The sequence below is a fragment of the Salmo trutta genome, chromosome 33 (assembly GCF_901001165.1).
Source record: "Salmo trutta chromosome 33, fSalTru1.1, whole genome shotgun sequence".
NCBI lineage: Eukaryota > Metazoa > Chordata > Actinopteri > Salmoniformes > Salmonidae > Salmo > Salmo trutta.
In genome coordinates, this window is record NC_042989.1 from 34,493,511 (window position 1) to 34,558,510 (window position 65,000).

The window sequence follows — 65,000 nt, forward strand, 5'->3', positions numbered from 1 at the left end:
GTCTCTGTGGCGAGGAGAGGTGCTCCTCAGACCGACTGGTGCCTGAAGGGGGAGGGAGGGGGGCGAGGTGGGGTGACATAAGACGTGTGTGTGTTTGTGTATGTGTGTGCATGTGTGTGTGTGTGTGTGTGTGTGTGTGTGTGTGTGTGTGTGTGTGTGTGTGTGTGTGTGTGTGTGTGTGTGTGTGTGTGTGTGTGTGTGTGTGTGTGTGTGTGTGTGTGGGCATTGACTAATAGTCCTGTGATCATGACACTGTTTTTTCCACAACTATTCAAACAAAATCAGTGTCTTCCAATTGCCAAACAGCAAAAATGCTGAGTCATAACAGAAATGTAATCCTTAACTTTGATAATGGAACATTGAGAAACAGAGCACTGTATGTGGAATACATTTGGCTTCTAATAGACCTCGTTAATAAGCTGTCCATAGAGTCAACATTTTGTGTCGCCAAAACAACCAAATAGGTTGCTTTACAACAACAATAAAAAAAAATACAAATCTGTAACGATTTCCTTTGAGTACATACCCATAACGCATTCATTACACAGCTACAAGCATTTCATGAGCGCGTTATAACAGGTCCTAACTTGATTATTAAAGGTTCATGAAATATATCCAGAGCAGATCTATAGAGCATTCATGGCATGCTATAGAAGAGCTCATATTTACAATTTACAAGAGCTCATATATACAAGAGCTCATATTTACAAGAGCTCATATTTACAAGAGCTCATATTTACAAGAGCTCATATTTACAAGAGCTCATATTTACAAGAGCTCATATTTACAAGAGCTAATATTTACAAAAGCTCATATTTACAAGAGCTAATATTTACAAGAGCTCATATTTACAAGAGCTCATATATACAAGAGCTCATATTTACAAGAGCTAATATTTACAAGAGCTCATATTTACAAGAGCTCATATATACAAGAGCTCATATTTACAAGAGCTAATATTTACAAGAGCTCATATTTACAAGAGCTCATATATACAAGAGCTCATATTTACAAGAGCTCATATTTAGTTATCTTAATAGATGCATTATTACAATGACAGCATAGTGTCATCATTATGGTTGTTCTTAAAAGTGTGATTCTGTCATACCAGGGTTAGTGCCAAAAGACCAAACCATGTTTGGAAAATTATGCTGATACACTATACTTACAAAAGTATGTGGTCACCCCGTCAAATTAGTGGATTCTGCTATTTCAGCCACATCCGTTGCTGACAGTTGTATAAAATTGAGCACACAGCCAGGCAATCTGCATAGACAAACATTGGCAGTATAATTGCCTTACTGAAAAGTTCAGTGACTTTCAACGTGGCACCATCCATAGGATGCCACCTTTCCAACAAGTCAGTTTGTCAAATTTATGCCCTGCTAAAGCTGCCCCGGTCAACTGTAAGTGCTGTTATTGTGAAGTGGAAACGTCTAGGAGCAACAACGGCTCAACTACGAGGTAGTAGGCCACACAAGCTCACAGAACGGAACCGCCAAATGTCCTCAGTTGCAACACTCACTACCGAGTTCCAAACTGCCTCTGGAAGCAATGTCAGCACAATAACTGTTTGTCAGGGGCTTCATGAAATGGGTTTCCATGGCCGAGCAGCCGCACACAAGCTTAAGATCACCATGCGCAATGCCAAGCGTCGGCTGGAGTGGTGTAAAGCTCGCAGCCTTTGGACTCTGGGGTAGTGGAAACGCGTTCTCCGGAGTGAGGAATCACACTTCACCATCTGGCATTCCGACAGACTAATATAGGTTTGGCGGATGCCAGGAGAATGCTACCTGCCCTAATGCATAGTGCCAACTGTAAAGTTTGGTGGATGAGGAATAATTGTCTGGTGCTGTTTTTCATGGTCTGGGCTAGGCCCCTTAGTTCCAGTGAAGGGAAATCTTAACGCTACAGCATACAATTACATTCTAGACCATTTTGTGCTTCCAACTATGTGGCAACAGTTTGGGGAAGGCCCTTTCCTGTTTTAGCATGACAATGCTCCCGTGCACAAAGCGAGGTCCATACAGAAATCGTTTGTCGAGATCGTTGTGGAAGAACTTGACTGGCCTGCGCAGAGCCCTGACCTCAACCTCATCGAATACCTTTGGGATGAATAGGAACACCGATTGCGAGCCAGGCCTAATCACCCAACATCAGTGCCCGACCTCACTAATACTCTTGTGGCTGAATGGAAGCAAGTTCCCGAAGCAATGTTCCATCATCTAGTGGAAAGCCTTCCCAGAAGAGTGGAGGCTGTTATAGCAGCAAAGGGGGAACCGTCTACATATTTATGCCCAATGAGCAGGTGTCCACATACTTTTTGTCATGTAGTGTATATAGCCTTTACTAGACCCATTTCCCACCACAGACCGGTGCATACTGCAGACCCGTGACTTACCATCTTCATCTCACTGAGGGTAATGTCACCTGAAGATTCTCACATGGTTGAATCCTCAGGGTAGATTTGAACGGATCAAATTTTGTAGTTGAGGATCATATCATAACTATTTCATCACTCATTAACAGTCCTTTTCCACATCACAATTAGGCCTAAGTTGGTCATACTGATCTATAACATAAAAGGTTTATGTACGAATTCTATGCAGTCAAAGTCAAGTGAAATATTTGTTCCTAATCATAAAGCATTTATAGCTAAGCACTTCGTGGTAATTAACTGTGCATATTGCCACTCTGATCTATAACCCCAACATTCAAAGTTTATGTATGAATTCCCATTGTGGGGATCTTCATGCACATTTGACCTCAGTGAGTAGAAGAAGGTAAGTCCCGGGCCTATACTGGTCTGTGGGAGAAATGGGGCTGGTACAGGCTATATATCAGCATAATTCTCCAAATGTGGTTTGGCCTTTTGGCAAATTCACTAACCCTGCTTTGGAAGAAGTACACTTTTGAGAACAGCCATTATGAAGACACTACGCTGTCATCATTATGATGCATATATACAGTTCCTTCATTCCTACCTCTTAACTTACTCCATATTGTGTTGTCTTACAGCCTGAATTCAAAATGGATTAAATCTTTTTTTTTTTTATCTCACCCATCTACACACAATACCCCTTAATGACAAAGTGAAAACATGTTTTCAGACATTTTTGCCAAAATTAAATATAGAAATATCTCATTGACATAAGTATTATCACCCCTGAGTCAATACTTTGTAGAAGCACCTTTGACAGTTATTACAGCTGTGAGTCTTTCTGAGTAAATCTCTAAGAGCTTTCCACACCTGGATGATGCAACATTTGCCGATGATTATTTTCAAAATTCTTCAATCTCTGTCAAATTGGTTGTTGATTGTTGCTAGACAACCATTTTCAAGTCTTGCCATAGATTCTCAAGTAGATTTAAGACAAAACTCAGGAACATTCACTCTCTTCTTGCTAAGCAACTCCTGTGTAGATTTGGCCTTGTGTTTTAGGTTATTGTCCTGCTGAAAGGTGAATTAATCTCCAAGTGACTGAACCAGGTTTTTCGCTAGGATTTTTCCTGTGCTTAGCTCCATTAAGTTTATTTTTATCCTGAAAAACTCCCAAGTCCTTAACAATGACAAGAATGCCCATCATATAATGCAGCCACCACTATGCTTCAAAAGAGTGGTTCTCAGTAATGTGTGTATTGGATTTGCCCCAAACATAATACTTTGTATTCAGGGCAAAAAGTGAATTGCTTTGCCACATTTCTTTGCAGTATTATTTTAGTGCCTTGTTACAAACAGGATGCATGTTTCGGAATATTTGTATTATATATTTGTATTTGTATATACAGGCTTCCTTCTTTTCACTCTGTCAATCAGGTTAGTATTGTGGAGTAACTACGATGTCGTTTATCCATCCTCAGTTTTCTCCTATCACTTATTTAAGTTTGCCATAACAAAGGGGCTGAATACTTATTGACTCAAGACATTTCAGCTTTTCATTTTCAAATAAAAAACGTCATTCCACTTTGACATTATGGGGTATTGTGTGTAGGCCAGTGACAAAAAAATCTCAATTTAATCAATTTTTAATTCAGGCTGTAACACAACAAAATGTGGAAAAAGTCAAGGGGTGTGTATACTTTCTGAAGGATCTGTATATATATTATAACAAAAAAAAACTCTATTTACTGGTGTACTCACTGACCGTCACTCAACTAGCCCATGTTAGTTAAACATTTGTAGATTGGTAAATTAGTCTAGTTAGTCTAGCCAGCTATCTAAACGTCTAGTAATCATGTAAGAATTACTCAGGGTCCCTGACCTCCAGAGGGCCCCCATTGATTGTTTTAGTCACTCTCAGTCAGATATCATACTAACATGGCATAGGTCATAGTGAAATGTGTAGAATTGCAAGAAATTAGCTTTCAAACGGCAACAATGTATCCCCACCCTGTGGCAAAACGTTTAGAATTGCAGGAAATGAGCTGTAAAACTGCACACACAAAAAAAAAACTACTGTGTTTACTTTTTGTTAGTAAGATAACTTTTCTGCTAACAGAACCCTCTGTCAGTATTAAATTATAGTTTTTAATCCAGGTTACAACGTGAGTTAATGTTTAGCGGTTAATTATATAGCTAAAAGGCTATGTGTTTGTAGATACTGAGGTAATGAAGCTATAGCAACCAATGTGATAATAATGTCTGGGGTCATTTTTGCTTGTTTTTGCTGTTCTTCAAATAGCATTTTAGAGTTTTTAAATTTCAGTAAATTAGCTTAAACTCTCTTAACAGTTATTGGGTGTGGATCCCCCGTCCAGACGTCACTAAAACTCAGACCCTGGTTACCGCCCTGTATGCATCTATACCTAAATATGAGCTCTTGCATAGCATGACAGGATATATTTAATGAACCTTTAATAATGCGGTTGTCGACCTGTTATGATATGTTCATGAAATGCTTATAGATGTGTAATAAATGCTTTATGGATATGTAGTCAAAGTAAATCGTTGCCCAAAAGTATTCTCACAATGCAAAGTTTTTCTCGCGCATTTAATTCATTAACTGGAAACCTTTTCCACAGCGCCTCCTTACCTGGAAGTTGTTGATGAACCCGGGAGTGGCTGGCGCGTACGGTGCGTAATGTCCATGGACTGGGTACATAACATCCAAACAACTAATGGTAATGGCACGGTGTCCTCTCGGGCCAGGGAAGGGAAGTGTAGCGTTGTCGTATGGAAACCAACGTTGTGACAGAGAGACAACATTCCGCTCGCTAGCAGCAATGTAACGAACTGTGCAAGGCGCTCCAGATCGGTCAGTGGCAACGCGCAGCAAGCAGCACGAGGCTTGACATCACCCCAGAGCGCGCTCTCCACTGCTGCACGCAACAACAGCTGTGCTCTCAGATTGTGCTGAGAGAGGTTTATAGAACAAAACAGACACAAGAGTGTCCTGTACATCTCGACCCCACCCACCCAGTAGCGGCTCCGTCCTAAAATAAATGCTTGGATTTGTAATGTGTTTACATATTACATCATTATACTGTATACGGGACAATAGGCTATATTGTGTATACACTGAGTATATCAAACATTAGGAACACCTTCCTAATATTTATTGAGTTGCACCCCTCTTTTGCCATCAGAACAGCCTCAATTCATCAGTGAATGGATTCTACAAAGTGTCATAAGCATTCCACAGGGATCCTGGCCCATGTCACCACCATGTGGTCCTGTGTGGCTCAGTTGGTAGAGCATGGTGCTTGCAACGCCAGGGTTGTGGGTTCAATTCCCATGGGGGACCAGTGTGGAGAAAAAAATGTATGAAATGTATGCATTCACTACTGTAAATTGCTCTGGATAAGAGTGTCTGCTAAATGACTAAAATGTAAATGCAATGCTTCCCACAGTTGTGTCACGTTGGCTGGATGTCCTTTGGGTGGTGTACCATTCGTGATGCACACAGGTTAGTGTCGAGCAGTGTTGCAGTTTTTGACACAAACCGGTGCGCCTGACACCTACTTCCACGTTCAAAGGCACTTAAATATTTTGTCTTGCCCATTCACCCTCTGAATGGCACACATACACAATCCATGTCTCAATTGTCTCATGGCTTAAACATCCTTCTTTAACCTGTCTCCTCCCCTTCATCGACACTGATTGAAGTGGATTTAACAAGTGACATCAATAAGGGATCATAGCTTTCACCTGGATTCACCTGGTCAGTCTATGTCATGAAAAGCGCAGGTTTTCTCAATGTTGTGTACACTCAGTGTATGCATTGTAAGGTATGCCTATAACAGGCCTATAGCCTAACCTGTTTAGGAACTATAATGTTGATCTCATGGATGGTCAGTCCTTGCTTCCATAGCTCCATCTATACATTTCAGAGTCGTTACATTTTTCCAGCCCCATTCCAGCTGTTTACTAAAAAAAAGTGTCCGGGTGGCTTTTGTGTTGTTGTTTGAATCCCAGATTGTCCATTTAAGATCAGAATTGTACTAAGAAGTGTAGACCTGGTATCATTTGTACAGTAATTGTTTAAATATTGTAAAGGTTATCTATTATTATCAAACAATCTACTTTTCCATCAATGCTTTCCATTTTCCATTATGTAATGTGTCTTGTGCCACAGCAGAGTTTAGTTGGTGGGACACGTGCTCCGCTCGTACCCCTAAATGAACTATCCCAGGGTTACACGTAGGCCAATAGGCCTACAGGAGAATCACATTCATAATGTACTGTACACAGTTACAGTAGTAGAGGTATCAGAGTAATTTAACAAGCAAGTGGCTTCCTGTCAACCTTCCAAAGGTGTATTCCATATGAATTAAGGCGTTATGATGGCCTTACATCCCAACATCCATGGGGTTGTCAAGTAAAGTCTGAGGACATCAGAGCGAGATGATGGAATTCTCAGAATGACACATTTGTGTCAACTTAAAGGAACACACACTGGCAATACCAACACCAGGAAAAAAAGACTACACAATTCCATGACAAATTATCACCCATCAGTTAAACAAACAAGGCCCTTTCCTCACATACCATGTCATCTGTCATAGTATGGTTTGAGAATTAATAACAAAAGAAAAGCATTAATCAATTTACCCTACCACCTAAACCACTCAGGTTTTATTCTGGCTTGATTCTGTCCAGGTTTGATGGGTTAGATGTCCTGTCTGAAATGTGACCCTTTAACAGTTTAAAGGAACAATGTGGCACTGTAACAGTTTAAAGAAGAAATGTGGCACTTTAACAGTTTAAAGGAGAAATGTGGCACTTTTACAGTTTAAAGGACAAATGTGGCACTTTTACAGTTTAAAGGAGAAATGTGGCACTTTTACAGTTTAAAGCAGCAATGTGACCCTTTAACAGTTTAAAGGAACAATGTGGCACTTTAACAGTTTAAAGGAGCCTGATTGGACGGCATGCCAGTATTTTTGACAGACACTCGGGAACGCAAGGGAGAATAGTGTGGAATATTTGTAGAATTCCTTTGACGAGTGTCAGATAAGATGGAATGCCTCTGATGTCTGTTGCCGGACGAGGCCGTTGGGAAGTTGGATGATGTCGTGTTGCTGCTGAGCTGGGGGGACATAGACGTTGCTCTGTCAATCCCTAGATGTCTACAGTAGGTTTGGACACCGTGTTTACTAGTTGTGTATCAACAATACTTTTACTTTTGCACTTTAAGTTGTGATTCAGCTGTTGTGGCATTATTTCATTCATAGCCTGGTGGTTTTCTTATTTGTGCTCCTTTGATGTTATCCTCTGATATTGTACATTAAAAACCCCAAAATGCTCCAGAGGCATCTGCTATCAATCCCATAAAAGTTACATGTAAATGTTAGCCAAATGTAGTAGAATAGAATATAATAGATATTTTTCAGATATAATCAGGTCTGGAAAGGTTTGGTTCCATTTTGTCTGTTGTTTAGGACGGAGCAAGGCACTGGAGCCAGAGAGAGAAGTACGTGATGCAATGTTGGAGCGCTCCAACTTACAGCGTGATCAACAGCTGCAGCTGACGAAAGGGAGACCTCTAGTATTAATGACCATGACTCTCTCCCTCTCTCTTCCCCAGCAACACATAAACCTCATCGTTGCCTTACAGCACTCTGCCCTCCCTCTGGAACAGCCGTCTACAGTCATTTGTCTCTATTGGGCAATGGTGTGTGTGTGTGGTTAGCAATGCAACACTTGTCATACAGTGACCAAACTAGGAAAGGGAGGAGGGAAAGCGACTCAACCCATTGACTGGAATAGAGTGTAAATGAAGGGAACAAGCTAGTTCAAAAAATGACTTTGTTTTTGTATACATGTTCATGATGAGCATCATTTTACAAATGTATTATTTATTACAAATGTAGTTTTGTATTATTATTCAAGCACAATAATGTGTGTGTGTGTGTGTATTTCTGTGTGTGTATATTTGTGTGTGTGTGTGCATGTGATGTGTGTGCTCTAGCCGAAAATAAACACAAGTAACATCCCTGTTGCTTATGACTACCCCGCCAAACACTTCCTCTGGGGCGGCAGGAAGCCTAGTGGTTAGAGCGTTGGGCCAGTAACCCAAAGGTTGCTGGATTGAATCCCTGAGTTGACAAGGTAAAAGTCTGTCGTTCTGCCCCTGAACGAGGCAGTTAACCCACTGTTCCCCGGTAGGCCGTCATTGTAGATAAGAATTTGTTCTTGCCTAGTTAAATAAAGGTTCAATTAAAAAAAAATATGATAATAATTTCTGCACAGGCTAAATGAGAACTGCTCCGAGGCCTCTGATTGGCTAACCTGTTGAAAGAGGTAATGGCGCAACTACTTAGACCAGGCTTCTGATTGTTACACCAGGAATACTTCAGAACCCATGTTGAAAAAAATAAAGTTACATCCTAGAACATGATGTCATCTCACTGTGACCAGTAAAGCACGACTTGCACAGAACACGCGAGTCAAGCCGGACTGATCAACAAATCTCGCATCATAAATAACTACTCAATATTATTTTGTAGATCAGTCAGTCACAATTTACCCATGATGCTGTACATCACGGTCTTGAATATGTTCATAGGCTATGTACTGTACTGCGTGCATGGAAATAGCACAGATAGCCTGGTTAATCCAGACTGAATTTAGCTGTTGTACTTCACTTCAATGGTGAGCGCAGTGTTCATTCTGGTTTAACCAGGCTATGGAAGATTGAATCTGAAACCATTTACCATAACCACTGAAACAACAAAGCCTTTATTGAGGTCTCGGTCTGGCGTGGACCCAAGGGTGTCTGCTACTCTCCTGCTCGCAGAATTCCAGGGTTGTTTATCCATCCACCTGCTTTAGCTCCATGCAGCATGTGTTAGAGAGACAGAGACATGCATACAGCTGCTCAACTGTCCTGAGCCATCCCTATAGGCCTGACACAAACACACACACACACACACACACACACACACACACACACACACACACACACACACACACACACACAACACACACACACACAAGTCTGGCTGGTTCACAGTCAAAGGTATCCTTGTTAAACCACACTGAATGCTGCATTAACATAGCAAGTGTCACGTCCTGACCAGAGAAAGCTGTTATTTTCTATGGTAGAGTAGGTCAGGGCGTGACATTTTTTTTTCTAGTTTAGATTTTCTATTTTGTTATGCTCTAGTTTTGTATTTCTATGTTGGGCTTTGTTTGGGATGATCTCCAATTAGAGGCAGCTGGTCATCGTTGTCTCTAATTGGCAGACACACAGCCTTCCTGGAAATGATCTCCAATTAGAGGCAGCTGGTCATCGTTGTCTCTAATTGGAGATCATACTTAAGTAGGTGTTTTTCCCACCTGGGTTTGTGGGAGATTGATTGTGAGTAAGTGTATGTTGTAACGCGTCGTCATGGTTTGTTGTTTTTGTTCATTCAGTTTATTTGTATGTATTGCATAGTTTCACAGTTGAATAAAGAAAATGTGGAACGATACACACGCTGTGCTTTGGTCCGCTCCTTCATCCTACGACAAACGTGACAGCAAGACACAACAGTATACAAGAGAAGAGTCTTGTGATGGCTATAATGTTGATTGATCGAGAGACTGACTGGCCAGTTTCCAATGTGAATCCAGGCAGTCGGCAAATACAGCCACTTTCCCCTCACTCTGCCTGTTTATTAATGGCTAACCCTCTCAAATGGACAGAATGTGAATTAGCAGCGTGGCGGGAGTAGCTGGCGGGTGCCACATTCCTCCCGCCGCACGGCCGTGCGTCTCCTTCCTCCTTTCCGCACGGCGTGCATGCCACGCTGCCGCCGGGTCGCTGATGTCATATACACTGCTGGGGGGGACAGGGGATTGTCACCTTCCCAACAGACACTCTTCCAGAGGGGAAGACAGAGGTTCATAGAGGGGGGGGGACGGGCTGTGGAGGGGGTTGGTCAGCTACCAGTGAAGAATACATGGATGTGGGGACAAGGCAGGGGAAAGGGGGGTAAACCCACCTCCGCAGGGGAGGTGGGTTGGGGGTGGGGAGGTATCACAAATGTGGCATGTCACATGGTCAAACGGCGGCTGATTTACAGGCGATCGGGTTCCGCGTCAGCCACATGGTGTTGGCGCCTCAGAATGCCAGGTATGGAGGAGTGAGATCAGTGGTTGCTTTTAGACGGTACCTTTCGAACTACACATGGAAGATAGGAGAGTTGTTGGTGCAGGCCACCAAAGTCTTTCCCTCCTTGCCTCTGCATCCTTTTGTGAATCCCCCTGATTCTCCAAGGTGCCCTGGGTTCTGGTGGTTGGGTCTATGTACTACATGGCATACATCCCGAACCACTCGAAAGATAGCAAGGCTAGTGAAACACTAGAATGCAAGTTGAGAGGTCGAGCGATCGAGTCATCAAGAGAAACTCAAAGGGAGGGAGGGACGCAAAATAGAAAAGAGTGATGAGAGAAAAGGAGAGTGAGAGAAAAATATGAAGTGATCAGCCATACAACGAGCAAGGTTGGGTACGGGGCAGAGACTACTGTAAATAGTGAGGAGAGAAACGGAGAGAGGGAGTAAAAAGAGAGAGATAGATTGTAGGAAAGAAAAGTTGGAGAATCAGGACGGTACGGCAGACCCTCGTGCCTCTTACCCAGAGCAGCTACAGCCAGTCAGCCCAGAGAGATCAGACTGTGATTTACTTAGCGGTGACATCATGGAGGCCGCAGCTATTTTTATTGGCCGGTAAAAGTGCCGGATCGGCTCCACGCTATGCCACCTGTCCGATCCGCTCTGATCACAAAAACCCCTGGGAAAAAGTCAAACACGGAAAATGATTGGGAGTTGAAAAGAGCAATGTGAGACTGTGTGTGAACGTGCTACTGTTTGGGAAATGTTCAACGAGACAAGCCGTGTTTGGAGTCTCGGTTCTTCCGCAGCCATCACTTCCTGGTGCATGTCGTTTTTTACAATATGTGGTATATCCGTACATTCAGGGTTTGAATTATACATCGACTCGAATTTTCACATACTATTTTCAGCAGGCAGGGAAGAGGTAACGTCACCCTAGAGACATGTCTATGCAGGGCACATACATTTTTGGGAACTGGTGGACGTGACCTGTCGAAGCAACCTCATGACCCACTGCTCACTCCTCACCACCCCACCTCCCTCCCCCCTCCTTGTACAAGTGGGGTTGGGGAGGTAAGGGGGTGGGGTTATTCCTGTCCCCCTGCCCTGGACGTCTTATTTGCCATCTGACTTTGACCCCTGAAAAACATTCAGTGGTAACCGAAGTTCGTCACACAACTCCCGGTCGATGATGTCACCTCCCGAGACGGTGATTGGCCAATGGGTGGCATCTTTATAAAAAGAGTGAAAGGAGGAGATGTGGAAATGAAACAAAAACATTATAGCAAGATAATAAACAAGGTAAAGATAGACATGAACTGTATCGGAGTACAATGTAGAAAGTCTCAAATCTCAACAGACATTTATCAACGTTCCACCCAAAGGTTTTTCCCGATTTTTTTGTTGATGCTGAATTTGATCTATAATACCTTCTGTTGTGTAAACCTTCCTATGAATTGTCACATTTCTGCTTCAATCCCAAATTACATAACTGTCCCCTTTTATATGCTGAGATCCAGTTTGTGACAAGAAGAGAGATGAAAGACATGAGACAAGGACCAATATTATCTGTCAATGTGAGAAGGCCTTTTGTATTGAGAGGTCATCCTATGGGTTAAACTAAAAGCTAAACAACATCTCCAGTTAAACCACGTCTTCCCCGAGGCAGTTTGCTATCTACCCCCAGCCAACTCCTCTAGGTATGTTGCTACACCAGACTATTATGAGAGTTTACTTGTATACAGGTATCAGAAGCTTGCCCCTTTTCTCATATCGGGTGCCTTTAATAGCCGCTGTGCTAATGCCCAGGTTTATATTGAGAGGGTGGATTCGATTGGAGAATGGAACGTGTTGGATGACTCACACGGCGAGCTAAGTCATCCAGTTCCTGATTGGAGCAAACGGTTGCATATTAAATGGAAGGAATTACATCAAAGGGGCTATGTGTTATGGATAACATACTGGTCCTTCATAAGAATTTAGACTGCTTCAGCGACTTTGCTGTGATTAGGAGCAGGAACTTCTTCATTTCCAGGAAGGCTGTGTGTCTGCCATTGATCCATCAAGAGTGATCCCCGGACCATTCATGTCTCACATCCTCCATGGCTCTGCCAGTTCCAGCACTCACTCCACCCCTCCAGTATTCCTGAACGTTTTATGATAAGTAACTTATGTGAAGCAGCATTCAATGCCTGTATTGCCCAGCTGTATTGTTAATCAAGACACTCTGTGGACTATACTCTATACAGTGAAGCAGGAGATGTGGGACTAGACATTGGGATTAAGCCTGGCAGATCTAATGAGAGTGAGAGAAGGTAAAAAAAAAAACAAGCCTGGCGGTCAGATGAGCTCACCTTACTGTGGAACAGCCTGTGCTCTGCAGAGGATGTGAATAGGTAGCCTGCCAACCTGGCCCACTGAAGACCTCAATGTGGGAAGTCCGGCGGAAGTTTTACCGCTCAGTCCAGTCTCCTAAAAGGTGCCACTGGCGGTATCAACAAGAGTACATTCAAGAACTAGAGACAGCTGACCCAAAGGCTTTGTCACGGTTGTCGTCGGTGAAGGAAAGGAGGACCAAAGCGCAGCGGGATTGTGGACACTCATGTTTATTACTGATAGAAACATGTAAGGTATCCACTTGAGAGAAAAAAAACAAAAAAACAAACAATACTCACAACAGCAACAGTGTGGCAGGCTCCAACAAACGCAGTGCACACAACAATTCCCCACAACCCCAAAAGGCAAAGTAGGCAACTTATGTGTGACTCCCAATCAGCCACAACCCTCTACAGCTGTGCCTGATTGGAAGTCACACGGCCAAAATTAATGAAACAACAAAAACACAGACTCTTCTGCCACGTCCTGACCCAACTACACCCTCTACTGGTCAGGACGTGACAGTACCCCCCCCTCAAAGGTGCATACCCCGAAATGCACCTACACAAAACACAGAAAATCCCCAACAAAATGTAACACCTAAACAATAAGGGAGGGAAGGGAAGGGAGGGTGGCTGCCGTCAAACGACGGCACTGTGCTACACCCCCCCTCCCCAACCCACCTATATCAGGAGGTGGCTCCGGTTCTGGCCGTTCCGGGCAGTCGGGCCACTCTGGCAGTTCGGGGCAGTCTGGCCAGTCTGGCAGCTCGGGGCAGTCTGGCAGCTCGGGGCAGTCTGGGCAGTCTGGCAGCTCGGGGCAGTCTGGCAGCTCGGGGCAGTCTGGCAGCTCGGGACAGTCTGGACAGTCTGGCAGCTCGGGACAGTCTGGACAGTCTGGCAACTCGGGACAGTCTGGGCAGTCTGGCCACTCGGGACAGTCTGGCCACTCGGGACAGTCTGGGCAGTCTGGCCACTCCGGCAGTTCAGGGCAGTCTGGCCACTCCGGCAGTTCAGGGCAGTCTGGCCACTCCGGCAGTTCAGGGCAGTCTGGCCACTCCGGCAGTTCAGGGCAGTCTGGCCACTCCGGCAGTTCAGGGCAGTCTGGCCACTCCGGCAGTTCAGGGCAGTCTGGCCACTCCGGCAGTTCAGCGCAGTCTGACCTCTCTGGCGACTGTTGACTGGCGGGCAGCTCTGACGACTGTTGACTGACGGGCAGCTCTGACGACTGTTGACTGACGGGCAGCTCTGACGACTGTTGACTGACGGGCAGCTCTGACGACTGTTGACTGACGGGCAGCTCTGACGACTGTTGACTGGCGGGCAGCTCTGACGACTGTTGACTGGCGGGCAGCTCTGACGACTGTTGACTGGCGGGCAGCTCTGACGACTGTTGACTGGCGGGCAGCTCTGACGACTGTTGACTGGCGGGCAGCTCCGACAACTGTTGATTGGCGGGCAGCTCCGACGACTGTTGACTGGTGAGGCTGGGTTTACGCACTAGAAGCCTGGTGCGTGGTGCTGGTACTGGGCGTACCAGATTGGGAACACGCACCTCCAGGCTAGTGCGGGGAGCTGGCCTGGGGCTCCATTCTTGCCCCGCAAAACTGCCCTTGTGCCCCCCCAAAAAAAAATCTTTGGGCTGCCTCTCGAATTTCCTAAGGTCTTCCATCGCCCTGGAAACACTCCTCCTTAACTCGGCCCATGTCCATGCCAGCCTTCCTCCGCTGCTTGGTCCTGTGTTGGTGGGGAATTCTGTCACGGTTGTCGTCGGTGAAGGAAAGGAGGACCAAAGCGCAGCGGGATTGTGGACACTCATGTTTATTACTGATAGAAACATGTAAGGTATCCACTTGAGAGAAAAAAAACAAAACAACAAACAATACTCACAACAGCAACAGTGTGGCAGGCTCCAACAAACGCAGTGCACACAACAATTCCCCACAACCCCAAAAGGGCAAAGTAGGCAACTTATGTGTGACTCCCAATCAGCCACAACCCTCTACAGCTGTGCCTGATTGGAAGTCACACGGCCAAAATTAATGAAACAACAAAAACACACAGACTCTTCTGCCACGTCCTGACCCAACTACACCCTCTACTGGTCAGGACGTGACAGGCTTTCTGGCAAGATGTTAACCAACTTGGTGTGGCCAGTGAATCCCCTAGGAAGTCCTAGGGCCCAATGGAACCACCCACACTGATAAGCACACTCTACTCGATACATTGAGAAATTACTAAGTCAGCCTGTTCCAAACAGCCCAATCAATCAATCAATCAATCAAACAATCAATAAAATGTATTTATAAAGGATTTTTTACATATACTGCAAGCAATGCAGATGTAGAAGTATGGTGACTAGGAAAATCTCCCTAGAAAGGCAGGAACCTAGGAAGAAACCTAGAGAGGAACCAGGCTCTGAGGGGTGGCCAGTCCTCTTCTGGCTGTGCCGGGTGGAGATTATAAGAGTACATGGCCATTAAGGCCAGATCGTTTTTGAAGATGTTCAAACGTTCACCAGCAGGGTCAAATAATAATCACAGTGGTTATAGAGGGTGCAACAGGTCAGCACATCAGGAGTAAATGTCAGATGGATTTTCATAGCCGAGCAATCAGAGGTCAAGACAGCAGGTGCGGTAGAGAGAGAGAGAGAGAGAGAGAGAGAGAGAGAGAGAGAGAGAGACAGACAGACAGACAGACAGACAGACAGAGAGAGAGAATGACAGACAGAGAGAGACAGAGAATGACAGACAGACAGACAGACAGACAGACAGACAGACAGACAGACAGACAGACAGACAGACAGACAGACAGACAGACAGACAGACAGACAGACAGACAGACAGACAGACAGACAGACAGACAGACAGACAGACAGACAGACAGAGAAAGAGAAAGACAGTACAACGAAGGCCCTTGACAGTAGCTCAAGGCACATTGACTCTCCTTTAAACCAGCCAATTAGTGAATCTGAGATTGTGGCCGTACTGCAAAGAGCCAAGAATGGCAACGCAAACGGTTATGATGGGTTTCCTGTGGAAGTTTTTTTTAATGATAAGGCCTGAAATGTATTGTACAAGTTCTTTGGTTATTGCTTTGAGCAAAATGTCCTCCCGGATGATGTGGAAATATGGAAACATCAACCCTACACCCAGGAGACAAAAGGGTATCAATGAACTATCATGGTATAACCCATCCCTCTGCTGTGTAGAAACTATTTTGTTGTGTTCTGTTTAACCGCATGTCTTACTGGGCTGAAACCAACAATATCATACAACAATATCATAGCAGTTGAACGAAACGGGTTCAGAACGAAACAAAGCTGCCTGGACCAGATCACCACCTTAACCACAATCAGACATTCAAGGAAAAAAACTAAAAAGTCCACTTTCTGTTCTTTCATAGATTTCTCTAAAGCTTTTGAAATACAATATGTACAGTACCAATCAAATGTTAGGACACACCTGCTCATTCAAGGGTTTTTCTTTATTTTCACTATTTTCTGCATTGAAGAATAAAAGTGAAGACATCAAAACTATGAAATAACACATATGGAATCATGTAGTAACCAAAAAAGTGTTAAACAAATCAAAATATATTTGAGATTCTTCAAAGTAGGCACCCTTTGCCTTTGTTATTTCAAAGTGTTGATGTCTTCACTACTGTTCTACAATGTTGAATATGGTTAAAATAAAGAAAAACTCTTAAATAAGTAGGTGTCCAAACTTTTGACTGGTACTGTATATACAAAAGTATGTGGACCCCTTCAAATGAGTGGATATAGCTATTTCAGCCACACCCGTTGCTGACAGGTGTATACAATCAAGCACACAGCCATGCAATCTCCATAGACAAACATTTGCAGTAGAATGGCCTTACTGAAGGGCTCAGAGACTTTCAACGTGGCACCGCCATAGGATGCCAGCTTTCCAACAAGTCAGTTCGTCAGATTTCTGCCGTGCTAGAGCTGCCCCGGTCAAGGCTGTTATTATGAAATTAGAACGTCTAGGAGCAACAACGGCTCAGCCGCAATGTGGTAGACCACACAAGCTCACAGAACGGGACCGCCAGGTGCTGAAGCAAGTAACGTTCAAAAATCGTCTGTCCTTGGTTGCAACACTCACTATCGAGTTCCAAACTGCCTCTGGAAGCAACGTTAGCACAATAATTGTTTGTCAGGAGCTTCATGAAATGGCTTTCCATGGCCAAGCAGCCGCACACCACTCGTCGGCTGGAGTGGTGTAAAGCTCAGCGCCATTGGACTCTGGAGCACCATCTGGCAATCCGATGGACAAGTCAGGGTTTGGCGGATGCCAGCAGAATGCTACCTGCCTGAATGCATAGTGCCAACTGTAAAGTTTGGTGGATGAGGAATAATGGTCTGGGGCTGTTTTTCATGGTTTGGGCTAGGCCCATTAGTTCCGGTGAAGGGAAATCTTAATGCTACAGCCTACAATGACATTCTAGATGATTCTGTGCTCCCAACTTTGTAGTAACAGTTTGGGGAAGTCCCTTACCTGTTTCAGCATGACAATTCCCCTGTGCCCCAAGTGTGGTCCATACAGAAATGGTTTGTTGAGATCGGTGTGGAAGAATTTGACTGACCTGCATAGAACCCTGACCTTAACTCCATTGAACATCTTTGGGATGAATTGGAACGCCGACTGCGAGCCAGGCCTAATCGCCCAACATCAGTGCCCGACCTCACTAATGATCTTGTGGCTGAATGGAAGCAAGTCCCGCAGCAATGTTCCAAAATCTAGTGGAAAGCCTTCCCAGAAGAGTGGAGGCTGTTATAGCAGCAAAGGGGGGGGGGGACCAACTCCCTGTTAATGCCCATGATTTGCAATGAGATGTTCGACGAACAGGTGTCCACATTCTTTTGGTCATGTACTGTATGTTATGGGACAAGCTGGAGTCATTTGGTTTAAATGGTAACATCCTGAAATGCCTTGTCTCCATGTACAGTATGATAATGTGAAATGTTGTGTTCAAGTCAATGGCTGCCTAACTGACTGGTTTGCCGTTGACAGTGTTGTGAAACAGGGTTGCATTGTATCACCTAATCCGGTGTTTCTATGTCAAAGGGTTTTGTTATATTTCAGTCTTCTGTGATGTATATAAAGTGTAATATTGGGATGTAAACTCCAAATGTAATACATTTCAACTCTATATCTGACATGGTACAGGTGTCTTATTTTTTAAGCCCATAACCATGTGTATGAGGTGTATACTTTTGTTTCAAAGTAGATTTGTTTAAAGACTACCTCGAATCACTCTGTGTGACCCTGATTTAGCCCACTGCTGTAAAAGGTTAATGATCTCACTCTGGCAATAAAAGCGCTAGCAAAATGTGTCTGTCTGAACAAATGTCTGTTCTTTTATATGCAGATGACCTATCCCAGCTGGCACATAACGTTCTGAGAACCATATGTTTCTTAGAGCTTAGTGAGAGTGTGGTTGTCCTATGGTTATATAGTTGCTTGGCTTTGAAACATTGTCAGCACATTTAAGGAACTTGAAAAAATAACGTTATTTTCTTGGAAATTCATTACTTTAACGGAATGTTTTCTAAAAGTTCAAACTTGGTTACATTTAATTACATTTTTGGTAATGTTCTAGGAACATTCCCCAACTGGTTTGACATTTGGGAATGTTCTCAAATAGTTCAGAGGACTTTAAGAAACAACATTCTCCAGAGGGAATTTCAATACTTCAGCATAACATTTCCTACAGGTTTCATGGTTCAATATAAAGTCTCAGAACATGAACACAACTTTTCATTAAAAACACAAGAAAACATTAATGTTCAAAGAACATTCAAATAATGTTTTTGAAAAAGATTTAAATTCCATTCTCAGGTTCAACAAAACTCTATCCTCTATCTTGTTAAAGGGAAACTCCACCCAAAAACTATATTTTGGTATTTGTTTCATTAGTCCATTGTTGATATAGTCCCAAAATGTTTTGCATGTCAGCAATCAAGTTTTCTAGATATATAACTTTCATAATACAGAAATACAGCTGGTATGATGCCTTTTGCATCATATGACGCAAAGCGGAGCATCTTATGATGCAAAATGCATCATACCGGCTGTTTAATGCAAAGCGCAGCCTCATATGATGCAAAATGCATCATACTGGCTGTATATCTGTATTTTGAAAGTACAAAATACCAAAAAAATCTTTAAGTGTGTTCAGGAGTGTTGGCTGTGCCCACTAATTGGCCATACCTCATCTTAATGAGTGCTTGTTTCCTATGAAATGGGGTCTATTTTAATAGATGAAAATGTACAGCTTTGTATGAGTTTTAAAAGAAATAACATGGCATGCTAGTTCCATCCTGGTGGCGCAGAGGACTAATTCCATGGATAGAGAACATAATATCATAGGCTTGAATCTCACTGATGCCGTGTCACAATAAAAAAATGTATGTGTTTGCATGATTACTGCCTAAGCAAAATAATTTCCATGTGTCATATCTGTGCTTGGAGTTCAAAACAGTTAACCCAAACTAAGCTAGCAGTGTTATTAAAAGTCGTATTTAAACATTCAGTGAAAGTTTTAAGGAAGTTATTAAAAAACCTAAAATAACCTATAACTGACATTCTCAGACGTTATTAAAACCTTCCAGGAAAACTTTCAGGGAATCATAGTAAAATGTTCTCAGAACCTCCCTGCAACCTAAAAATTTACATTCCCAGAACAGGTATAATTTTCGCTTCTGTTCTCAGAACTTTAAAAAACGTCCAGTTTTACCGGTTCCTAGAACGATTGGGAAACCTAAAACTTATGTTCCCACAACTTCCAAGGAACCAAATTTGCTAGCTGGGATTAATCTCTGAAATTGAAGAAGAGCTTCATGAAATGTTAAAAAAAAAACTGGTGTGAACAATGGAAACTGAATATCAAGGTAGACAAAACTAAGGTAATACACCATAGAAGACCTTTTATTTTCTCCTGTGGTCCTGCCATGTTAGATGTTGTTCGTGAGTAGTACAAGTACAGTATCTGGGATTGATTATTAATGCATTTTTGGATTACAATGTGTCTATTAAGTACATAGCGAACCATGTGAATCGTGCCCTTGGTGCCATCATTGCAAAGTTTAAAGCCATTGGTAGCCTACCTTTTAAATGTTTCACAAAACGGTTTGATTCATTGGCGCTACCTATTATTACTTATGCTGCAGCAGTGTGGGGGCACAGAAATTCTACTAGCGCTTATGCTGTTTTTAACCATGCCTGCAGATTTAACCTTGGTGTGGATATGGGTCGAAAAGCTCTGTGGCATCACCAGTGGCTATGTATTTATGGGTTTTTATAATATGCGGAGATTTTGCGGCATGCCAAATGAACGTCTATGTAAACGCGTACTCTTATGGGCTCGTGATGTTGCACCTGCAAAGCAAAATGTTATGTACCATGTCAAATACTTTTTAAATTAAAGTGGTACCCACTGATAAACAAACCTGAAAGTAACAAGCTTCATCACTTAATGCCTTTTTAAATGTACTTTTGGGACAGAACCTGATATGCGTACTGTTTCATCCGACCAATATCGAAGCTCTTTTGCAAAATGTTGATGTGGAGTGGTCGCTCGCTATTGAGACTGGTCCATAAACGAACACTCTCTTAGACAAATGTGTGTGTACTTTTTGTAATGATGGTTCCATTGAAACTGAAGCTTATGCCTTGCTTTACGGTGGGGTAAACAATGAAATTAGGCATAATATTTTTTGTCAGCTGTCTAGCCAAAAGGAAAACATTAACGGTCTTGATGAAAATAATACATTCTGTGACATTTTATTAGGAAACAAAAATGTAAAGGCCTACTCCAAAGCCTGCCATCTTATCCTCCAATGGAGACGTTTCTTTATAAGTGCCTGATCTCCCTTTTATCCACTGTAGCCGACTTTGTTTTGTTTTTGTTTATGCATACATGTGTATAGATGATGTAATGTATTATAGAAGACGCGTGTACCATGTTGGACTATGATTGTTTTTAGTGTCTCAATACTAAATTTGAGTGGTCCTCAATGCGGTTTATTAATAAATCTGTATTATTGTATCACACTGAAATACGTTTTTTTTTAACTAACTCTGGATGGATATGAAGGGTAGGCGGACGGGACTAAACCACACTCACTGTCAAAGGGATACACAAATGAGGGCCATCCATGACTGTGTGTGTGTGTGTGTGTGTGTGTGTGTGTGTGTGTGTGTGTGTGTGTGTGTGTGTGTGTGTGTGTGTGAGAGGTGAAAGTGAAAGGGTCGCTCTAGTCTATCATATGGGATCCTGCGCACCACAGACTACATTTCCATAGGCTGGCCATGTTCTGTCCTTTGCGACACAGATGCCATCTTGTGGTCAGGACATGGAATGACAAGACATTTGCTACAAATAACACATCAAGTGAAATCTGTCAAACTTTATTTAAGTTTGTGCTTCATGGGAAATTGCAATTTCTCAGATGCGGAGAGTCAAATTAAATAAATAAGACCTAAACTACCGAAAATAGGAAAAAAAGACACGTCTAATTGCTATTTGTGACTGTAAATCTGAAGAATCTTCATCAGAATTGGGTGAATATCCAGTAAAAAGTATGGAGTTAGACTTTTCTTTTTAAAATAAGCCCTAATGTAAGCATCTGTATGCCTAAAAACTCAACAACAACAACAAAAACATAGGGTCCTCAAAGGGTTATTCAACAGGGACAGCTTTCTACACAGGTGAATGAATTGGTTTTACTTATAAATATTTTCATAACAAAAATATATATATATTCCAAAAGTGAAAAGGTTCGAACCATAAATGGTTACACTAGAAACAAGCCAGAACCCTTTTACAAATGTATAGATAAAACTTTGCTTGAAATGGAAAGATTATCTTGAAAAAAAACTACAACTTCCAGTAGGCCTACAGAAATTGTGAGTTATGTGGGGAATTTAAGTACCGGTAGGTCTATATCAGGGATGGGCAACATTGCTGAGGGATGGGGGCCACAACAAATTCTGAACTCACACAGTGCTCAACTCAGTTGTTCCACTGTTCACACCTGGCCATATTCCTTTGTTACATGGGCTACAAAAACGCCACAGGTGTAGACGTGGGAGACGAGCTGGAGCCCTAGTGAAATTGAAGCCGAAGAGAAAACCGAACGGCGCTCTCCTACGTTCTATTGGCAAATGTCCAGTTGAGAATAAGATGGATGAGCTTCGTTCGAGAGTCTCCTATGTGAGAGACTTGAACAGCTGCTATATTATGTCTTACTGAAATGTGGCTGGATGATGACGCTATGCATGTAGTACTCCATACAGCGGCAGGATTGGATGGCGGCTCTGGGCAAATCGAAAGAAGGTGGGGTGTGTTTTTTCATAAATAACAACTGGTGTGCTGCCTCCAGTGTAAAGGAAATCTAGAGTTTTTTCTCACCTAATATAGAATACTTCATAGTAAACTGCAGTCTCTTTAATCTACCAACAGAGTTCTCATCTGTAATTATCATGGCTGTCACTGGCACTCAATCCAACACTGGCACTCAATCCAACACTGGCACTCAATCCAACAATGGCACTCAACCCAACACTGGCACTCAATCCAACACTGGCACTCAATCCAACACTGGCACTGAATCCAACACTGGCACTCAATCCAACACTGGCACTCAATCCAACACTGGCACTCAATCCAACACTGGCACTCAATCAACTGTATGGGGCCATAAACAAACAAGAAACCGCTCACCCAGAGGCCGCGTTTCTGGCGGGCGAAGACTTTAACGCGAGGAGACTTAAAACCGTCCTATTTCACTTCTAACGACACGTCTCCTGCACCACCAGGGCGGCGCTAAAACTCGAAACCACTTTTATTCTATCTACAGAAACGCATACAAAGCCCTACCTCGTCCTCCCTTTAGAAAATCTGACCATGACTCCATTCTCCTGCTTACAAACAAAAGCTCAAACAGGAAGTACCAGTGATGCACTCAATACAGAATTGGTCAGATGAAGCAGATGCGAGATTGTTTTGCTAGTACAGACTGGGATATGTTCCCGGGACTCATCCGATAGCATTGAAGAGTTTACCACAACAATCACGAGCTCCATTAATAAGTGCATACATGATGTCATCCCCATAGTGACCATAAGAACGTATCCAAACCAAAAACCATGGAGTTCAGGCAATATCCTCGCTGGGATAAAGGCTAGAGCTACCGCTTACAAAGAACGGGACAAGGCCATGGACGCATTAAAGAAAGCCCGCTATGACCTCCGATGAGACATCAAACATGCAAAAAGAGAATATAGGAGGAAGGTGGAATCCTATTACACCGGGCTCCGACGCTCGTCGTATGTGGCAGGCCTTGCAGAGGACAACGGATTACAAAGGCAAACACAGTCGTGAGTTTCCCAGCGATGCAAAACTCCCAAACGAGCTAAATGGCTTTTATGCTGGCTTATATTCATAACACTGTTCCATGAGTGAAAGACCCTGTTTTCCGAATGACTTGTGTGATCTCGCTCTCCGTGGCAGATGTGAGCAAAAAGTTTAAACAGGTTAACAATCACAATGCCGCCGGGCGGAATACCAGGCCGTGTTCTCAAACATGCGCAGACCAGCTGGCAAGTATCTTCACAGACATACTGTATCTTCTTGTCCCAGTCTATAATCCCAACATCATTCAAGCTGACCACCAGTGTCCTTGTTCCCAAAAGCTGCCAGGTAACCTGTCTAAATGACCATTGCAGTGTAGCACTCGCAACTGTAATTATGAAGTGCTTTGGAAGGCTGGTCATGACAAACCTCCGCCACACTGACCCTCAACACGGAGGCCCCTAAGGGGTGTATCCTTAGTCCCCTCCTGTACTCCCTGTTCACCCACAACTACATGGCAACGCACGACTCCAACACCATCATTAAGTTTGCTGATGACACGACTGTGGTACTGGTACTTCCAGTAAATTCCTGTAAATTGTTAGATTACTTGTTAGATATTACTGCATGGTCGGAACTAGAAGCATTTCGCTACACTCGCATTAACATCTGCTCACCATGTGTGTGACAAATAAAATTTGATTTGATTTAGAGCTCCATTCTTGTGTATTTTATTTTATACCTCGGGTTACTATTTTATTTTTAAACTCTGCATCGTTGGGAAGAGCTTTTAAGATAACATTTCACTGTAAAGTCTACACCAATTGCATTCAGTGCATGTGACATTACATTTCATTTGATTTTGACCTACCATACAAAACATCACAGACTTACTTTTACTATGTTACGTCTACCTCTGAGTCCAGGTTGACTTTATATGTCCAAACTCAGAATCAAATATGCTTCACAAAAATAACATGGTTGCTGTGGTAGAACATTTATTTTGATTGCCGATTTTCTCCATTTATCAAAGTCCCATCAGTTAACCTGATTTCAGATGTGTCTATGTAAATTTAAACATGAATAATACGAAATAGTTATTCTTGGAAAGCATGTAAACGTTTAAATCAAACTATTATATTAATGTAACTATTCGTGTGTATAACTGTAGTGACTGACATAACAAGAGTAAAACTGCTGTTCTAAACTGGGTGGTTCGAGCCCTGAATGCTGATTGGCTAACAGCCGTGGTATATCAGACCGTATACCACGGGTATGACAAACATTTATTTTTACTGCTCTAATTACGTTGATAACCAGTTTATAATAGTAAATAAAGCACCTCGGGGGGTTGTGGTATATGGCCAATATACCACGGGTAAGGGCTGTATCCAGGCACTCCGCCTTGCGTCACGCATAAGAACAGCTATTAGCCGTGGTATATTGGCCATATACCACACCCCCTCGTGCATTAGTTCTTAATTATACAACCAAATTTCAAAATTGTAACTTGTGAATTATAGTATTGTAACTCTCGACCGTAAGGTGAGATAATGACTAAAAAATAAAAAAAATAAAACATTTCTCGTTTTGGAAAATTCATCCGCGGCCCTACAAAAAAGGGGGCGGTCCGCATGACGCCAGTTGCCCATCCCTGGTCTTAAGTCAATATAGCAACTTTCCTAATTATGACACAATCTCCGTATATTCTATTGTAACAATTATTACAATATGTTAAATGTCTGTTTTTTATATAGATCGCGTACCTACATCATATAGTTCCTCCATGCCGTTGAGGGGCGCATGTTCGTCATAAATAAATGCCGTCGATTAAACCCAGCCGCTCAGCCATGTTGAAGAAGTCTTTCAGCGCTGAGAGAGCGAAAGGACTTGCATCCCGCCATTGTGTGTGATTCTAAGCTCTGTAGAGAGACAGGGGCTCTTGACTAACTCTCAATATACATTTCATACACCCTGCCGCTTAAATAAATTTACAAAAAAATAAAAAATATTAAAATTACAAAAAGGCTCCAGGGAGAAAGACATGTCAGCCAGCAGCCTTCTTGAACAGGTAAAGAGAGTCACTTTATGAATATCTATCGAGAGGTAACCAGGATAGCTTGTTCCGGAGGCAGTGACTCTCTCTGTAGCTAGCTAACGTAGTAGGCCCTGACCACCTGCTAAAGGACTGACTGGTGAATATATATTTCTTCATTTATTTTTTTTCCCCTTCCTCTTTTCTCATAAATCAAACCTTCATGAATCACCTGGACCCAATCCAGAGACCGAAAGGCCAAGGAAACAAAGGTAAGCTATTGTAACATGACAAGTTTACTGTCTCTGTATGCGGATTTTCTTTCCCCCCCGTGTGGTGGTTTCGGAAACTCTACTCTGCGGATGTGATGATAGCTAGCCAGATAGCAGGCCAATCTCGCATTGCGCCCATTTCACTTCTATAGTTGATTTGGACATCTGAACAATATTCCGATAAATTGGTACTATTTAATCAGTCTTGTTTTAAAAAAAAATGACATTTACTGTCATTTGTGTGAATACACCATTGTGAATTTTGAGGCAATCCGTTAGCGTTGGTAGCTAGCTTGGTAACTAACTTAGCTAGCCCGCGCTACCTAGCTAGCTAACATGAGCGTCCACTGCTACATTCGCAAGTTAGCTGGCTAGGTATTTCCTAAGTCCGATGGCTAGTGGCTTACTGGCTCATTGGTTAAATCATAGCAACGCTTTGCAATGAGTAAGTTGACAAACGAATGTGTTTGCATCAAGTTAGGCTTAAACCTCCCACGCAAAATAAACATGTTGTTGGCTAACCTCAGTATTTAAACGATTCTTCGCGGTCGTGAACATACTTATGAATTGCCTGCCAATGACACGTCTTCCAGCATGCTGTTCTCACCGAACCAGTAGCAAGTCTATTGTCATATAAACCACGAAGTTTCAATGTTTCACTTCTCTTTCAATGTTGAGAAGCAACTTTGTTTACTAGCCATGCCTGTTTTCCGGCTTGGCAATTTTATTTTCAGATTCTGCTTCGTTATGTCAGAACGAACTGAAACACTCTGACATGTGTAACATTGTCATAACTACAATCACCTATATTAAATACAAATCGGATTGAGTTTTCTCCTCAAGTTGTAACTAGAAACAATACTCTACTGCATCTCACCGATTTCACTGACCCATTTGGTGGTTGCAACCGATTTACTGTGATAAACAGGCCGCTTCTGCGTGTATCAATTGTGCTGCAGTTACAATCTGTCAACAAAAACGTATCTAGCATTAACCGCAGCACCTCACAACCCCTAAGGCCTAGTGTTATTTGTTTTATACGTGGTACACTATAGACCTAGCCAGCAGGAAAGAGAACTGTTGTCCAACTCAACAAGTTCCATGTATTTGTTTACATCACCCATTTTAGTACATTAAAACAGCATATTGTGTGGCTGTGAACTGTAGTTGTGCAATGCTAGAGATGTCTCATCAAGTTTCATGACTTCCTGGCTCTTATTCTCTGTCACACTCATGACTGAATATGTAGGCCTATGATTAGTTGCATGGACTATTTCAACTTTATGCAAAAGATGTATCCGAGAGTTGTCTCTTACATTGCTGTCTACTCCTCCTTTCCAGTGCAAAACGGAGCTGTGACCCAAAAAGATACTTTGAATGATGATGAGTTTGAGCCTTACCTGAACCCTCAGGCCAGACAGGTGAGTACCAGTCCACTAACATCAGTTTGACTAGGCCCACACTGTTCCTAACATTTGCTTAGTCTGCAGGTAAATAGCGTTCGTTCACTTAACATTTTGACACTGCCTCAGTTCTAATAGAAATTATGATGATGCTAAACAAGCTAAATTACTTATAGATTATGATGGTAAAACTCCCACTGGTACATTTATATTAGTCATCCATAATAGGGAGATCTCACTGTATATCTTTACAGGGAATTACTTTTATACTGTTGCAATTCATCATGTATTTAGCACATAAAGACTCTTCTTTCCCCAATTTACTGCGTAGTCCATTTCCTTTTCCAGTTGCAGTTAAACTGTCTTTCATCTCATTGTAACATCTGTTGTTGGGTGCCCTCAGTGGTGGGCACTTCCCAGAAAAATGGGCCATAATGGAGCCTGTATTCCTCCAGTCAAAGGAATGCCACTGTTTTCTCCTCCATAAAGCAGTTCACTGGTGTGAAAGTGGCCACAGTCGTCCTAGTCTAAGTGGCAGCCGAGGCTGACAGAGATCCAAACGAGGATGGCCATCAGATCGATGCCCTGCTTTTTGTAATGTAATGATTGAAACTGTCAGCAGGCTAACCAGGGTTTTCTTCTCTCCGCAGAGCAATGCCTATACGGCCATGTCGGACTCCTACATGCCCAGTTACTACAGCCCATCCATAGGATTCTCTTACTCCCTGAACGAGGCAGCATGGTCCACCGGTGGAGATCCTCCCATGCCTTACCTGACCTCGTATGGACAGCTGAGCAACGGGGAACACCACTTCCTGCCTGACCCCATGTTCGGCCAGCCAGGCCCGCTGGGCAGCAACCCATTCTTGGGCCAGCACAGTTACAACTTCTTTCCCAGCAGTATGGACTTCTCTGCCTGGGGCAACAACAGCTCTCAGGGACAGTCTACGCAGAACTCTGGCTACAGCAGTAGCTATGCCTATGCACCCAGCTCTCTAGGGGGCGCCATGATTGACGGACAGTCCCCCTTCGCCCAGAACGAGCCCCTCAACAAGGCACCTGGCATGAACAGCTTGGACCAGGGCATGGCTGGACTTAAGATTGGTGGCGGTGCTGGGGACATGGGGGCCCCAAAGGTGGTGGGCTCTGGCCTCCCCAGGGGACCCATAGGCCACAGCCAGGTTTCTGGTGGAGCTCCCAGCATGCCACTGCCCCCTGTGTCCATCGCCCCCGCTAAGCCCGCCTCCTGGGCGGACATTGCCAGTAAGCCGGCCAAGCCGCAACCCAAGCTGAAAACCAAGGGTGGCATAGCGGGGACCAACCTGCCTCCTCCACCCATCAAACACAACATGGACATTGGCACTTGGGACAACAAGGGGACCATGCCTAAAGCGTCCACCCCCCAGCAGGCGCCTCTCCCCAGCAACGGGCAGCCGCCCAACCAGGCCTCACCTCAGCCTGGCACCATGGCCGGAGGGACCCCGCAACTGCCCCTCAGCAATGGACAGTTGGTGGCCTCTTCGGCCCAGCTGGGGCAGCACCAATTCTCCCCCAATGGGCAGCAGGGCATGGGGGGGCAGCTGCAGCTTTCCCAGGGCCCCCCGCCCACCACCCAGCCATCTCAGCCCACCCGCTGGGTCCCACCACGGAACCGTGCCAACGGCTTTGGGGATGCCGTGGGCGGGGCGGGGCAGTCGCCCCCCAACTCGGGCGTGGGTGGGGTGCTGGTGCCCTCGGAGCCCCACCCGGTGTTGGAGAAGCTGCGCCTGGTCAACAACTACAACCCCAAAGACTTTGACTGGAACCTCAAGCAGGGCCGTGTGTTCATCATCAAGAGCTACTCTGAGGACGACATCCACCGCTCCATCAAGTACAACATCTGGTGCAGCACGGAGCACGGCAACAAGCGGCTGGACGCTGCCTACCGCTCTCTGGGCGCCAAGGGCCCCCTCTACCTGCTCTTCAGCGTCAACGGCAGTGGCCACTTTTGCGGTGTGGCGGAGATGCGCTCGCCCGTAGACTACAATACCTGCGCTGGCGTGTGGTCGCAGGACAAGTGGAAGGGGCGCTTTGACGTGCGCTGGATCTTCGTTAAGGACGTTCCTAACAGCCAGCTGCGGCACATCCGCCTGGAGAACAACGAGAATAAGCCAGTGACCAACTCGCGGGACACACAGGAGGTGCCTCTGGACAAGGCACGGCAGGTGCTGAAGATCATCGCCGGCTACAAGCACACCACCTCCATCTTTGACGACTTCTCCCACTACGAGAAGCGCCAGGAGGAGGAGGACTGTGTGAAAAAGGTAAAGGCCTGCCCTCCACCCATCTGGGGAAACAAATAGGCCCTACATCTTGGGTTGTGTGCTTGGGGAGTGTCATGGGTGTGTGCGCAAAGGTTCTGACAGCATCTCGAGAGCACAAAATCCAGTTGACGAGTGCAATAGTTGAAAAAGATTATCAGTCGTTATGTATGTGGTCATCTTACAACGTGCCATTCCTACAGAGAATGTGGATATGCCAGAAACAAAGTTCAGTAACTTCCAAGTTATAATATTAAAAACAAGTTTATTTTATTTTTTAATTCATGTGTGATTTATTATCTCACATGGATTTGTGATTTATGAATGCTGACCTCAGTGTTGATTAGGTGTGTCCATATGAAATGTAATGAGTATTAACCATTCGGTATCCAATTGATCATCAATGTGACATTTTTGTCTTTGTGGAAATGTGTCCCCATTGTGTATTAGGAATTGATGCATTTGTTACTGTTATTTGGGACATTTTTCAGATGCTTGGTCTACCAAATCAATGCTCTAATTATAGAGGCTACTGTATGTCACCATATCAGTCCCTCCAGGATTCCACAGCGTTGTTATGTGATGGCTGATTCTGCTGTGACTGACACCTTGCGTGGCAATTTGCAATGACTGGTGGCAGAACTTTGACATGTTGCTTTATTAAGCCATTTTATGTGGCAAAAGTGTAGTGATTGGTTGACATTGTGAGCCCTCGCATAATGTGATAGTTGATATTGCAAAAAATTCAGCGCTCGCAAAAATCCTGGAGGGACTGCCGTATACAATTTTAAAAGGGGAAGTGGAAAGGTTTTTGCAGGAGTCATGTAAACAAAATGCCAGCAGTCTCTTGTGATCACAAAGATGCATTTTATCACTGGCCTTTTTTTATATTGACTCCCAAAATGTTTCAAATATTCATAATTATGCTCCAACCTCTACGTCATCTTATCCAAAACATAACCCTCATTCTTGACTGAGGCTTCTGTTCACATTATGAAATGTATGTTCACATCGGTCCTTCAGTCAAAAAGTATGTGGACGCCTGCTCGTTGAATCTCTTTCCAAAATCATGGGCATTAATATGGATTTGGTCACCCCCACCCCCCCTTTCCTGCTATAACAGCCTTCACTGTAATGGGGAAGGCTTTCCTTTAGATCTTGGAACATTTCTGTGGGGACTTGCTTCCATTCAGCCACCAGCATTAGAGGTTGGGGCTGATAATGGGCGATTAGACCTGGCTTGCAGTCGGCATTCCAATTCATCACAAAGGTGTTCGATGGGGTTGAGGTCAGGGCTCTGTGCAGGCCAGTCAAGTTCTTCCACACCAATCTCAACAAGCCATTTCTGTATGGAACTCCCTTTGTGCACAGGAGCATTGTCATGCTGAAACAGGAAAGGGCCTTCCACAAAGTTGGTCACACAGAATCTTCTAGAATGTCATTGTATGCTGTAGCGTTAAGATTTCCCTTCACTTGATCTAAAGGGCCTAGCCTAGACCATTATTCCTCCTCCACCACCAAACTTTACATTTGGCACTATGCATTCGGGCAGGTAGCATTCTCCTGGCGTCCGTCGGACTGCCAGATGGTGACGCGTAATTCATCACTCCTCCAGAGAACACGTTTTCCCTGCTCCGGAGTCCAATGGCCTCCAGCCGATGCTTGGCATTGTACTTGGTGATCTTAGGCTTGTGTGCGGCTGCTCGGCCATGGAAACCCATTTCATGAAGCTCCCGACGAATAGATATTGTGCTGATGTTGCTTCTAGTGGCAGTTTGGAACTTGGGAGTGAGTGTTGCAACCGAGGACAAATGATTTTTACACACTTCAGCACTCGCCGGTCCCGTTCTGTAATCTTGTGTGGCCTACCACTTCACGGCTGAGCAGTTCTTGCTCCTAGACATTTCCACTTCACAATAACAGCACTTCCAGTTGACCGGGCCAGCTCTACCAGGGCAGAAATTTGACGAACTGACTTGTTGGAAAGGTGGCATCCTATGACGTTAAGAGCTCAGTGACTTTCAACCTGTTAGGGACAGAAGGGGCCTATACACCATTCTGTGTAGAGATAAACCAATATCCAATGGTATATAAAGTGGCGCGAATTACAAATACCTCAAATGCAAAAACTTAAATTTTTCAAACTATTTTACACAATTTTAAAGACAAGACTCTCCTTTATCTAACCACATTGTCCGATTTCAAAAAGGCTTTACAACGAAAGCAAAACATTCGATTATGTCAGGAGAGTACCCGGCCAGAAATAATCACACACCCATTTTTCAAGCTAGCATATATGTCACAAAAACCAAAACCACAGCTAGATGCAGCACTAACCTTTGATCTTCATCAGATGACACTCCTACGACATTGTTATACAATACATGCATGTTTTGTTCAATCAAGTTCATATTTATATCAAAAACCAGCTTTTTACATTAGCATGTTTTATTCAGAACTAGCATACCCACCGAAAACTTCCGGTGAATTTACTAAATTACTCACGATAAACGTTGACAAAATACATAATTATTTTAAGAATTATAGATACAGAACTCCTTTATGCAATCGCGGTGTCCGATTTTTTTTAAAAATAGCTTTTCGGCAAAAGCACATTTTGCAATATTCTGAGTAGATAGCCCGGCCATCATGGCTAGCTATTTTGACACCCACCAAGTTTGGCACCAAACTCAGATTTACTATAAGAAAAATGTGATTACCTTTGCTGTTCTTCGTCAGAATGCACTCCCAGGACTTCTACTTCAACAACCAATGTTGTTTTGGTTCCAAATAATCCATAGTTATATCCAAATAGCTCCGTTTTGTTCGTGCGTTCAAGTCACTATCTGAAGGGTGACGCGCCGGCGTGTTTCGTGACAAAAAATGTCAAAATATTCCATTACCGTACTTCGAAGCATGTCAAACACTGTTTAAAATCAATTTTTATGTGATTTTTCTTGTAAAATAGCAATAATATTCCAACCGGGAGACGTTGTATCCGTTCAAACACTGAAAGTAAAACATGGAGTCGTCACATGCATGCGTGCACCAGTGCCATTGTTCTCAGAAGGACCACTCCCCAATACCCCTGCTGTTTTTCTCCCAGAGACTGCAGAGCTATCATTCAACGTTCTGGCGCCTTCTGAGAGCCAATGAAAGCCTTAGAAAATGTCACGTTACAGCAGAGATCCTGTATTTTCGATAAAGAGGCTATCGAAGGACAAGAAATGGTCAGACAGGGCACTTCCCATATAGAATCTTCTCAGGTTTTGGCCTGCCATATGAGTTCTGTTATACTCACAGACACCATTCAAACAGTTTTAGAAACGTTAGGGTGTTTTCTATCCAAATCTACTAATTATATGCATATTCTAGTTTCTGGGCAGGAGTAATAACCAGATTAAATTTTATCCGGCCGTGAAAATACTGCCCCCTATTAAGGCTACTCCGCTGCCAATGTTTGTCTATGGAGATTGCATGGCTATGTACTCGTTTAAAAAATATTTTTTTTTTTTTATACACCTGTGAGCAACTGTTGTCTGAAATAGCCGAATCCACTGATTTTGATGGTGTCCACATACCTTTGTATACATACTGTATGTTAATTCTTTGGTGTTAGGAACAAATACTTGCTCAATGTACCAAAGTCTACACAGCCGTGCAACATGTTTTGAAAATGCTATATTGAAGGACACGTTAGCAAAAGCCATCTAATTAGGATGATAGAGTGTAGCAGGGGTATTCAACCTTTTACCCCACAAGGTCTGGGCTACTCCTGCTTTTCTGAATTTATTACACCCACCTGGTGTCCCAGGTCTAAATCAGAATAGGAGGGAGCAGTACAACTGGTTTCAAGGTCCAAATATGAATTTGAGGTGCTTTTATAAGTTTTTGGCTCTGGTTCTGACTGGAGCTGTGTTCATTCATAGTGATTATTGTTAGAAAGAGTTAGACTCACTTTAGGTCTGTATCTCTGTATTACTGCCTGTTTTTATACAGACCGCAGAGTGCTTGTTTGTCAGCACTGAGAAGACGAAGCATCTTTCCTTACATCGTAACAGGCCTAGTTATTGGGTTATATTTGAGTCTTTCTCTTAATACTCTGTTGGAACAGCATGTCTCAATGATGTCGCAAATTTGATTTCTGCCTCGTGTTTCCTTCAATCTTATTTTTGTGGAAGCTCAAACCATGCTTCCTTACATAGTGGTATACGAGGACAAATGTAAGTCCAGTGACAAAGTTCCTATTCTGTTAACTCCTATCCAAATACTGTGGTTGACTAATCTTATGCTTTTATTTGTGGCCTAAACATAAATGGAATAAAACCCTACAAAACCCCACCTCTAACTTGTATCTCAAACAGTTTAAAAAAAAATGCATTGAGGATAATTTAATCCTCTTTAGGAGGATGAGCTGGCCAATCTGCGGTATACACCATTCTGTTGGGTTACGCCCACACCATTCCAACACAGAAAATTGCAATTATTTCACTCGTATTGTAATATTTCATAGCAATCTGGAAACACTGGACGGTTACTTTGGAGGCGTAGCGGCCTTTTCCATCAGTATATCCACATTGCATGACTGAGGCTGTGTGCGCGAAACAAGATCTGCATTATTTACTGCGGCAAGGAAACTGCTCTGCACCTCGGGGTATTTCACATTATACAACGTGTGCTTCCAATCCTGAATGCTGATTGGTTAAAACCGCGTTCCTGCCGGTGTCTATTCCACAAGTTACAACCGGCTAAATCTCTGATGTTAAAATGCCAATTTACTCTGTTCCATCTGCTCTGCACCTGGTGTTTAACAGCAAACTCCCCATACCTATTCTGAAAGGACTCCATATTTACTGGCTGTCAAATATAAACATATCACTGAGTTAACTGCTGCTCTTATCTAGACAATGAAGAGATCTGTGTTTTTGTTTTTAGTTTTGTGGTTAACACATTGATGCAGGTTGGTGATTTACCACTGGTTACTGTCTGGAGTTTGTATAATATTAACATGCCTTTTAGAGGTCAGAGGAGAACTGAGAGGCATGTACACGAGAGAGAAAGGCGGGATACTGACAGTTCAAATGACCAACTATCTTTGTGGTGTAACTCGCCAATGAAGTAAAATGTTCATGTTTTAGTGATCATGGTTGATTTCATTTTTATGATTCAATTGTAATGTTTCATCTGTATCCACTTCGATACCTGAGTCCACTTACTGTAAATCAATTAAGTTGTTGATGCATGTATGCCCAAGATTGAAGGTTTTCCCTTTCCTGTTTTGTTCCAAACTAAAGTCTGATGTTCTGTTACCAGGTGGAGGTCCAGGGTAGCGAGCCGTACCCCAGTAACCCCAACCCCAGCAGGAGTCATTACAGACTTCAGGTAATGACCTAGCCCCCACTTATCGCTCTTGTAATAGCCTAACCCTAGTGTGGAATTACTCTCCATTAGGTGTACTCTGTAGAGGCTCCGCAACCGCTTCGAGACTTCACCATACTGCACAGAGATTTTGGTTCATGCCATCATTTTGTGACTTTACGTTAGTGTCGGTGAGGTTTATTTACGGAGAACACTTGGAGTGTAAACCCAGTCTAACAGGCCTGCTACATTAGATGTGTCACTTTTGCAATTAATTTCAATAAATTATCCTCTAGTTCTATTTACAAGAATTCTACGTGTGGCTTGATAAAGTGGCCTACTCTGGTCAAAAATGATGCTACACTGGACGCATCTAAAAACCTACTGATTTTCTGCTCCCCTTGTCAGACTGACACCTTAAGGCCCGTACTGACCATACGATTTTAACCATATTATGCCACAATTTTGCAGCCTCAAGACAAAATGTCCACGTCGTGGGCAAATTCTTAGGTTGTAAACGATTGTCAGACGTCTTTGCTCGTTCCGTGTGACAGGATCTAGGTCTGATGATGTTAAGTACCAATAAGTGCGGTCGTAGGCTCCGACAAAGTTCTTGCGCTGTCTATCACGAAGTGTGACTGTTCCAAGCCGATCCCGGTGACTGACTGTCAGGAACACGTCTGAGACAGGTGTTGTGCTGAAAATCCTCCCCCCCCTTCGCGTGAACGCGCACACACTCAATTCTTCATTGCTGTGACTTGCTTGCTAGTTGAGATTTCTGCTCTTCACTCCGTTGTCCGTTTTAGCCTACATTTCACTGATCTGAGTAGCAGAAAGCATTTTTTTATTTGTCCTTCAAGGCAGCTGTCAATGATCACATTAGGCTGCATCAGGATAGGCAACCCAAAATTAATAATTAATGTATTGCAATACTCGGGAGCCAACCTGTGAAGTAAAAGTTGGCAAGAAATATCAATTGTAAAATGCAGATACCCCAAAAAAACGACTTAAGTTGTACTTTAAAGTATTTTTACTGAAGTACTTTACACCACTGCAAATGGCCCATGTCTCTCACCGGATGAGTATTGCAAATGTCTGAAAAAGTGGTCAGAACTGCATGTTGTAGGCTGGGTCCCCCAAAGTTGTATGTTTTTAGTTTTGCTTAAATTTTTGTAATTTTTTTTAATCACCAGGAATTCAGTAGAACATTTTTGGGGTGAAATCGGTTCCCAAGTATTCCCACCGCAAAAAAATGTATTATTTTTTATTTTTTTAAGTAATTTCTTATCTTGATTACATTGGCCCCCCCCAATTTATACGCTCCGACAAATCGGCCCCCAGCTGAATCTACTTGCGTTCCCGTGTTGTAGGCTATACACATCCTGTTGTTTATTCATGTAGAACTATTCTGCTGGACTGTTGGGACCTGGCGGTAGGGAGATATGCTTGGCTTGGTACCAGTAGATATGGGTTCTCGGTGTGGTGGAAACTTTTTTTAAATATTATGTGAAGAACCACAACCTCTACTCTTACATCCATTGATGGGAGCATGGTAATTATGTATGATCTGCAACATTTTGTTTTACTGAAAAACCCTGTCTCTGAAGTCTTGTGTGTTTTGATGCGAGTACCCAAACTGAACTCTTGTTTTCTGTGTCCCACAGGAACGCCAAGGACGTGTCAAGTAACAGTCACTGCTTTGGGCAAAAGACTGCAATGGCCCCTCTTCCCTTTCTACCCCCGTCACATTCAGATATTTCAAGAAATTCTAAATGGGGTAAAAAATTAACCAAGGACACAAAAAAACGAAATGAAGACTTTCTTGATTTCTTTTTACTTTAAAAGACTGACTTTGAACTTGTAGTAAAATAAAAAGAAATTATTATTCATAGGACTACAACTTTAATGCATAGCATCCTTAGGTGAACCCCCCCCCATTCCACTACATATGTTTTTTTTTGTTACTCATATGCTCCCCTCCACACACCCCCACGCCTGTTTTTACAGTCTGAAAACAAGTCTGTAATTCTTCTCATGCAAAATTCTAGTGGACATTTTTTGTGTCATCTACTACGGCTGCTATTAGTAGCCGGAAGTCCAGGCGGGTCATTATGTAAACTTCCTCCTCATGTGGGAGATTAAATCATCCAATCAGGACGCAGAGGGTGGGGGGGGTGGGGGGGTCTCCTCAGTGGATATTTGTTGTCGTGGGTCCCGTCATCCGGTTCCTTCAAGAAGTTTCTTTTTCATATGCTTCCATCTGTTTATAAAAAAGAACTAAAACAAATGTTCGAGATGACCTTGTTTATTTTTTGTGTTGGGCAGAGGGGGTTAAGGTTGGGGTGGGGGGGGGGTGAAAGCAAAAAGATTTGTTACGTTTAGCCTTGGTCATTGTATAATTTTATGTACAATTGTACAAAATTGGGCTATGTTTGCAGTCTTCAGAACTTATTTGCCCTCTTTCTTGGACTGGTTTATTATTAATGTTTTTATTGGCTGCTTTCCTTCTGCCATTTTTGTTTCCTCTTCCTTCCGTTTTCTTAAAGACCGCGTCGACGCGAGTGGCCTTGCCCCCATTCTTTCTATTAATCAGTTCAAAGTAATAAATGTCGTATACTCAGCAAGAACTCGTGTGCATTCCCCTTGTTTGACTGTAAGCACTTTTCATGCTGTGTGCATCCCTTTTTCAGATTTTTTTTTTTAAGGGTAAATGTTTTATTTGGTAAGCAAGCCATATTCTCCCCCCCCCCCACACACACACACACACTTAATTCTACCCCAAACATCCCTCTTTTACTACTAACCACTACTATCTCTTTTCACTGCCTGCTCTACCATAACAGCACCCTTGCAGAATGTCAATGTTGGTGAAAACACTACTGGCTTTTCTCTGTGGTATAATAAAGTCAATCTTGCTATTTTCTCTTCTTGTAACTCAGCTGCGGGGGTGTTGGTAAGGGCTGCTTTGTTAATCTGTTATTAGACCAGCATAATCTCGAGTGGTGTCCAGTAGGTGTTTTGCAATGTGCAGCTGTGTTCTTGCTTGTGATCTTTTCATCGTGCTGAACTCCACATCAACAACTACTAGATCTTGGGTCAGTGTCAAGTATGTTACTGTTGAAACTGAGGCTGGTGGCATTGTAGTGAATTTCAGCCTACAATTGGGTATTTCAGGCAAGGGAGATTTGGATTTTGTAATTGGTGATGCTGAACATGTAGGCCTATATTTATGACTGCATCTTGCTGTTTTTTAAATATGTTTGAAACAACCTGTATAGCATTATTACAGACGTGAGAAACACGCTTTCCATATCTTGAATTCACTTCGGTGCAGTGTCACTCAACATGCATGTTTACGATAATTGGAATGCTATGTCTTGTCACTGACGTTATGGCCCAGAAATTACAGACCTCATGTAGTTTATGGCTTAATCACAGTACTTCAGATACTGTGAAAATATCCATCTCACTGATCCATGGGGAAAATTGCCAGGTTGACCAATAATTTCTTTCAAATCTGGGCCCTCCAGATAGCATATGAACGCATCATAAGCGATGGCAAAATGCAGGAATGTAGCTTTAACGGTCGACTTTGGGCGCACAAACGGTCCAACTCTTTTTCAATTTTCTAACAGAAATGGGGTTGTACCTTTTTGGTGGTTCTTTGTGTCATTCTGGCCTTGCGCACTGAAACAGTTTGTTAGCTAAGCTAGCCAGTAACTCTTCCAGTATGTGTTGACACCTTATTTCACAGGATTTGATTTTGAACAGAAGCTGTAGAGATCGATAAGAAATGGAACTTCTGCCGAAAAGTGTTTTATTCATACATTTTTGTTTTTAGGTATTAAATGACCTGGTGTGATGGTGCACCGATCAGTTATACGGTTTAAAGCCTTTGTTTTTGCCCAACCTTTTTAAAGTAACTGGCCAGTGATTTCCAGGTTTCTATGAAATATGAGTGAAATAGTTTTCAAGCAGCTTTTCTGTGTTGGAATGGTGTGGGTGTATACCCCGGTGATTACAAATATTAACGGCAGTATAGTGTTGATTGGCCAGCTCATCCTCAGTAGGATGACAACATTTTAAGGAAATAGCAAGTATTTTATTTTTGTCTTTTTGAGATACACTTTAAAATTGTATGCTTTGGTCACATACAAGTATTGAATGGGTTAACATTATTTGGGTATGTGCTAACTTTTTAAAGTGTTATTTTCACTGGACTGTTACTTTAAAACTGCAAAATGTTTGCTTAACCTCATGGCAAAATGTGGTAGAGTAGCAGGAAATCAGCTTTAGAACTCATTATCCTTGTAGATTTCATGCCCTGACGAACTAAAGCTGTTCTGAGGGCAAAAGGAAGGGGGGTGCAACTCAATATTAGGATGGTGTTCTTAATGTTTTGTCCACTCGGTGTACATAATATTTAGTGTATTGTCACTGCATTGCTTCGCAACGTGAGTCCCATTTTTGTAGTTTAGGTGACAACAGGATACTGATGATGAATCTGAATATTAAGAATTCTTTGTCAGAGGATAGATACTGCGCAGACCACCTATTCTGGCATCAACTCACGCGTCAGACTGCTTGAAGCCTTCAGCACTTTCTGATTTAAGTCTATTTGGTTGTGTTTCGCACAGGTAGACCATTTCTGATTGGCAAAATATATTTGGACTGCCGCTGTAACCACAGCCTTTGTGTGCATTCAATATGTTGAAACGTCTTTTATTTTCAGACGAGCACATGCACGTCAATTGCATTCCTGTATTCGGAAGCGGAGCAATGCGCTCGGGGATTTTAAAGCCCTGAACGGCGCCTGACAGAAGGCTCTACCAGGAAGCATGCCGCCCCCATTCTTAGCAAGCTAACTCTGCTAGCTAGTCTTGTAAACTAGATAGTTATCTATGCTGGTTGGTATTTTGTACAACTGATGTGTGTAATTCTGTGACACTTCATGTTTTATTTACATTTAATGAGTGGGTGAGCTCCAATCCTGACAGGCTGATCAGATTCCCTTTCAGTCTCAGCACTGGGTCAGATTCATTAGCAGCCCCCCGAAGCTGATAAGTCAGCATGCTGCCTTGTATGATATTTCATGAGCAAAGCACCTAGCAGTTAAAGTGCCTTATTGGCTGATGTATATTATCCCACTGGATCAAAAATGCATCTGCCTATAAGGCACTTTGACTGTTAAGAGCTTTGCTCATGAAACATACAAGGCAGCATCCTAACTTCAGCCTTTGAGGCTGCTATTGAATCTGATCCGCCTGTCAGGAATGAAGCTCATCCACTTCTGAAATGTTAAATATTTGCTACAAAAAATAATAGACATCACCTATGCAAGCTAACAACCAGCATAGATGACTATCTCGTTAGTTAGCTCACAAGACTTGCTGTACGAGTTAGCTTGCTAAGCAGCCCTGCTTCGATTGGCTCTGGTTTTAGGAGCGGCATGCAGCCTGTGAGACGAGCCGTCAGACAAGCGTCGTTCAGGGCTTAAATGCCCCACAAGCTTCTATCTCATAGAAAATGGCGGGTGAGCTAGATATACATAATGGCCACTGGGAGGCGACAAACATTTATTTGAGTCTTGTCATGCCCTGGGTCAGAATAATGGGAGTGCTGGAGACGAAACATTCTCTAGTCCAGGGATACTCAACGTTTACCCAATGAGGTCTGGAGTTTGCAGGTTTTCTGTTCTACCTGGTAATTAATTGCACACACCTGCTGTCCCATGTCTAAATCAGTCCCTGATTAGAGAGGAACAATGAAAAAATACAGTTGAACTGGCTTTGAGTCCGGAGTTGAGTTCTAGTCCACCTGGCCATGCAGTCATGCCAACAATTCCCACTTTTTGAAAGGAGACATTGGGCCACATTTTTCTTTTAAAGCCATGAGTATCACAAATTAAATGAAGACATTGATAAGGAGTCTTTGCAGATAGTGTTTTGAGCGTGCAGCAGGCCTATGTAGAAATCTGAGGACGGCTATTGAATATGACCCTTTCACTTCTTGATTTGTTCATCACGGGAAGAGTTCTCATGTATGATAAATACGCACCACGTGTGACTGTATTGCCTATGTTTTATTTGAGCTCGTCTGTTTATTGCCTTTCATTCGACGAAGGTAAACACTTCCTTGGGATTCCCACTAGATGTCTTACTATGACGATGGCAACTAGACCTCCAAATTTCCAGAGTTCCTTCTGAGTTTGACCGGTTGGAATATGGTGAGCAAGAGAGGATGATGATGATATTGGTTAAAAGGCTAATGTGCTGCCTGTCAGTCATACTCGTGGGCTAACTTGAACCAAACCATGTAACTACGCAGTGCATCTGTATTCTGGACTAGGCTACATGCTTTCACATTATTTTGTTTGATGAAAAACTCGACACATTTTCACTTTAGGCGCATGATATTCCCATGAATCACTAGTCTGCAGTCGACAATGAGAAAGTAGTTCTCCAGTCTCGCTGACGGAGGGGGTTACTTACGAGGGGGTGGGGGTTTAATGGGTGGGGTGATGGCACGTGTCGCGGAGTCTGCGGTTACTGCGTGAAACATCTAGCCCAAGGGGGCTTCCGTGACCCTTATCCGCGCCTCCCTGGGGATTCAATGGCTCTTGGTGGAATGCAAATGAAAGAGCGAGGAAACCTGGCCCAAAGAAAATAAACTTGGGGGGGGGGAGGTCAGTGCTCATATCTTAAACCACCTAATAAAGACAAAAAATCATAAGAACAACCTTGCCTGTTTGGAAAAAACTGTCTCGTTGTCTTCCGCTGTCGAATGAGGAAAACTGCTCCTACTGAGTCTAATAGAGGGCCTTTTATCCCTCTATTTCTGTCCGTTTTTATTCCTTTTCTCTCTCTTTGTTTTAGCTACACGTGCACCTCTTTCTCTCATAGGTTATATCATTTTATTTGGTTGAATATTTCCTCCTTTCTTACAATTTCTAGCCTGGTGATGGTTTAGGTGTGTGTTCTCATCATTCACTGTAAAAAAAATAAAAAATAAACCATGTTGTCTTTTATTTGTTAAATTGTGACAATGGTATCGTACATCATGACACAAAAAAAAAATCACACTTTATCATATCAAATCAAATGTTATTTATCCACATAGCCAACCTTTCCAATAAAGAACCATGCATCTCTGTTTTGGAAAATGTGGGTGATGTGGTAGGTCAATATTTAAGTGATAAGGACGAGAGGGTATGTGGCCTTTACCATGGCTAAGGGCTGTTCTTAGGCTGGATAAAGCCATTAGCCATGGTATGTTGGCCATATACCACAAACCCCTGAAGTGCCTTATTGCTATTATAAACTGGTTGCAGAACAGTAAAAATACATGTTTTGTCATACCTGTGGTATATGGTCTGATATACCATAGCTTTCGGCCAATCAGCATTCGGGGCTCAAACCACCCAGTTTATAACTCGATTTTTTTTTTTTACTCGATTTATAAACTGGGTGGTTGGAGCCCGGACTGCTGATTGGCTGAAAGCTATGGTATATCAGTCTGTATACCACAGGTATGACAAAACATGTTTTTTTTGCTGTTCTAATTATGTTGGTAACCAGTTTATAATAGCAATAAGGAACCTCTGGGTTTGTGGTGTATATAGCCAGTATTCCACCACTAAGGGCTGTGTCCAAGCACTCCACATTGCGTTGTGTGGAGAATAGCCTTTAGCGGTGTTATATTTGCCATATACCGGCACCCCCTTGGGCCTTATTGCTTAATTATAGGTCTATATAGTCAATATGAATAATCCAGTCTTGACATTCCATACAGACTATAAATAAAACAGACAATACATTTCCACGCCAGTTGATCATTCTGGAGATTACAGTTAATTTATAGGCTAAAATACAAGATAAGTAGCCTAGTCATCTGAAGATGAAATCCCAAGTATAGTTCTTCAGTTGAAGGGTCGATTATTCTGAAATGAATTGTTGGTTACTGGACACCGTATAAAAACCTATTTCCTGTTTGAACAATATTGAATATGATAGGGTATTTTTATAACATACAGGCCTACATTGTACATTATTATTATTATAACCTTTTTTTTTGGTGGTTATGAAATTGTTTTAAATTACTCAGGTGCATTATTATTTGTACTTTGTAATACAAGGTCAGGTTAAGCATATTTTATGGCTGTGTTGTTAGATCGTTCCTTTCGTGCTCAGCCACCACTACAAGTGCTGCACCTGATTATTATAAAGGCCCCCATCTTTATTACGCTTCGCCGTGTCCTAACCCGACCCCAGTTTACATCTCACAATTGTTACTTAGTTATTTCGCTTCTTGTCAGAATAGGCCTAAGCGTGATACCATTTTGATGTTTAGATTCAGCAGCCTAAGGAATTGTTCTTTCTGAAAAAGTTTTTCACAAACAAACAACAAAAAAAGATAGCCTATGGCATGTTTGATTTGAGGGTACCTTATAGGAGAACTGAGAATATGGTTCTCCAATATATTCTCTTAAACTCTACTGAAATACATGATTTATTATTTAGGGCAATTTAAGTGATTTTAAACGTCACACTTTTCTCTTATATTCTGTTTTATCACAAATTCGACAAAGCTATAGTCCTATCGTCATTTTCGTCATGATGTGCTCTGATGATGCACTTCTTCTGGGCTAGGCTACTTCTTCGAAAGTACATAGTCTATCAAGGTTATGTTAAACCAATTTTTAGGGCTATTTAATTTTAGAGAAACTATTAGGCTACCTATTGACCTGGATGTCATATTTACAATTGAATTAGGTTTACATTAATCCAATAGACCTAACTCATCTTTCTCTACATGCTGGGCATTATTTTTAATGGCTGTAACCTATATATACCAAGAGTGCACCGAAAAATATGTTACTTGTGTTTTTGTCTGTTCTTTTAATTTGAATCAGCAAATTATGGTCCCCTGCCCCACGAGGCCTTATCTTCAAATACCATCCCTTTAGTTTTGCATTGTGGAGGGAAAGGCTTTAATTCTGCCATATAGGGCGATATGCTGACAATCAGTTGGCCCAGTGTGCTGCGTCAATAGGCCTAATCATTTATTTCTACTTTTGCATGATCCATTTTCAACAATCCACCCAAAACATCCAACCTGCTGCATTTATTCTGTCATAAAGCCGACGTTAATATCCCCGTCTCGTGCGTCCTAAAAGAGCAGACCGTCATTATGACAAAAGGGCCTTTATCCTTTTTATGCAGTTTACCACACCAAGGGTCAATACCAGTGACACCTTATTGCCCTCTGTTTATTCTGTTGTCCTTTCAACAGTGTTTGTAAAATGCATAATGAAGTGTAGGCTGAACACATGGGCCTGTTCGCATCCTTTACCTCTCAACGTGAGCGGCTCGTGGCCTGAGTGAGCAGGCTTCAGGATCTATGGATGCTACAAATGAGTGAGCCGGCTTCAGGATCTATGGATGCTACAAATGAGTGAGCCGGCTTCAGGATCTATGGATGCTACAAATGAGTGAGCAGGCTTCAGGATCTATGGATGCTACAAATGAGTGAGCAGGCTTCAGGATCTATGGATGCTACAAATGAGTGAGCAGGCTTCAGGATCTATGGATGCTACAAATGAGTGAGCCGGCTTCAGGATCTATGGATGCTACAAATGAGTGAGCAGGCTTCAGGATCTATGGATGCTACAAATGAGTGAGCAGGCTTCAGGATCTATGGATGCTACAAATGAGTGAGCAGGCTTCAGGATCTATGGATGCTACAAATGAGTGAGCAGGCTTCAGGATCTATGGATGCTACAAAGAAGTAGGTTCATTAGACGAGTAGACGGGCTAATATTTACCTAAACCTCCGTTTTTAAACAGGGAAATCGTTTCCCTGTGTATTATTGCATTGCTTACCATTTTAAACGAGGCACACATCTATAAAGAAATTGTAGGCAATCGTGTATTTAGAGATGTCATGTACTTGAATGTTGAAGTATCTGTCCCGGTTGTTTTCTGCATTCTACTTCTTTTGAGCACAGGTAGGCCTAAATATGAAATATATTACAATTCGTAGGCTACTGATGATAGGGTCCCAAAATATGTGTAAATGAAAATGTTTTGTACCGTTTGTATTGGCGTCGCTTTATGCAGATGACTCCTACTGCAACATGTTCATATCTAGGTCAGCCCTCAACATCGGTGGCGCTTGCTTTGCACCTCAGTTATATTTTAAAATGTAGTTGTGTATTTAATAGGGAAATAATACATAGGAATATTTCCTTGTGAATTGCTGGTGTTGGCGCCCCAGGCTAGTTCACATCAAAGCATTTGGTGTCTTTCATGGGCTCTAGTCCAGGCCATTGTTTTCTTGGAACAATTTGGAAAATGTACAACATGTAACAAACAGCTGTGTCTCTCTCTGAGACATGGCTGCTTTATTAAGGATACTTACAATGAACAAAAATAGAGGTTATCATTTCAATATTTGATCATCCAAAATGCAAGGGCAGTGCTGTGGGCTGGTGCCTGTATAGGATTAGTTGAAGATGGGTGTTCTATGAGCCAAACATAAGTAGATTCACCAAACAGTTCTGTTTTTAAATCAATTTGGGCACTACACTGGTTTACTAAATCCTTTCAACTATTAGTGGCACAGTTGGCTAGGCTACTCCACTGTCATTCTAAATTCTATGAGCATTAGTTCCAGTTGGGACAGGGTCACTGAAACATCAGGCATCATTTGAGTGTACCTTTCTCTCTCTCTCTCTCTCTCAGATGGGGCACATGTACCTTGGAGGCATGTGCATGCTTATGCATAAACAAGGCCTTTTGATTTCCACTTCCTGCCACATGGTCCACGGCTACACTGGCCCTAACCCCGGCTTGAACCATGTGTTAATTTGGCGATGGCGGTACCCTACGTATCTCTCTCTGTCTCTCTCTCTGCTCTGTTTATTCTTAGTTCAGCTCGCCGGTCTCTCAGGTGAGAGTAAGAGTTTGACGTCCATGGCTCCTCTCTTGGCATTCACCGCGTGCCTTAATTGTATTGAAATTAAATCAAGGTCCACTGTGAACACAAAGAGCTCAAACCCAAGTTCCAATCTCCTCTTCTCCTCCGTTTCATACTGTCTGTCCCTGTAGCTCACTATCACTTTCTATGTCGTTCGCCTTTTCACTTCACGTTCGCTTTCTCTCCTTTTCGCTTCACGTTCGCTCTCTCCTTTTAGCACCTATTTTTTTCTCTGTCCTATGTAGAGGGTTGTCTGCATTGCACCCCTCTGCTGCCACTATGTGCACCAATTCTAGTACTTCTAGTCAGTCCTCTCTGGTTTAGTCCATCCGTACTCATGTGGTTTGACTCATCCCTCTCTCTCCTCTTCAGCTGTCCTCGTTGCTCTGGTGCTGTTATGCGGTCACGTTGAAGCACATCGCAAGATAATCCCGTGCAAACATACACGCAGCCCCTTGGAACACGGTAAAAACAAGGACTCACTTCTGTACACACATACATGCAGAGATACAGAGTCTATACGTATGCCCATATCGCTGCCTGCGGCACGTATGTATGTATGTATGTATGTATGTATGTATGTATGTATGTATGTGAAGAAGCGAATCCATAAACACCCGTACAGAAAGGAAAACAACGATACATCCAATCAAATAAACATTCATACTGTTTTCACAATCATATTTTAGCCTGTTACTGCTATAGCAAAGCATTTAATGCACCAAAGAGAGATGGAGAGAGAGAGAGAGAAATGTACCTTTGTTGTACCATACAGCTAAAGAGCAGCCCTGGTACCTGCTTGCTAGTTCATTCCTGCAGTCAGACCTTGCTCGTACTGTAGTAGCATAACAAAGGATGACGACACACACTGTATATGAAGCAGCAAGATGGGGATGCTAATCTATAAGCTATAAGTGTTATCCTTAGCGATAGGATTGTAGTCCATGGTCCACGTAAAGGTGTTAGTAAGCATGTAGACAAGCATTTAGTTACAGCTGCATCACACTCCGTCCTATTCCCATCCTCTCATCTCTCTCTCTCTCTCTCTCCCTCGCTCTTTCTCTCTCTCTCTCTGTCTCTGTGTGTAAGCACAGAAAGAAAAAACACAAAAGCGAAACAACAAGATACTTTAAAAGCACCGTCCTCAATTAAATGACTACATACATAGGAATAAATACATGTGATATCAAACCGAAATGAAACTGATAATAGAGTGAATGCACCAGACTCAAAGATCCATATCTGGCACTTAGTGATAATATACAATTCCTTTTTCTTTAAATCTTGATCAATGCACTCGATTCCATTTGGTTTAGAATATCAGGCAGGAGAAGAAGACAGTCGGTTTCAGATAATATCAGATCCTATTGGAGAAAAAGCAGTGAGAGAGCAGAGTATTTCCTTCATATCCCGGGGTCCTCCGGTTGTGGAGCGTCTCTGTCCTGTGATGCTCCATCTGGGGCCGGAGTAGAGGGGGTGCACGGGGGCTGGGGTAGGGGTGCAGGGTGCTGCGGGAGGGGGTCTGAGTGGATGGGATGCAGGCCGGTGTCCCGCATGCAGTCAGGGTTAGAAAGGAAAGGGTAGGAAAGAGGAAGATGAGGATATTTCATTCGTTACCCCCCCCCCTAAAAACACCAAAATCCTCCCCTTTCCCCCCGCCCAAAAAATCCATTTGCTTTCTGCTCGCAGGACAAACCAAGAAAAAAATTGCCAAAATGTGTATATATATATATATATATATATATATATATATATATATATACATATAACATATATAAACCCAGAGAAAGGTTTGTGTGTATATATATATATATATAGGAGGTACATGCGACTCGCTCACACACAGACACACTGCGCGCAGCCCAGGCACAGGGCTTCAATTTATGCTCTCCGTTTGACACCACCCCCACACACACACACACACACACACACACACACACACACACACACACTGCCACCGTCGGTGCCTTTCTGCCCCTGTCCCATCCTGGATGAGATGCGTGGCCCAGCTGATCTGTGCTGAGGGATTAGCCAAAGGGTCCAGCTGGCAGGGATTAGTAGGGGGAGGCCCTAACGCTTGGCTGGAACTGTCCTGGACAAACACACACACTCCGTGGGGGTGTCGCCGGTGATGCGGTAGGCAGGCTCACGCAATGTTGATAAATGTATGTCGAGGTGGGACGTCTGACAATGCAAAGGGCTGACCTCTGAACCCTAGCCTGCTCCATCATCCACGCTGATCCTGGGAGGGAGGGAGGGAGGGAGGGAGGGAGGGAGGGAGGGAGGGAGGGAAGGAAGGAAGGAAGGAGGGAGGTAGGTAGGTAGGAAGGAAGGAAGGAAGGAAGGAAGGAAGGAAGGAAGGAAGGAAGGAAGGAAGGAAGGAAGGAAGGAAGGAAGGAAGGAAGGAAGGAAGGAAGGAAGGGAGGAAGGGAGGGAGGGAGCGTCCCGATCTGCTGGGGTACCCCGTCTGTCCGTTACTCCCTCACTCCCGCACTCCCTCACTCCCTCACTCTCTCACTCTCAGCCATTTGCTCCTCTTTCTGTTGATAATAATACCAGCACATTGTTTTGGACCTTGCTAAATTCCATAGCTCAAAAATAGTGGCCTATTTATGGTTTGCCATTTACCCATCTACTGCCGTGTAGTATTTTGTTAATTCCAAATATTCATATTGGCAATGTAATTGTGTTATTGCTCGACATATTTTAATAATTGGTCGTGTTGACTTGTTTTTAGTCTAATTCCAAAAAAATAGACCACGGCTGAGAATATACTTCAAAGGTCTCGTATTACGTATCAGACAGCTATATTTGAATAATTGATATACATTTATTTGTGCCAAACACCAATGCACGGGTGAACAATACATGCATTCTTGACATTTTCTCTTTCTTAGAAATTATATTGCAGCGGTGCATAACCAACAGCAGCTGCTTGTTTACTTAATTTGCAGTGTTATAATAATAATTTATTACAATTGTAAAATAACTTTTCATTATACCAGAATAATCTCAAAGTGTTCGGGGGATGAGAATGAATTATGATTTAAATGGAAAAATGACATTAGATTTTTTTTTTTTTTACATATATACACATGCAAACCCAGCTTCCTTCCACATGTTATTTTAACCGTTGGTTTGTGGTGGAAAACGTAGAATGTTTTAGGTCATTAGTAGGATGTTATGTTGGAAGGAGACGTCAACCTTTGTAGGCTCCTGGATCAATTGCCCCGTAGCATTTTGAAACACATTTCCCCCACAACCTGTGATCTCCATTTTTTGGGGGGGGCAAGGAGAAGATCCCTCTCATTGTCACGCTAAATTGTGTGTATTTAGATGAAAATGAAAAGCCTTAGAATTTGTGCTGTTGAAAATATTATACCACCCTAAAAGAGAGCCTGTAACTGTTAGGTATCAGAGTTAAATTCAACTGCTTCTCCAAACCCCTCCATTTTGTTTTATTCTGTGTTGTTCTGTGAGAGCTATTCTATCTGTTGATCCTCAGGCTGTCACCATGGGTCAGATCTTTAGGAGACAGAGACCAAAGGTACACAAAGCACACCACTGTATAGAGGGGTTGGGTTAAATGACGTTGGGTTAAATGCAGAAGACACATTTCAGTTGAATGCATTCAGTTGTACAACTGACTAGGTATCCCCCCTTTCACTTTATTCAGTCTCTCCCTTCATTCTCCATCTTACTTGTACACACACACACACACACACACACACACACACACACACACACACACACACACACACACACACACACACACACACACACAGAGAGAGAGATTATACACCTATACATTTGTTTGCAGACACATAAACATATGCTATGCATTACACATTTATACACACACACACCGGCGTCTAGAAAGACTCTCGTACAATCACCGGGACGTTCTAAGCGGCCTTGCAGCCATTGGAAATGTTGAGGTATTTTCACATGAACAGAGCTGTAGTGTTACCTAGAGGTTTGGAGTGGGCCGATAGGTAAAGCATGTGTTGGGAACTTATTGAGGAGCAGACCGGAGCTGTGTTTGACGTCCAAACTAAAATGTGTGAATCTTTGTAGAGGGTTTTAGGCATCTTTATCGCTCTTTATGGAGAGAGTAAACATATGCATTCTGTCATTTCCATGTGTGAACGCATGTCAGACAATGGTATATGTTTACAAATTCATTTGTCATATAAATGCTTCCAAAGTAGTGCACTACATAGGGAATAGGGTTTGTGATGAAGGCCAGTTCCCTATTACTGTATAGCTTCAGAGGCTGCTCCCTCCACATTAAAGATGCAGTGTGTTTTACAGTAGGCCTATATATAACCTACTTCCTCCATGGGCTCTCCCACATTAGAGATGCAGTGTGTTTTACAGTGGGGCAAATATCTACCCTTGCCAAATGATCTCTCATAGTGTGTGTGTGTGTGTGTGTGTGTGTGTGTGTGTGTGTGTGTGTGTGTGTGTGTGTGTGTGTGTGTGTACATGTGCACTTGTGTGTATATGAGCCCATGCATGTGTGTTACAGAGAGGAGGATAAGATTTAGTATTTTGTCACATCTCCCGGCTATCCTATCCCATCCTCCATTTTCGTTTTTTAGGGCTCCTCCTCCAAGGCTTGGTAATCTGATGGGGAGATTAGCCGTAGGCAGCATTTGGGTCGGATTATAGTCTCATTAGAAACGACTGGTGTTCCCCAGTCACTGTTATACGTGTTAATGTGGCATTACACAGATTCAAGTCTATTTTTGTAGGCCATTTTGTACCAACATGCATTCGACAACTCGTAGGGAAGAACAGATTTGAGTTTTATGAGTTACGTGTTTGTTTTGTGTCTGTGGGTAGCTGCTGTCATATCTCCGCTCCAACCATCTATTTATTCTGCCATTTTGTTCTAATCCAAACAATTATTTCTTAAATTCTCTTTTCATTTCATTTAATACATTTATAATACTGTATGTACGTGATTATCATTTAATGTTTTATTTTGACATGATAACTGTTTTTTGTGAAGTCCTGTTGTATTTTAGGAAATTATTTTGCTACATTTTATAAATATTTACCCAACTAATTTAGTAAATTTAATGCATGTAAAAAAAATGTATAGGCCTACTATAAAATGTTTTAATATTAGCATTAAGGATAATACGCTGTTTGATTAAGAAAATGTCCTTGGTTAAATATATAGCTTTTTAGTAAAGTTAAACCATCATGTATGATAACATCCTTTCAGCAAATATAATGTAATATTACATGCATACTGTATATATGTGTATCTGTATGTATATGTGGGTATTTATCTGTATGTATGTATGTATGTATGTATGTATGTATGTATGTATGTATGTATGTATGTATGTATGTATATATATATTTACAAAATAATATGTGGGGGATTGGAAATGATGCAGAAAATTACATTGATGGAAGCTACAATCTCTCTGCAATATGAAAGCTCATTTACCCCCCTAAAAAAATATATATATAATAATAATAATTAACATGCTGATTTTGAAACAGAGATTTGACGTTATTCTATGTAGCGGTTGTATCGTGCTGATGCACTTCATCTACCTGTGCTGTACAAATAATAATCTCACTGTGGTATGTCCTTCACTCATCCTAGACCTTATGCCCTCCTGCAATTTCACGTGATAAACATGCCTTGTCAATATGAATCTCTTTCATTGTTAACAGGAGGCCACCAATTTAGACATTTATACCCATAAAGCAATTTTCCTGATGACGTCATCAAGGTTTGTAGTTGTACTGATCGCAGGTGATTCTGAACGATACTTCTCCATGGCGATGCAAATATTGCAGCTTTATGGCCACCTCTGCACGCTGTGCTCTGTCGCCTTCCCAGATAAGCTTCGGCTAGCAGTAGCTGACTGGAGAGTAGAGTGGGATTGGCCTCGGCTCTTACACTTTATTTCCGTTCTGCTATAATGTATAGGTGGATAGGAAGACATTTTAGAGCGTATGTGTGTATGTGCTCGTGAGTAAAGCATGTTTGTGTATACGTGTGTGAAGCGCGTGTGTGTGTGTGTGTGTGTGTGTGTGTGTGTGTGTGTGTGTGTGTGTGTGTGTGTGTGTGTGTGTGTGTGTGTGTGTGTGTGTGTGTGTGTGTGTGTGTGTGTGTGTGTGTGTGTGTGTGTTTTGTAGTGAGCGGTAAAGAACGGGTGGAGGTGACAGTAGCCTTGTCCCTCTATCTGGTACACAACGTAGACCATTATGGCTGATGGCAGCATTTGGTACTGTGTCTGCAGGAGCACGAACACGCGTGTGCACTGCCTACTCATGATTAGCTCTGTTTGCACACACACACACACACGCACATACGTCACAGCCTCACACACACACTGACATACACACACATTGTGCTGACGGTTTCACTGATTAAAACCCACTAGATTAGGTGACATAAGTACAGAGGTAGGTCAAATCAGTGTGTCTCTGTGTTTATGTACACTATCTGTTTTTGTGTGTGCGTGTGCACACGCTAATTTCAGCTCCAGTGTGTGACAGCGCAGTTAATTGTGGACAGATCGATGGTTTTGACTCAGTCGGGTCAGACACTGATGTGCTCCAATGACCAGGATATCACTTTAAATTTCATTGGAGAGAGCTGGAGCTACAGACTGACTGAGTGCTGTGTGTGTGTGTGTGTGTGTGTGTGTGTGTGTGTGTGTGCTAAGTATCCTAAAATGGTTAAACTGACTATTCGTCTATATTACGGGTGAGGGTTTTAGCCCTGAATCTACTGTATTTACTGTTAACATTGAAGAAAAATATAGAGATACAGTTACTAGATAGTGTTAATACATTATTACCAGTACCAGCTACTGAGTCGCTAGCTGATGATAGTGACTCCTACTGAGTCGCTAGCTGGTGATAATGACTCCTACTGAGTCCCTAGCTGGTGATAAGGACTCCTACTGAGTCCCTAGCTGGTGATAAGGACTCCTACTGAGTCGCTAGTTGATGATAGTGACTCCTACTGAGTCGCTAGCTGGTGATTATAGCATCTATATCAGCTCATGTTGGCCTGAATGGTCTATCCACAGAACTAGCCACATCACACACCTTCTCCCTGCTTTAAGAGTTCCACCCTCCCCAAACACAACTGTCAGAGAGATGATCCTGGGGTGTATTCATTTGTGCACACTGAGAATTCCTGTTGGACAAATCAAGTTTTTTCCTTGACCGTTTCATTATGTTTGATTACCCTTTTGTTCCTTTTGGTTCCTGTTAAATACACCCCTGATGTTAAGGGAGACCAACCGCTTGACGCACGTGGCATCTCTGACAGAGCTTCCCCAAACTTCCCTCTGGCTCTGCATCATTCTGCATTCAGCATGACCCACTTCCCCCCCTCTCTTCCACCCCCCTCTTTTTCTCAAATAAATCGCTCGGTGACCTACTTGTGATTTTGCACCATTTTCTGTTTACGTACAATTCAGTAGTACTCAGTACTATTCGGTAGGATTCGGTAGTATTCTGCTGGGCAATATCATACGGAATTACATTTATGCCAATCATTGATATACGATTATTAAAATTCAAGTGTAATACCATGATCTAAAATAATCAGTGTTAAAGAGAACATATGCACAAGATTTATCCATGTGTGTTGAAGAAATCTGAAAGTACATGCTATTAAGAGACTACTTTAAATGTATTATCATATCAGCCTATTATTGTTCATCTGGAAATGGTGGTGGAGTTACAGTTTACAGTGTTATTCATAGGCAATACATTATCCCTTTTCCATAGGATAATTCACCTACAGTATGTTAAAGGTGCAATAATGCAGAAATCGCTCCACCATTTCCTGGTTGCTAAAATTCGAATAGTTTCAGTTTGTGACCAAAACAAGCACCATACAAACCGCTGTGAAATATCTTTTCCATAACCAACAATATTGTATTTTCAGCTGTTTGAAGCTGGTGAACAAAACTGAAAGTAAAAGACACAAAAACTAAACCTAAAAACGGAAAGCATAGAAATAGCGCATGTAGAACAGATCTACCGCTTCTTATACTTGTTTTCAATGAGAATGGCAGATCTATAACTCACATTTCTATGTGCATTTGGTCAGGTTACCCAAAAAGTGACACATTCCAGCTTTTAAAAACCATTACATACCAGTGCTGGTTATGCTGTAGCTACCACCAACAGTATCAATCTGCCTTCTATCATAGCCTATTTCACAGTACTGGTTATGCTGTAGCTACTGTTGGGGTCAAATTGGGGTCATGATAGGGGCTGCACCAAATGTTTGATGTATTATTATAATTGATTATGTTATATTAATAAGAAGTTGAATGGTTATAAGACCCGTCCCCCCTTACATTTATAGGGTCCTAGACTACAGATGAACAATATATGTACATTATGAGGTTTAATATTGTTTCACAGTTATTTTCTAGTCTTTGCCTCTTATAAAGAAACGGTCTGAGAGATGTGTGAATTATTTAAGTCAAAACAGGAAGTCTGTGAGAAAAGCGCCTCAAAGATAAACACAGAACCCTGCAGGGGAGTGAAAGAGATAAGAGACTAGTCAGACATACCTCTATAAATCATCTTGGGGGAGTGGACATTTACTGCTGAGCCCTTAGAAAACACTGGAACTATTGTATCTCTCTTGCAAGTTTACATAGCTGTGTATGCATGGGCTTGGTCTGTAGAATGAGTGGAAGGTAATGACGTATGCAGTGACATCACAAGAGCTGGACTTCGGGTTTAATAAAATAACTTGGGACTTTTCCTATTTTGCAGAATTCAGGAGAGACGTCGGTTGTATGTGTGATGTTTGATCTTTTGCTTCTGTCTACAGCTGTATTTTGATTTAAAAAATGTATGATTTATAAGTGTTATGATTTTTGAGTGTTCCTTATTTGTTAAGTAAATAAAACGGAACCAACACAACCACCGTCCGTATCAATCTGCCTTCTATCATAGCCTATGTCAGCACAGTGGGATTAAACTGGCATCAGCAGCAGTATTTATTTAGCATTTATTGATCCATTATTACTGTGTTTCAGGTTGTCTTAATGTTGTAACTGGTTGTGTTAATGTTGTAACTGGTTGTGGTAATGCTGTAACTGGTTGTGGTAATGCTGTAACTGGTTGTGGTAATGTTGTAACTGGTTGTGGTAATGCTGTAACAGGTTGTGGTAATGCTGTAACAGGTTGTGGTAATGCTATAACTGGTTGTGGTAATGCTGTAACTGGTTGTGGTAATGCTGTAACTGGTTGTGGTAATGCTGTAACCGGTTGTGGTAATGCGGTAACCGGTTGTGGTAATGGTTGTGGTAATGCTGTAACCGGTTGTGGTAATGGTTGTGGTAATGCTGTAACCGGTTGTGGTAATGGTTGTGGTAATGCTGTAACTGGCTGTGGTAATGGTTGTGGTAATGCTATAACTGGTTGTGGTAATGCTATAACTGGTTGCGGTAATGCTGTAACTGGTTGGGGTAATGCTGTAACTGGTTGGGGTAATGCTGTAACCGGTTGTGGCAATGCTGTAAGTGGTTGTGGTAATGCTGTAACTGGTTGTGGAAATGCTGTAAGTGGATGGGGTAATGTTGTAACTGGACATGGTAATGCTGTAACTTGATGTGCAAATGGCTGTTAAGTAGGTTAATGTGTTTTTAAATTGTAGTAGGCCTATAGCAGGGTTTCCCAACCTGCGGAGAGGAGGAGGGGAGGGGAGGGGGGAAGGAGAGGAGGAGGAGGGGAGGAGGGGGAAGGGGAGGAGGAGAGGAGGGAACGGGAGGAGAGGAGGGGGGAGGGGAAGAGAGGGCACTGGGGACACGGCCGACCCTGATTGATTGGAATCAGAATCCATATGACCGCAATTAAATGTAATCCATTAACTGTCTATCTCTCCTCTCTGTGTTCACCCATGCGCCTCCTTCTCATCCCTTGTTCTCACTCACTCTGCTTTTACCTCAAAGTATTACATAAAAAAGAAACGTCCCTTTTTCAGGACGCTGTCTTTTAAAGTAAATTTGTAAAAATCCAAATTACTTCACAGATCTTCATTGTAATGCGTTTAAACACTGTTTCCCATGCTTGTTCAATGAACCATTAATGAACATGCACCTGTGGAACGGTCGTTAAGACACTAACAGCTTACAGACGGTAGGCAATTAAGGTCACAGTTATGAAAACTTAGAACACTAAAGAGGCCTTTCTACTGACTCTGAAAAACACCAAAAGAAAGATGCCCAGGGACCCTGCTCATCTGCGTGAACGTGCCTTAGGCATGCTGCAAGGAGGCATGAGGACTGCAGATGTGACCAGGGCAATAGATTGCAATGTCCATACTGTGAGATGCCTAAGACAGCGCTACAGGGAGACAGGACGGACAGCTGATCGTCCTCGCAGTGACAGACCACATGAAACAACACCTGCACAGGATCAGTACATCCAAACATCACACCTGCGGGACAGGTACAGGATGGCAACAACAACTGCCCGAGTTACACCAGGAACGCACAATCCCTCCATCAGTGCTCAGACTGTCCGCAATAGGCTGAGAGAGGCTGGACTGAGGGCTTGTAGCCCTGTTGTAAGGCAGGTCCTCACCAGACATCACCGGCAACAACGTCGCTTTCTTTTGGTGTTTTGGTGGTCGAATTGCTGCAAAGAAACCACTACTAAAGGACTCCAATAAGAAGAATATATATACTGCTGAAAAAAATAAAGGGAACACTTAAACAACACATCCTAGATCTGAATGAAATAAATAATCTTATTAAATACTTTTTTCTTTACATAGTTGAATGTGCTGACAACAAAATCACACAAAAATAATCAATGGAAATCCAATTTATCAACCCATGGAGGTCTGGATTTGGAGTCACACTCAAAATTGAAGTGGAAAACCACACTACAGGCTGATCCAACTTTGATGTAATGTCCTTAAAACAAGTCAAAATGAGGCTCAGTAGTGTGTGTGGCCTCCACGTGCCTGTATGACCTCCCTACAACGCCTGGGCATGCTCCTGATGAGATGGCGGATGGTCTCCTGAGGGATCTCCTCCCAGACCTGGACTAAAGCATCCGCCAACTCCTGGACAGTCTGTGGTGCAATGTGGCGTTGGTGGATGGAGCGAGACATGATGTCCCAGATGTGCTCAATTGGATTCAGGTCTGGGGAACGGGCGGGCCAGTCCATAGCATCAATGCCTTCCTCTTGCAGGAAATGCTGGCACACTCCAGCCACATGAGGTCTAGCATTGTCTTGCATTAGGAGGAACCCAGGGCCAACCGCACCAGCATATGGTCTCACAAGGGGTCTGAGGATCTCATCTCGGTACCTAATAGCAGTCAGGCTACCTCTGGCGAGCACATGGAGGGCTGTGCGGCCCCCCAAAGAAATGCCACCCCACACCATGACTGACCCACCGCCAAACCGGTCATGCTGGAGGATGTTGCAGGCAGCAGAACGTTCTCCACGGCGTCTCCAGACTCTGTCACGTCTGTCACGTGCTCAGTGTGAACCTGCTTTCATCTGTGAAGAGCACAGGGCGCCAGTGGCGAATTTGCCAATTTTGGTGTTCTCTGGCAAATGCCAAACGTCCTGCACGGTGTTGGGCTGTAAGCACAACCCCCACCTGTGGATGTTGGGCCCTCATACCACCCTCCTGGAGTATGTTTCTGACCTTTTGAGCAGACACATGCACATTTGTGGCCTGCTGGAGGTCATTTTGCAGGGCTCTGGCAGTGCTTCTCCTGCTCCTCCTTGCACAAAGGCGGAGGTAGCGGTCCTGCTGCTGGGTTGTTGCCCTCCTACGGCCTCCTCCACGTCTCCTGATGTATCGGCCTGTCTCCTGGTAGTGACTCCATGCTCTGGACACTACGCTGACAGACACAGCAAACCTTCTTGCCACAGCTCGCATTGATGTGCCATCCTGGATGAGCTGCACTACCTGAGCCACTTGTGTGGGTTGTAGACTCCGTCTCATGCTACCACTAGAGTGAAAGCACCGCCAGCATTCAAAAGTGACCAAAACATCAGCCAGGAAGCATAGGAACTGAGAAGTGGTCTGTGGTCCCCACCTGCAGAACCACTCCTTTATTGGGGGTGTCTTGCTAATTGCCTATAATTTCCACCTGTTGTCTTTTCCATTTGCACAACAGCATGTGCAATTTATTGTCAATCAGTGTTGCTTCCTAAGTGGAGAGTTTGATTTCACAGAAGTGTGATTGACTTGGAGTTACATTCTGTTGTTTAAGTGTTCCCTTTATTTTTTTGAGCAGTGTACTTGCTTGGGCCAAGAAACACGAGCAATGGACATTAGACCGGTGGAAATTTGTCCTTTGGTCTGAAGTCCAAATTGTAGATTTTCGGTTCCAACTACCTTGTTTTTGTGAAACGCGGATGAGCTCTGCATGTGTATTTCCCACTGTAAAGCATGGAGGAGAGGATGTGTTATGGTGTGGGGGTGCTTTGCTTGTGACACTGTCTGTGATTTATTTAGAATTCAAGGCACACTTAACCAGCATGGCTACCACAGCATTCTGCAGCGATATGCCATTTTCTTCTTGTTTGGGATTAGTGGGACTATCATATGTTTTTCAACAGGACAATGACCCAACACCCCTCCAGGCTGTGTAAGGGCTATTTGACCAAAATGGAGAGTGATGGAGTGTTGTATCAGATGACCTCCACAATCACCCGACCTCAACCCAATTGAGATCGTTTGGGATGAGTCAGACCACAGAACGAAGGAAAAGCAGCCAACAAGTGCTCAGCATATGTGTGAACTCCTTCAAGACTGTTGGAAAAGCATTCCAGATGAAGGTGGTTGAGAGAATACCTGGAGTGTGCAAAGCTGTCATCAAGGCAAAGGGTGGCTGATTCTTTGGTTACTACATGATTCACTACATGATTCACTACATGATTCACTACATGATTCACGTCATGATTCACTACATGATTCACGTCATTCAGAAAATCCTTTCCTGAATCTACTGATGTAGTACGACAATGTCCCCTCAGAACTTAACAGCTAGACACAAGATGTGCATCAAACAACTATTATGGATAATTGCTGAAGAACCTCGTTAATGACAGTATGGATTTTTGTGTTATTAATCACGTTAAAGTTATTCTTTCTGTTATAAGCATTGGATTTTGCAGTCACATAAATTATTATGAATTACTTTTTTACAGCTCCAAACAGTTGCCCACAACAAGAAATGCTCACTGGTACCCCAGTTTATAGAAATATCCATATACTGTATGAACAAATGAGTTGGTTGATTTAAAAAAATAAATGTTTTTATGTCTACTGCATTTAATTGTTAGCCTTCCGTTTAGCCGCATGATCTTATGAGCCTAATTCATTAGTAATTCTTGATACTCTTATTTCCCTCTTTTTGGGAATCCACTATAGAGATTCTACATTTGTTTACTATGAAATCAAATCAATTATTTGTCACATGCGCTGAATACAAGAGGTATAGACCTTACAATAAAATGCTTACTTATTGTAACGGCTGTCTGTAGAAGAAGTGGACCAAAATGCGGCGGAGTTAGGGTTCGTCATATTTAATTAACCGAACACTATGCAATTTACAAAACAACAAAAACTGACAGCCAACACAGTCCTGTCAGGTACAGGTACAGGTACAATGACAAGAACATGAACAATTACCCACAAGGCAAAGTAGGCAACTTATGTGTGACTCCCAATCAGCCACAACCCTCTACAGCTGTGCCTGATTGGAAGTCACACGGCCAAAATAAATGAAACAATAAAAAACACACAGACTCTTCTGCCACGTCCTGACCCAACTACACCCTCTACTGGTCAGGACGTGACACTTATAAGCCCTTAAACAACAATGCAGTTTTAAGAAAAAAAAGTGTTAAAGTATTTATGGGGGTACCACAGGGTTCAATTCTTGGGCCAACTCTTTTCTCTGTATACATAAATGATGTCGCTCTTGCTGCTGGTGAATCTCTGATCCACCTCTACGCAGACGACACCATTCTGTATACTTCTGGCCCTTCTTTGGACACTGTGTTAACAACCCTCCAGACGAGCTTCAATGCCATTCAACTCTCCTTCCGTGGTCTCCAACTGCTCCTAAACACAAGTAAAACTAAATGCATGGTCTTCAACCGATCGCTGCCTGCACCTGCCCGCCCATCCAGCATAACTTCTCTGGACGGTTCTAACTTAGAATTTGTGGACAACTACAAATACCTAGGTGTCTGGTTAGACTGTAAACTCTCCTTCCAGACTCACATCAATCATCTCCAATCCAAAGTGAAATCTAGAATTGGCTTCCTATTTCGCAACAAAGCATCCTTCACTCATGCTGCCAAACATACCCTCGTAAAACTGACCATCCTACCAATCCTCGACTTCGGCGATGTCATTTACAAAATAGCCTCCAATACCCTACTCAACAAGCTGGATGCAGTCTATCACAGTGCCATCCGTTTTGTCACCAAAGCCCCATATACAACCCACCACTGCGACCTGTATGCTCTCGTTGGCTGGCCTTCACTTCATCATCGTCGCCAAACACATTGGCTCCAGGTCATCTACAAGACCCTGCTAGGTAAAGTCCCCCCTTATCTCCGCTCACTGGTCACCATAGCAGCACCCACCTGTAGCACGCGCTCCAGCAGGTATATCTCTCTGGTCACCCCTAAAGCCAACTCCTCCTTTGGTCGTCTCTCCTTCCAGTTCTCAGCTGCCAATGATTGGAACGAACTACAAAAATCTCTAAAACTGGAAACACTTATCTCCCTCACTAGCTTTAAGCACCAGCTGTCAGAGCAGCTCACAGATCTCTGCACCTGTACATAGCCCATCTTTAATTGAGCCCAAACTACTACCTTTTCCCCTACTGTATTTATTTATTTTATTTATTTTGCTCCTTTGCACCATATTATTTATATTTTAACTTTTAACTTTCTTCAAACTACAAATCTACCATTCCAGTGTTTTTTCTTGCCATACTTTATTTACTTTGCCACCATGGCATTTTTTGCCTTTACCTCCATTATCTCACATCATTTGCTCACATTGTATATAGTCTTATTTTTTTCTACTGCATCATTGATTGTATGTTGTTTTACTCCATGTGTAACTCTGTGTTTTTGTATGTTGTCGAACTGCTTTGCTTTATCTTGGCCAGGTCGCAATTGTAAATGAGAACTTGTTCTCAACTTGCCTACCTGGTTAAATAAAGGTGAAATAAAAAAATAAAATAAATAAAATAAATTTACTAAAATTAACTGAAGTAAAAAATAAATAAAATAACAGTAGCGAGGCTATATACAGGGGGTACCGGTACAGAGTCAATGTGGAGGCTATATACAGGGGGTACCGGTACAGAGTCAATGTGGAGGCTATATACAGGGGGTACCGGTACAGAGTCAATGTGTGGGGGCACCGGTTAGTCAAGGTAATTGAGGTAATATGTACATGTAGGTAGAGGTAAAGTGACTACGCATAGATAATAAACAGAGAGTAGCAGCAGCATAAAAATGGGGGTGGGGGGACAATGCAAATAGTTCAGATAGCCATTTGACTAGCTGTTCAGGAGTCTTATGGCTTGGTGGGTAGAAGTTATGAAGCCTTTTGGACCTAGTCTTGGTGCTCCGGTACCGCTTGCCGTGCGGTAGCAGAGAGAACAGTCTATGACTAGGGTGGCTGGAGTATTTCTAAATTTTTTGGGCCATCCTCTGACATCGCCTGGCAGGAAGCTTGGCCCCAGTGATGTACTGGGCCATACGCACTACCCTCAGTAGTGGCTTGTGGTCGGAGGCCGAGTAGTTGCCATACCAGGCGGTGATGCAACCAGTCAGGATGCTCTCGATGGTCCTCGAGGATCTGAGGACCCATGCCAAATCTTTTCAGTCTCCTGAGGGGGAATAGACATTGTCGTGCCCTCTTCATGACTGTCTTGGTGTGCTTGGTAGTTTGATAGTTTGATAGTGGTTTGTTGGTGATATGGATGCCAAGGAACTTGAAGCTCTCAACCTGCTCCACTACAGCCCCGTTGATGAGAATAGGGGCGTGCTCGGTCCTCCTTTTCCTGTAGTCCACAATCATCTCCATTGTCTTGATCACGTTGAGGGAAGTGTTGTTATCCTGGCACCACAATGCCAGGTCTCTGACCTCCTCCCAATAGGCTGTCTCATCGTTGTCGGTGATGAGTATCAAGCTCAAGGGTATTTATTTTTCTGCACCTAAAGAATGGACACTGACCTACATATTCTCACTGTATTTCTCTCATTCTATCTCTCTCATTCTCTCTCTCTCACTCCTGAGTGCCTCTTTCAACTGAAAGCGCAGCTCTGCTTCTAGGAGAATTTGCCATTCATTAAAAAAGGACTGTATAGTGTTTTGTAGCGTCCTCTTTAGATTCTCCTCTTCTCCACTCTCCACATCCCTTCTTCTTACTCAGGCCTAACAGGTTCCTTTGTCCCTGGGGACGATCGCACGGAGAGAGCATGCAAGGATGGATGGATAATGGGCGCTGAGAGTTGGGGGGGAGTCATATCTAGACCATCGCAATTCCTTGGTGTGTGCAGTCCATTGGAACTGTGCACATACAAACACTTAGTGTACATGCATGCACCTGTGCTCACTCACACACACACACACACTTACACACACTTACACTTGCATTGCCATGTTACACCCAGATGGCATTTTAGTTTGTAATCATCATAGTTTGTTCCCAAGGTCTGTGTGTATTTCATCCAGATCAGAAACCCATACAGTATTTGCCATAGGTCCGGTAGAGTTTCTACTGGAGTGAGCCAACTGGTCTGTGATTGGCCGAGGAGGGCTTTGCCAGGGTGGAAAAGTTGGCTCTAACCGCAGGCTCAGAGTCTGTGTGATTAGAGGGGAGTCAGTCACTAAAAAGGATTTCACCCAAAGCCTCTTTCCAAAGAGGAGGGAGCGATGGGGAGAGGTGAGAGGGACAGAGGGATGAGGAGAGGTGGGGGGGGGCAAAGGGATGAGGAGAGGTGGGAGGGGCAAAGGGATGAGAGGTGGGAGGGACAGAGGGATGAGGAGAGGTGGGGGGGATGAGGAGAGGTGGGCGGGACAGAGGAATGAGGAGAGGTGAGAGGGACAGAGGGATGAAGAGAGGTGGGGGGGGCAAAGGGATGAGAGGTGGGAGGGACAGAGGAATGAGGAGAGGTGGGGGGGGGCAAAGGGATGAGGAGAGGTGGGAGGGGCAAAGGGATGAGAGGTGGGAGGGACAGAGAGATGAGGAGAGGTGGGGGGGGGCAAAGGGATGAGGAGAGGTGGGGGGGGCAAAGGGATGAGGAGAGGTGGGAGGGACAGAGGGATGAGGAGAGGTGGGGGGGGGCAAAGGGATGAGGAGAGGTGGGAGGGATGAGGAGAGGTGGGAGGGACAGAGAGATGAGGAGAGGTGGGGGGGGGGCAAAGGGATGAGGAGAGGTGGGGGGGGCAAAGGGATGAGGAGAGGTGGGAGGGAAAGAGGGATGAGGAGAGGTGGGGGGGGGCAAAGGGATGAGGAGAGGTGGGAGGGGCAAAGGGATGAGGAGAGGTGGGGGGGGGCAAAGGGATGAGGAGAGGTGGGCGGGATGAGGAGAGGTGGGTGGGACGAGGAGAGGTGAGAGAGACAGAGGAATGAGGAGAGGTGGGAGGGACAGAGAGATGAGGAGAGGTGGGAGGGACAGAGAGATGAGGAGAGGTGGGAGGGACAGAGGGATGACGAGAGGTGGGAGGGACAGAGGGATGAGGAGAGGTGGGAGGGACAGAGGGATGAGGAGAGGTGGGAGGGACAGAGGGATGAGGAGAGGTGAGAGGGACAGAGAGATGAGGAGAGGTGAGAGGGACAGAGGGATGAGGAGAGGTGGGAGGGACAGAGGGATGAGGAGAGGTGAGAGGGACAGAGGGATGAGGAGGGGTGGGAGGGACAGAGAGATGAGGAGGGGTGGGAGGGACAGAGAGATGAGGAGAGGTGGGAGGGACAGAGGGATGAGGAGAGGTGGGAGGGACAGAGGGATGAGGAGGGGTGGGAGGGACAGAGGGATGAGGAGGGGTGGGAGGGACAGAGGGATGAGGAGAGGTGGGCGGGATGAGGAGAGGTGGGCGGGATGAGGAGAGGTGGGCGGGACGAGGAGAGGTGAGAGAGACAGAAGGATGGGATATAGGATGACACAGGGTCCAGATTAACCCTAATCCCAGGACTGGTGTTCCATGCGGGGTTTAGGTGAGGAAACCAGCCTGTAGGAAGGCAGCATGTGCCAGGTGCCGGGGGGGAGTGGTCTAAGGCACTGCATCTCAGTGCTAGAGGCGTCACTACAGACCCTGGTTCGATTCCAGGCTGTATCACAACTAGACGTGATTGGTCCAATAGTGGGGCACACAATTGGCCCAGTGTTGTCCGGGTTTGGCCCGGGTAGGCCGTCATTGTAAATAAGAATTAGTTCTTAACTGACTTGCCTAGTTAAAAAAAAGTTCAATAAAATAAAATAGGGGAGGGAGGGATTCGCTGGGGAAGAGAGAAAGAGAGAGGGGGAGGGGAGAGAGAGCAAGAGAGAATCAGGCCGGAAAGACATGAGGTGTGTGTGTGTTTATGTGGGCAGCAGGGTGAGGTGTGGTGACAGTGACACATGCCTCTGGTGTCTGTAGGATTATGCACACAGTGTAATCTGCCCTGTGTATGTAGGGCAAGAGTGGCTTAGCCGGGCCACAGTAAGCACAGGTCAACCAGGTTCGAGTTTGGGGAAGGGCACTGGGCTATCCCCCTCTCTATAGATATGGGCTGGCCCATTATAACCCGCTATGCCCTGTACCCATTGTTAAAGGTTTAGAAGAAAATGGAAGGGCTGCAATTGTGTAGAACAAGTTGCATTAGGCCAAGTCCTTCAATAAACCATCTAGAACAAGCTGCATCAGGCCCAGTCCTTCAATAAACCATGTAGAACAAGCTGCATCAGACCCAGTCCTTCAATAAACCATGTAGAACAAGCTGCATCAGACCCAGTCCTTCAATAAACCATCCAGAACAAGCTGTATCAGACACAGTTCTTCAATAAACCATCTAGAACAAGCTGCATCAGACCCAGTCCTTCAATAAACCATGTAGAACAAGCTGCATCAGACCCAGTCCTTCCATAAACCATGTAGAACAAGCTGCATCAGACCCATTCCTTTAATAAACCATGTAGAACAAGCTGCATCAGACCCAGTCCTTCATGTAGAACAAGCTGCATCAGACCCAGTCCTTCATGTAGAACAAGCTGCATCAGACCCAGTCCTTCAATAAACCATCTAGAACAAGCTGCATCAGACCCAGTCCTTCAGTAAACCATGTAGAAGAAGCTGCATCAGACCCAGT

General features: G+C 43.4%; 2 protein-coding genes across 2 annotated transcripts in view; one reads left to right on the plus strand and one right to left on the minus strand.

Moving 5' to 3' along the window:
• Positions 1 to 5,351, minus strand: part of LOC115172883 (transcription cofactor vestigial-like protein 2) — a 13,215-nt gene extending 7,864 nt beyond the window's left edge. Inside the window, exons 1-2 of the mRNA XM_029730714.1 lie at positions 5,034 to 5,351; positions 1 to 42 (exon numbers count right to left, since the gene is read on the minus strand). The exon at positions 1 to 42 is cut by the window's left edge and continues 286 nt beyond it. Coding sequence (XP_029586574.1) covers positions 1 to 42; positions 5,034 to 5,102 — 111 coding nt within the window. The 5' untranslated portion in view covers positions 5,103 to 5,351. The remainder of the gene's footprint in view (positions 43 to 5,033) is intronic.
• A 19,591-nt stretch (positions 5,352 to 24,942) lies between these two features.
• ythdf2 (YTH N6-methyladenosine RNA binding protein F2) lies at positions 24,943 to 36,952 on the plus strand. Its single transcript, XM_029730715.1, has 6 exons — positions 24,943 to 25,361; positions 25,573 to 25,597; positions 26,939 to 27,018; positions 27,651 to 29,303; positions 34,614 to 34,682; positions 36,323 to 36,952. Exons 1-6 carry the CDS (start codon positions 25,335 to 25,337, stop codon positions 36,344 to 36,346), a joined length of 1,878 nt encoding a protein of 625 aa, XP_029586575.1. The 5' UTR covers positions 24,943 to 25,334; the 3' UTR covers positions 36,347 to 36,952.
• The last annotated feature ends 28,048 nt before the right edge of the window (positions 36,953 to 65,000 follow it).

Excerpts from the sequence above, each read along its gene's own strand:
- ythdf2 (XM_029730715.1), top strand. The coding sequence starts at position 25,335 with ATGTCAGCCAGCAGCCTTCTTGAACAG. Across the intron at positions 25,362-25,572 it reads CCAGCAGCCTTCTTGAACAG|AGACCGAAAGGCCAAGGAAA; the intron begins GTAAAGAGAGTC and ends GACCCAATCCAG. Across the intron at positions 34,683-36,322 it reads GGAGTCATTACAGACTTCAG|GAACGCCAAGGACGTGTCAA; the intron begins GTAATGACCTAG and ends TGTGTCCCACAG.